Source organism: Ascaphus truei, chromosome 1, assembly GCF_040206685.1.
Source record: "Ascaphus truei isolate aAscTru1 chromosome 1, aAscTru1.hap1, whole genome shotgun sequence".
In the NCBI taxonomy this organism is placed as follows: Eukaryota; Metazoa; Chordata; class Amphibia; order Anura; family Ascaphidae; genus Ascaphus; species Ascaphus truei.
The window spans coordinates 499,971,745-500,043,833 of record NC_134483.1 but is presented as its reverse complement, the minus strand read 5'-3'; the positions used below and the strand labels follow the sequence as shown (position 1 = coordinate 500,043,833).

The 72,089-nt window shown below is 43.0% G+C and overlaps 1 protein-coding gene across 1 annotated transcript; it reads right to left on the bottom strand.

The window, feature by feature from the left end:
* Nucleotides 1-26,898: 26,898 nt before the first annotated feature.
* HS3ST1 (heparan sulfate-glucosamine 3-sulfotransferase 1) lies at nt 26,899-51,997 on the bottom strand. Its single transcript, XM_075569325.1, has 2 exons — nt 51,339-51,997; nt 26,899-30,181 (listed from the first exon to the last, which is right to left on the bottom strand). The coding sequence occupies exon 2, from the start codon at nt 30,064-30,066 to the stop codon at nt 29,122-29,124; it is 945 nt and encodes a 314-aa protein (XP_075425440.1). The 5' UTR covers nt 30,067-30,181; nt 51,339-51,997; the 3' UTR covers nt 26,899-29,121.
* Nucleotides 51,998-72,089: the final 20,092 nt, after the last annotated feature.

The window sequence follows — 72,089 nt, the reverse complement described above, 5'->3', positions numbered from 1 at the left end:
CTTCTTGTAAGTAAGCAATTTGTACGACCCAAGTTTTGTTTCACCATCCTCATGTGATTTTACTGCACCATCGTATTTTTTCTTGTTTTTTTAGTGTGTTCCTGACTTATTCTCCCTTCATACCCTGGATGTATACTGTTGTTTAGGGAATTTGTACAATTCCCTTTGAAGGTTGAAAATTTTTCTATTTCACCTTACACTTAACACACTATTATTTGTATCACAATTTATAAAGCACTGTATTTTGTAGCGCCGTTCTGAATCATTTTGGTTACTTAAACTAAACAGAAAAAATAGAATTGTGCAAAAAAATATTCTAAATAGATAACAAAATATACACAAATGACTACCTTAAATAAATAAATGAATTAATCTCGCCATGCAGCTGGCCCGAACTCTCACCCAGAGAAAAAAGTCAATTGTACAGGAAAAAGGACCAATTACATCTGCAGCTAAAGATTACATTCATTGCTCGTTTTGAATTTCTATCTTGTAAGTGTAATAATTTATAGCAGGGTTTAACCAACCTATCAAAACAGATTACACTATGTTTTGTTTTTGTCTTTTTCTCTCCTGTGCGCTTTAGGTCCTTTTTTCAGTACATATCGAAAAAATAGGTTCAAACTCTCCACATAAAGCTGGATGGTTTACACCAGGAGATCAGCAGTCTTCTCACAAAACTGGGAAGCTCTTAAAAGGAATTTCACAATCTAGCGGCAGAGCTCGAAGTCTCTCAAAGAGACGTCCTCAGTCTAAGTATGGATCTTTAAGTCTCCCAGAAGGTGATCCACACCCTCAAACCAGAGCTAGAAGTCTCACGCCAGGAGACCTGAAGTCTCAATTCAGAACTGCGTAAATGGAAGGAGGACTACGAGGAGGCCCTGAAGGTTACTGAGACTATGGAAAGAAAGCATAGAAACCTGACAGAGGAGGTTTTATACCTGGATGATCAAGCCTGTAAAGAAGTTAAGGACAAACAACAACTCAAACAAGGAAAGCTGGAAGTACAGTTAGCACTTGTAATGGATGCTCACTACAAACAGGACTTAGACTGTGGGGCTGAGGCGTGATGTATAAAACCTCCGCCCTACAGCCACGGGGTCAGGTCCAGATTGCAGAGTCGGGTCGTGTAGCCGGGTCAGGGTAGGATAATTTAGGTTGGTCGTAGTACTTGCCGTGGTTCATGGTTGGAGAGAGAAGAGTGGTCGTAATCCGTAGGTGAGGTCGAGAGGAGAGAGCAGATGGCCAGAAGCAAGCCGAGGGCCAGGGATAGAGAAGAGCAAAGTCCAGGTACGAGCAGAGGTCACAACAAAGGGTCAGGCAAGGCACAGGTACAGGCAAGAATTCTGGATGCAGTGAGCATGGCACATAAGCAACAGCTTATGCTCAGCAACAAGCAGAGGGCAGATAGGGTATAAGAAGGGGCAGGCGCCAAAGGAAAGGCAGCAGGGGGAGTTGTCTCAAATGTAAGCTGAGAGCCGATAGGAGGTAGCTAATTGAGAGTCAGGTGTGACAAAGCTGAGGGCAGTCCTCACATTAGCCGCCACACGGCGTGGTCACGTAGGGGTAGCATGGCGTGGGGTGAGAGCGTCGCCACCAGGTTTGATCACTTTGATGACATCATGGGAGCAAATCTGCGTGAGCTGCTTCTTGCTGCGGGGGGCGCCCAGATGTTGGTCCACGCGCGTCCTTGGGTTGATTGCATGACGCTTCCGAGGGGATTAGCCGCGGATCTGACAGTACCCCTCTCTTCAGGGGAGACCTCTGGATGACCCCGGATGGTTTCAAAGGTGCCTGTGATGTAAATCCTGAACCAGTCTGGGGGAATGTACTTGTTCTAGAGGGATCCACTCACGTTATTCGGGTTCGAATCCCCTCCAATGTACCAGGTACTGAAGTTTCCCTCGACATTTAAGAGTCGAGGATTGCCTGAACCTCTAACTCTTGTTGGCCCTCCACTAGGATGGTTTGAGGGGGTATGTCCTGGATGGAAGATTGGGGATCTGGTAAGAAGGTTTTAGGAGGGATATGTGGAATACTGATGGGATTCTCATCGTCGGGGGCAGCCTCAGCATGTTTGTGACAGGGTTGACCTTTTCTGTGATAGTAAAAGGCCTGATGAACCTAGGTGCCAGTTTGGGAGAGGTCACTTTCAAATGAATATTTCTTGTCGATAGCCAGACCTTTTGTCCTGGAGCGTAAGTAGGAGTCTCCCGGTGATGACGATTAGCTTGTTTCTTTTGTAGGGACACGGCGTGTCTCAGATTTCCTTAAATTTTCTCCCAAGAGTCCTGGAGGTATTGAATCCTGTTCTTCGCCGCGGGGACCCCCAAACTGAGAACTGTGGTGGGAAGAGCGGAAGGGTGAAAAACGAAATTGGTGAAGAATGGGGATTGTTGAGTGGATTCGTTACGCAGGTTGTTGTGTGAAAATTCTGCCCATGGGAGAAGGTCCGCCCAATTGTCCTGGTCGTCCGAGATAAAACAGCGGATAAACTGTTCGAGAGATTGATTGGTCCTTTCAGTTTGACTGTTGGTTTGTGGGTGGTATCCTGAGAAGAAATGTAGCGAGATACCTAGTTTTTGGCAGAAAGCCCTCCAGAATCTGGACACAAACTGCGAGCCTCGGTCCGACACGACGACTTGCGGTGTTCTGTGTCTGAAGATCTCTTTTATGAATACTTCTGACATTCTGGTGCAGGGTAGACCCCTGACTGGAATAAAATGCGCTTGTTTAGAGAAGCGGTCTACTACTGGAATCGTATCCATCCCCATGGAATTTGGCAGCTCCAAGATGAAGCTCAACAGATGGGTCCAAGGACGATCTGGAATCGGAAGAGGTTGAAGGAGACCTGGTTGTGGGCATCTTATACTGGGCGCGTGCACATGCCGAAACAAAGTTCCTGATGTACATGCGCATACCTGGCCACCAGAAGGTCCGCTAAAGGTCGATAGTCCTCCTTGTACCGGATGACCCACCTTCTTAGATGCATGGCCCCATTCCATTACTCGCCTGTGGAAGATAGGTGGGGTGAACAGACATCCCTCTGGTACTTTAAGACCTTCTGGGATACGGCTCTGGGCCAGTGTGATGTCTGGTAAGGCGTCGAAGGTGTTGGCTGAAAGTATACAGGCTGGGGGGAGAATAGTCTATTGACGATCCTCCGACTTATCCTCCACCAGAAATTGATGAGAAAGTGCATCTGCCTTTGTATTCTTGGACCCGGGGAGGTATGATATGATGAAATGAAAATGGGCAAAAAACAAGGACCTCATGCCTGTCTTGACCCCAAGCGACGCGCACCTTCAATATAAAGTAAGTTCATGTGGTCAGTCAGGATAGTGATGGGAGTCTCTGTACCTTCGAGTAGGTGTCTCCACTCTTCCAATGCCATTTTAATGGCAAGGAGTTCCCGATTCCCCATATCGTAATTCCGTTCAGCGGTAGAATTTTTTTTGAGAAAAATGCGCAATGATGTAGCCTGGCTTGAGAGTTCCACCTCTAGGAAAGTACTGCCCCTTCTCCGACATCCGAAGCGTCTACTTCGAGGGTGAAGGGCAGTGCTGGGTCCAGATGCACCAATATAAAGGCCCTCTTTAATTTCTCAAATGCCTTGGTGGCTTCAGGAGTCTACTGTGCTGGATCGGCTCTCTTTTGGGTTAGAGCCGTAATGGGTGCAACCACGAAGAGAAACCTTGAATAAACCTTCGGTAATAATTCGCGAATCTGAGGAACCTCTGAACCACCTTGAGAGATAGTGGACATGGCCAGTCCATGACTGCTTTAACCTTTGCTTTAACCTTGCAAAAAGGTGATTCGCTCGTAGTCTTTGGAGAACCTGCTTCACGTGTCCCGGGTGCTCAGGTTCATTTTTGGAAAAGATCAGGATGTCATCCAGATACACAATTACGTGTTGATTGAGTAAGTCCCTGAAGATCTCGTTCACGAAATCTTGAAACACCACGGGTGCGTTGCAGAGGCCGAAGGGCATGACTAAATACTGGTAGTGACCGTCTCGAGTGTTAAAAGCCGTCTTCCACTCGATTCTTACTAAGTTGTATGCTCCCCGCAGATACAGCTTGGTAAAGATGGTTGCCTCTTGAAGCCTGTCGAACAGATCTGAAATTAAGGGTTGGGGGTAACGGTTTTTAACCGTTATTTTGTTGAGCCCGCTGTAGTCAATGCAAAGCCTGAGAGACACATCCTTTTTCTTTTGTAAAAAGAACCTCGCACCTGCGGGTGATGAAGACTTGTGGATGAAGCCGCTCTGAAGATTCTCCTGAATGTACTCTCTCATGGCCTTGGTCTCTATGGCGGACAGTGGATAAGAGCAGCTTCTGGGACGGATGGCGCCAGGCAGTAGGTCGATCGGGCAGTCGTAGGAATGATGAGGTGGTAGTTCCTACGACTTGGGCCTTGTCCAAGACATCCCGGATCTTCGTATATCTCTGCAGCTATTTAACTGATTCTGGTAGTAGCACTCCAGCTAGACCCTTGGAAGGAATCAGGCACCCCTATTTACACTGGGCACTCCATCGGATAGGTAGAGCTCCCGTCCAATCGATTGTGTAGCTGGAGCTACTGTAGTCCCAGGATGACATCCACTGAGGGAGTGTGAATGGCATCTAGTTGAATGCTCTCAGAATGGCTTCCCTCGGCCTGTAAGGAGAAGAGTCTGGTTTGTAGTGTGATACGGGCAGCTTATAGTGGATGACCCTCGATAGCTTCAAGCCTTCCGGGACAATACTTATATGTTAGGGGTATTTTGTTCCTCTCTGCGAACCCCTGGTTGATGAAGTTCCCACGTGACCCGGAATCCAGGAAGGCCCGTGTAGTGGTCCTGAAGGTGTCCCGAATAGTACGATTGGGATGCAAACCCTGGACGGAAGTTTGGGAGGAGGTGAAGAGGTGGTTCCCAGTGTGCTCCTCCTGGCTCTCACTGGGCTTTGGCGTTTTCTGGCTTCAAAGGGCAGGTGGCGACTAAGTTCCACTGTTGTTAAAGTACAAACATAGTCTGGCACGCCGTCTGTGCTGTCTTTAACCGGTGGACAATCGTGGGAGTCCCAAGTGCATGGGTTCATCTATGGTTGAAGGTGAGACTTTCCCGCTTACGGCTGGCTGAGAAAAGAATGAATGCGTACCCCGTTGGCACCTTCCTCTCTATATCATTCTCTCTTGGAGACATTGATCCATGCGTATGCAAAGAGCCACTAGATCCTCTAATCCCATGGGGCTTTCTTGTGCCGCCAGCTTGTCTTTGAGGTTTTCGGACAACCCTTGCCAGAATGCCGCCGTCAAGGCTTCGTAATTCCAGCTGGTTTCGGCAGCTATGGTACGAAACTCGAGTGCGTAGCGGGCCACAGTACAGTTCCCCTGTGAGATATTTAGAAGGGTAGAAGCTGCAGTTACCTTCCGCCCTGGAGTGTCAAAGACCCTTCGGAATTCTCCGGCGAACCGGTTGAAGTCGGAGTTCAGGTCCAGTCTTTGTTCCCAGATAGATGAGGCCCATGCCCATGAGATTATATATGCCACCTTAGAGCGTTGGGAAGGAAAATGTGCGGGTAATAGTTCGAAATGTATGGAGCATTGACTGAGAAACCTGCAACATCCAAAGGGTCACCACCATATCGGTTAGGAGTTGGCAAGTGTGGCTCCGAGACCGGGGTCAGGGGGATTGAGGAAGCAGCCGAGATTACGGGTGTGGCAGTGGTTGGGGTGAGGGCTGTAACCTGATTATCCAGGTCCCCTAGAGCATTGGAACCCCTCCATTCGCTGCTTATAAGTAAGGCATCCAACCACTTGCTTAAACATAGTGTCAAATTCATACATTCGTCGGCTCACCACAGCGGGGTCCATGTTTGTTGGGCTGAGCATATTGTAACGGATGCTCACTACAAACAGGACTTAGACCGCGGGGCTGAGGTGGGGATGTATATAACTGCCGCCCCACAACTATGTAGAGTCAGGGTCATGTAGCCGGGTCAAGGTAAGAGAGTTTAGGTTGGTAGTAGTATTTGCCGTGGTTCGGGGCTGGAGAAAGAAGAGTAGTCGTAATCCATAACCAAGGTCAAGGAAAGGAGAGAGCAGATTTCCAGAAGCAAGCCGAGGTCCAGGGATAGAGAAGAGCAAAGTCCAGGTACGAGCAGAGGTCACAACAAAGGGTCAGGCAAGGCACAGGTACAGGCAAGAATTCTGGATGCAATGAGCAGGCACATAAACAACAGTTTATGCTCAGCAACAAGCAGAGGGCAGATAGGGTATAAGAAAGGGCAGGAGCCAATGGAAATGCAGCATGGGGAATGGTCTCAAACGTAAGCTGAGAGCCAATAGAAGGTAGCTAATTGAGAGGCAGGTGTGACACAGCTAAAGGCAGTCCTGACATTAGCCACCATGCTCCGTGCACGCGTGGGAGGAGCGTGGCGAGGGGTGAGCACGTCGCCACCAGGTTTGATGCCCTGATGATGTCACGGGAACGAGTCTGCGTGAGCTGCCACTTGCTGCGGCGTGTGTGCGCAGATGGGGTTTCCTGCGTGTACTTGGGTTGGTTGCGTGATGCGTCCGAGGGTCGGGGCTTAGCTGCAGATCTGACAGTACTGAAAGAAGCAGAGGGTGCTCTTCACCAGGAAAAGAGAGCATCCATGTGTCTGCATTTAGAACTCTCTCAGATCAGAGCAGACTCTGAAAGAAAGAATTGAAGGGTGCTAACCCTCCAGAAATATGGCCGAACTCTCATTCATGGAAGGTTGGAGAGAGAACGGTATCTGCTCAAATGTTCTGCAACGCTCATCATACAGACTTCCTATAGAGAAACGAAAACTCATCAGCTGTGTTGCCAGAATTAAGTCGCCTGCCTTCTCCAGTCAATATGGAGAATGCAACGACAAATAAAGAATTATTAACATTTGAAGCAATGTGTAATTTTACTCTAGTCAAATGTTAGAAAGTATCTTCAGCAAAGATGCTACAGGAAAATGAAAGCAGCTCTTGATATGATTCAGTCCAGATATAGGTTCTACAATATGTCACAACCAAGCAAGATGTGTGTTGCTACAGTATAAGCGCATCCACGATACTGTCTCAGTACTACAAACGGCAGTCCACAAAACCAAGGGAAAAAGAACCAAATACGGACTGAGACTCATGGGGCCCAGATAAAACTCCACCAAGGTTGACCCACCCATGATCATTGATACTGAACCAGATGCAGGTGGTCACACTAGTCTCAGGGAAGAGAAGATCGCCCAACGCATGGAAAAACTTGTGACAAAGAGGTTAAAAGAAAACTTGGTAAAATGGAAAGAAGAGTTTGAGCGAAGGATCTTCTGCAGAGGTGATGAAGCTAAGCACATAAGGGAAATACTGTGCTTTGGAAAAGTAATCCTGGAGTGACTCAAGCATGCTGATTTCAAGCACTTCATGGAAGAGACACTGGTTACTTGGAGAAAGGGCTCTAATTCCAGTGTAACTGGAGGCTCTCTCCCATCACCCATTCTCATTCGATCTGCAGGTACATCTCGAGTGAGAGTGGAGAGTGTGCTTTGGCCGCGGCTATTCTGAGCTACCCACAAAAATGGAAAGTATGTGACACGGCCTTACCCCATGTTTAAAAAGGCTCCAAATAGAAAGCCTGTTTCTGGCTGATGAGTCCAGATTGGAGCTGGTTAATTGCAACTACAGACAATTAGCCAGTCTCCACCTGGCTGGTCAGTCACGTATAAAAGCCTGCATGGGATCTCTCTAGCACAGGAGAGGTGTGTGCCATCAGAGAGGGATCCCAGGGAACCAGACCCTCTATTCCAGGACACAGCGGTCACTGGAACCCACCAGAGGGTGCACCCCACGGACACAAACCCAGACCTGGAGACTGATGTAAAGAGTCGCTGCTTACTAGAACCTCTTTTGTCTTTGGGAGTCAGCGGCAGGTAAAAGGCCTATCCTTCCAGCCCTGCAGATAGGGACTGTCACGGGAGACCAGTACTTTTACACCGAAACCAAGTTGTAGAACTAAATGGGGTTTATTCTGGCATGCCAAACAAACAAAGATGTACAAAACATAATACAATACCAACTGGGGGCCTGGGGAGTAGACTCTAGCCTCGCATGGTGCAGGGGCCTGCTTCAAGAAGGCTTGTCCTGTCCGCTTCTTGTCCAGGATCTCAGAGGGCTGATCACACAGCAGCCCCTCTGAGATATCTCTCCAGCTGGTCACTGTAAAGATCAAACTCCTTCACAGACTGTCTCTCAGTCCCTCTGTCTCTCAGATAGTCCTCTGAGGGTAGATCTCCACACTCCTTCCCAGAGTGTCTGTCAGTCTGTTAGCCTCTCTTGCTCTCAGATGGTAGAACTCCACACTCCTTCTCAGAGTGTCTCTCTGATGGTAGCTCTGATTTTCTGACCAGCAGCACCCAATATATAGCCATCTGTGGCTATCCCTTCATGGTAGGGGGCTGATGGACAATCAGAGCACAGATTAAGTTAGTGCCACAACAGACAGAGGGCGTGCTAAGAACCCATCCCTGATTAAATCAGAGTCCACTCTATACAAATGAACACATCATCCAATTAACAATTTACAGGTTGACTCCCAAATCACATCACAGTGCTTACACATAACAAATACAGACTATGAAATACATTCTTACAGACATGGAAATACATTTACACATTCCCGGTTCTTCCCCAAATATTTAAAGCACATTTTGCCAAAATAAGCCTTACAAAGGTGGCCAAGTTACATAGATTTAGGGGTAGCTAGCTGGGCTTCATTTCAGTTTTGTGATGCCAGTAACCCCTATCGTTACAGGGACAGGGAAGTTGGAGTACGACCTTACAAAGGGATAGGCTGATTTGTTTATTTTGTATGCTGACTTAAAGCTTTATTGTTTGAAGATATGAGCTAAATAAAAAGCCCATGTTTATTTCACCCAAATCTATGTCTCCCTGGTTATACCTCTGCACTTGTCTCCTACAAACCATGATGCAGTAATAATATTTAATGAGTTTGTCACTAGAGACTACTGTAGATGCCATTTATTTAAACTATAATCTTGGCAACACTCCAAGCCTGCTGCCAAGGAGTCATCCTTGACTCTGTACTCTCCATCATTCCTCACATTTATTTCCATCATAGGGGTCTTATTCTATATATGCTAAAGCAGCCATTCAGATTTTTTGTTCTGCCAACCAGACTTATTGAAGTCTTTGGCTCCATTGGGTTGCTTTGGTGTATGTAGAATTATCACTTAAATCCGCGGCATACAAAATATAGATGGAATACACCCCTTTCACATTCAAAACATAACCAATAACTCTATTCACTCACTCATCATGTCCCTCTTCAACTACTCCAACTTCCTCCTAGTTGGCACCCCCATCCTCTGACTGTCTTCACCTCAATCCACCCAAATTGCTGTTGTCAGACTCATCTATCTCACTTGTCACTAGGCATAGAGGTAGGCAACATTTTTTGTTGGATTACAATCCGCCCGGATGGGCCAGTTCCTTTGGTTGGGGATATCCACAGATCTTTCCCAAAAAGGACGATCCATAATGGTGAATTAAAATGTTTTAAAAAAAAAATAGGGTTGAAGCTGGAAAACTTCGAAGCTGAACCTCATTAATTTCAACTTGGATGGCCCCTGCTTACCGAGATACACATTCCATAGGGAGTGTCAGTATGTCACTAAGAAAAGCATTACAAAAAATACATTTAGCAAACTATATGTAACAATAAAAAAAGAACACAATCAAATTGTATCCTTCAAATCCATTGATTATCTCAGTGGCTGCCTTAGCCCTCAACAGGAGCCTAGATAGCGACATTGGAAATCAATGAACAAAGGTATTTCTTACCCCTCATCCTCAGGGGCACCAGCAGATATTACCAATTGACTGATACCAGACTGATACCCAACCATAAAAATCAATGGCTAAAAACGTTATCCATCACATTTGAGGAATAACCATGGCCGTGTTCTCAAGTCAGCCATTGCAGGACTTAGCTGTTCTTGTCTACAAGTGATCTGTGATCAAACCCTTTTGGAAAAGGGGGGAGTTTAATAAGAGAACAAGAATGGTGGCTGTCAGCCTGAAAAATCGAGTTCCTATCTTTAGGTTTCCTGTATACAGTATATCTATATGAAACTCACCCGATTCTTGGATGATTAGCACATCAAGGAAGGCAAGTTGTACTGTGCTCCAAATGTTGGTCAATCGATCAGGGGTTTGTAAATCATCCAAGTAACTGAAGAAGGATAATAATTCCACTTCTGTACTTGTCCATAATAGGAATGTATTTTGGGGTGGATAGAAAGATGATTTATATGTAAACTCCTTTTCAAAGTGTATCATGTACAAGTTGGCATAAGTCAGGACCACATTCCTGCCCATACAGTAGCAGTACAGTACATTTAATTGGTAAGTAGTGTTGTGATTCAAATGTAAAGTGATTCTTTCAGTATACATGATAACATTTAATAATAACATAATTTACCTGATAGGGACAGTATCTTTCTAGTGTACTGTACATTCAGTACAGACTTTATAACCTCTATCTCTTTCTCATGAGGTACGTGTGATTGTATACAGACTAGCCTCATCTAAACACACCCCTATTTCATATTCACTAAACTGGGGAATACCCTTCAATTTAGTCAAAAAGTCAAACGTGCCACGTAAATATGAAGGAGTCAAGTGGCTGATTAAGAGAATGTGTAGTCGTAATTATTGGTCTGCCAGGAGGTTTGACTATACTTTTATGAATCTTGGGAAGGGTATACAATACGGGATATTTAGAATGTTCCAAATATAAAAATTATTTTTCTGAGATCCAACAATTATTAAGGCTTAATTTAAGAATATCTTTATCTCGCATGCATATTTTATAGTCGATCCCTGTCTAAAGTCAGATTGCAACTTTTGTCTGAAAGTTGGCAAATGGCCTCATCCCTGTAATCAGCATAATTCAACACCACCAATGTCCCTCTCTTATCTGATCTTTTTATAATAATATTTTTATTAGAAGCTATAGTATTAAGAGCAATTTTCTTTTTAATGCTCATATTGTAAGAGAGCCTGTGTCTCCTTTTAGCATATCTGTCAATGTCTGCTTTAACCAAGCACATGTATGCACTAACAGATTGACTTTTAAATGGCAGAATTAAAAAAGGGACTTCAACTTACATCCCTTAGTGATGCTATCCATAGCAGAATTGTCTACAATGTGTACTGGATGCTCCATCTACGAGGCTCTGGAAGAAAAGAAAGACTTAAGGTTTAAAGTACATTCAAATTAAAAAATGTTCCACTTCTAACTGAAAGCTGTCAAATTTCACTGATGGAAGAACTGAGGGCCCATGTGCAAGGACTGATCTCTCAATGTCAGATCATTGATATTGTGATAAGTTAATACAGTAATTAGTGAGTTCCTAGTCAATCCTTGCTCTGGGAAATAAGGAAAGAGGGATGCCTTTTATTTTTGTCTTAATATTCTTATTCTTGTGTGGGTCTAAAAAAGGCACTGGGCTCTTGCCACGTTTACGATCCGTGGATGAATGCATGACAGAATCACTTGAAATGTGTTCATTAGTTTTCTTTTGATACCTTCAATCGGGTTACCCCGTGATCTGCCCTCTTGCTTCAGCCTATGATAGACACTGCATCTTTATAATCGTTGACTACTATCTTACATTTTTATTTTTTTAAATGAATCATGTAATTTTTTAATTTTTCCAATTCTGTCTTAAGTTCCTCCAGTAACATCACTGTGTCACATCCTATATTCACATGTTCAATAATGATCTCCACTTTAGGAATGTCACAACTAATCTCACTGACTTACCCATCCACTTCTTCTACAACCAGATAAATGAGATCCAGTGATGCCTTAATATGCACTTGGCACCATTTATCAAAAAAAGCAGGATTGTGGGAACCAATCGTGGGTCTACTATTAATTTGGAGTCCCTGTGCTATTAGTTTCAGTCGATAATACTCAGACAAGGTATTGACATGCAAGTAAAGTTCAATTTCGCAACCGAAAAACACCATACATACTTGGGAAATATGCAGATTTCAATCATTTGAAAATACTTTGCATATCCAAATTAGCATATGTCCCAGGTTTCTCTGGTGTATTCAGGTTTATTTCTAAGTATCTCTCCACATATTATATAAAAAGTGTTTTAGGAGTTAAATAAGTCACTGGGTACGCTAGCAAAATAGGACTCTCTCTCCTCCCCAGCAAAACCCATATACCAGGGTCTGGGGTGGAGTAACGCCACCTTTAGGTATGAGAACCAACATCGCATTACATCCCTGAAGTAACGTTAACAGCCCTTTGTGGATACGGGTAACTCTTCTTTTACATCTTATTATCACTAATGGTTATTATAGTTAACACAATGCACTTTTCAGATGAAAACAGCACTTAACATTGATCTTTGAAGATACACATTAAGGCATAAAGTAATATCCTTAAAATCCCTCACCTCCCAGAGTAAGGAGAATAATTACATTAGTATTTCTGGTCACGTATCTCTAATTTACCCTATTTTACTTGTTATTTTAATTGTTTAAACGCACTAGATTAGATGGTGTAAATGTCTGCACCTACTTAAGGAGATCAGCAAGCATAACAAACTTGATTAGCAACTTTTTTTTTACATTTGACTCCGGTGCAAATTGCCAAAAGGAACATTATTGTCCAGCATTATGGCACTTATGTTGGCTGCCTTATACGTAACCCCTATTAAGTGAAACTTAAATTATTATGATAACAAACAGTAAAAACCCAGGTCTGGCCGCTACAGTAATGTTAACTCTAATTTCAATACATGACATTTTAAATTACAAGCAGCAGCAAGAACATCAGAAAAACTGAGAAATACTGTAGTCCAGTGTATGCAGCAGGTGAAGAAATACACAAAATCTGTGTTCAATTGAAATTCTCGGTCATTAGGTAAATCATAATACCCAGTCTGCATTGAAGCAGAGTAGGAGCAATCCCACACTTAAATATATGAAAGCTTCACGCTTTAAATGATGATACATACAACAAAGAAATATTTTTTAAAGCCCCACAAATATTACTTTACATTGCATTCAGCGAAACAAAAGCACGTGATAATCACTGGAGGGCAGTAGATGCACAGATATATTTAAAATAAGTACAGTCTACACATTAACATATTTAATCTCTAATGTTTGCCACCTTTAATATCCCTGAATCTGCATTCCATGTTTGTTCAACCATTGCCTGTAACTAAATATTTTCCACATCCTCCAGTAGCATCTTTTTGAAGTTAACACAGTATACTGTACATGTTTGTTATTATTAAACTGTTTAAATACATTAAGTCTTCTTTTGTTTCTTTAATTGGATCTTAAACTTTTACATGAATTTAACATACGTCTCATATACAGTAAGTATATATCCCAATGTCACCATAATCTCAGACAATGTGAAGAACTATATACAGATGTAGTAAGCTTTATATTACATACTGATAATGCAGAATATCCAGTTATAACACAGAATATCACATTTCCATCAAGTTTTATGGCATTCCTCTTTCTCCTGAGATGACGTCGACCACCCGATACAACTCCAACTGCATTGCCACAGATTTGTGATTTGCCTGATTTGATCACTGTATTGTGAATAAAACCATTGGAGGTTACTGCACTATTCTGATTTTACACTTTATTTTCAATACTGCTCTATGTAGTTCTTTTTTTCCTCTCCTTCGGTTCAGTCCCTCGCTCCTCTGCTTTTTTGAAGACTCTGTTTTGAAAAGACGACAGGAACAAGTCTCTAACCAAGGGTTGAGTGGAGGAGTACTCTTTTATTTAAACACTTCATTTTATATTTTGCACATTGTTGTTTAGCACCAGTTTTTGTTTATATATTTGCACCATATCCACTGGGCTGTTATTTGTGACACAGATTCAATGTATTCACTTTCTTTATTTTGACACAGTTTGGTATTTCCACTCGTAGCATAGAGCGCCACCTTGGGTTTTTTTCTAGGTCTGGTTCCAAGTGCTGCCAGCATCTCAGAAAGGTTGAAGTTTTAGTAATTATGCTGTTTCAAATATAAAGTAGGTTGTTTTAAATGAACAGATTATGTAATTTAATGATGCATGTACAACGTTGTAATTTCAAGGAAAGTTAGGCACTTTGAATTTGCCAAAAAAGATATTTATTGTAGCCAAAACAAAACCGACGTTTTGGCTGCTAGTGCAGCATTTCTCAAGGATATTGCCAATATTGGTTTATTCTGGCTACAATAAAAAAAAATTGCCAATCCAAAGTGCCTAAGTTCTCTTCTTGCCTTGGAATCTACTGCACGAAAGCAATGGGCCTTCCCATAGACTATGAGCACTGGTTTAATTATCCACTTTATTGATTTGGGAACTTTGGTGTGCAACATTTCTAATATTTTCTGTACTAATTCACCACATTATAATTTTACATCAATATATATTACAGTAATAAAGGAAATAATAGCTTGGTAGAAAAGTTATCAGAAGATATTTTAGAAATCAGCGAAATTAGGAATCGAGGACAGAAGACCATAAATGTAATTAAAGCTGCAGACCAAGCAAAATCCTACATCTACTATGACAAAATCCCCCAGATTACACAATATATCATCTTATAATGCAAAATATCACAGAGATTCCATAGGATTGAATGGTACTGTAGTGTTGATACAGAATATCACAACATACAGTATTCCACCATGCCCCACCAAAAGGGAACAATAAAGACTGCTAAATCTGTACTGTGTATATGGACCTATGTATATTGTTCTAAAAATTGAAATGGAAAAAGGTACTGATCCCCCTGTGACTACAAGTTTATTCCTGATTAAGTGTGTCAAAGAAGACTTGGTAGGAACACACAATAACATCTGTGGAGTTGATTGCATCAGAAGTGCATGCTTTTTATTGATGTTAATAATAACTATTACTGTATATTGAGAACTTTGCTTCTTCTTCCTTTGTGTTCTCTTCTTGAAACATTTTATTTTGACAATGTACTGTGAAGGTGGATGGATGGCTTGCTATCCCTGAGCTAACATGAATACATTTTTGTGGATTTAAATTCAATGGGGCTTTCCATGTGACAGCACCAGACCACAGTGATGCACATCATAGAATAGGGGCCTGTGACAGTATATAAAATGTATCACTCTACGGGGTTATTCACGAAGGTGCAGTGTGGGGTAATGCTCACGATCCAGAGTTAATTGCTGGATCAGTTGGGTTATTTCGCAATGGACCTTAGCGAATCTCACTCTATAGGTTCTACCTCTTTACTACATTTGGACATACAGTATCTTTGATGAACAAACATCAACAGAGTTATTAATTAACGTGCTAAAGTGAACTTCTGGGAAGAACCATACCAAAAATCCAATTGACTTGAATTTGCAATTCTGTACCATAGTGCTCAATCAGCACTATCCCACTTCGATAAATAACCCTCGAAGGGTATATTATTTACAATATTCTATTAACTTTTACTGTAGCCCTCTGGGTCTAATTATTTATCCCCTAATCACATTTAATAAGCCTGATCTTCAACATTGGTGCCCCTTTAAAGATTGTATGTAATGCACATGCATAACAAAAAACAGAGGCAACTTTCCTTACTTCAACTTCATGGCGTTTATTCTGAGCCAACACCAAAGGTTCAGACTTACCTGAGCCCTTTCTCAAACTATGGGGACACATTGATTGCTTGCCATGTAAATAAGCCGGAAACCACATGTGGTCCAGATCCCAGGCTCAGTGTTGCATAGGAGTGACGTCCTGACACACTAGGTGTTGTTGCCAAACATTAATTGTGCATAACCTTTGTTAAAAAAAAATTAAGCGCATTGCTCTATATATTTATGTATTTTGTTGCAAAGTTATTTTTTGACATAGCGAACATTGCGAAAGAGCATGCAGAGGTTTTTTTCATTGTCTGTGAATGAATACTTATTGATTGCTAGATAAATGGCTCAGACAAGTAATTTTCACAAGGTAATGCTAAGTAAACTACAAAGCAGCTTTAAAATAATTAACTAGCAATTCATTCCATGTTATTGCACTGGGTGAGCATTACAACGTTAAAAGTATCCCTAGAGATCTGTGGAATGAGGCTACTATTGAAGCCAGTGCTACTGTATGTGGTAACAGCAAAGAGTTTTGTACAAAATGGGAAAGAATACTGAATACATTCTCCTGAGACTTAATGTTATTGACAATTGAGGAATTACAAAAATAAAAACATTTTCTTACAGATCAAATATTGTACAGCTTGAAAAAAGTTTGACTAAACTAAAGGTCAAGCGCGATTAGCTACTGTAAAGTGGGAGCTAAATGAGGTGATCCTAAATTTGTGAAAGAATATTGATATTTTGGAAATTAATATTCTTATTGAAGGATACTTTTATTTTGCAGGGACACTTTTGATTATGAAAACGAGCATATATATGATTGGATGGTATTCTGTTGCTGGCTGGTAGAAGGGATTGACTCACACCTACAGAAAAGTGAGACCAAATTTGACATTTCTACAGCCAATGATGATCAATGAATTTGCATCTAAAGGCCTATTCTAGTAGCTCTGATGTTGTCATTGCCACATTGCACGTTTTGTTATGTTCAGAAGTCGCGGTACGAAATGAAATTTGCGAAAAAACTGTACTCTCTATTGCAAATCGTTTCAATATTGCATCTTAAAAAAAGGCAACATCATTACGATTAACGTCCAATCCTTGTGGTTTGTTCTTTTGGTTATGTTGCAGACAGGAATGCTCCTGCGAAACAACGCATTATACAAACTATATAAAGTAGCTATTTGCAACAGCGTGTGTCAATGCTGCTGGTAGTCGGGGAGAGACAGACTGGGATGGGTGTTTGGAGGTTTTTGTGATAGTGCGCATTAGTAGCGATTTCTGAGTGAGTTGTCATCTGTTATTATATTTTAATTTCGTATTTGCTTGTCGTCATTGTGAAAGGTTTTTGGAAGTGTATCTTTTTTCCCCATCTCTGTTTGGTGTGTGTGTGTTTGAGGAAGTGAATGATGGGGAGGGGAGGAGTGGACGTGGGAGTACACGTGGAAGTGTGTCAGAGGAGTAGACGTGGCAGTCAGAGGAGTGGGGGTGTGGGGAGTGGACATGTGAGTGAGGGGAGGGGAGTGGACGTCAAAGTCAGGGGAGTGAACATGGGTGTGAGGGGAATGGACATGGGATTGAGGGAAATGGACGTGGGAGTGAGGGGAATGGACATGGGAGTGAGGGGAATGGACGTGGGAGTGAGGGGAATGGACGTGGGAGTGAGGGGAATGGACGTGGGAGTGAGGGGAATGGACGTGGGAGTGAGGGGAATGGATTTGGAAGTGAGGGGAGTGGACGTGGGAGTGAGGGGAATGGACGTGGGAGTGAGGGGAATGGACGTGGAAGTGAGGGGAATGGACGTGGGAGTGAGGGGAATGGACGTGGGAGTGAGGGGAATGGACGTGGGAGTGAGGGGAATGGATTTGGAAGTGAGGGGAGTGGACGTGGGAGTGAGGGGAATGGACGTGGGAGTGAGGGGAATGGACGTGGGAGTGAGAGGAATGGATTTGGAAGTGAGGGGAGTGGACGTGGGAGTGAGGGGAGTGGACGTGGGAGTGAGGGGAGTGGACGTGGGAGTGAGAAAAATGGACGTGGGGGTGAGGGGAATGGATGTGTGTGAGGGAAATGGACGTGAGAGTGAGGGGAAAGGACGTGTTGGGGGTGGACATGGTGGATGTGAAGGGAGAGGACATGACAGACTGGAGGTGTAGGGGAGGTCAGGAGTAGAGATGGTCGAACCAGTCCAAATCCGTTTCCTGGATTTCCTGAGTTTTCCAATCAAAATCTACTATGCCGTGTAAAATCCACAGATGGATTGTTACAGTTTACATCCACGCGGATTAATCCATAACTGCCATTAGATACAATCCTCTGGTGGATTTGAACAAATCATCCGTGGATTCTGAAATCCGGTAACAGATTTGAAGCATCCAATCCGCAGTTTTAATTTTTAAAATCTATAGTTCGTACAACACACCATTTGTGGGCTGTAAATGATAGTCCAGAAAAAAAATGTCCTGTCTACCTTAAGACCTTTGATACTTAGCAAAGGCAAAAAAATAATCAGGATTTACAAAGCAAGTGAAACTCACTAATACCCGACAATAAAAAATAACCATACACACAGGTCAGGTGCTACCACTCATAACACAAAGTAGGTGGACACCTATGGCGGCACATTCTGGGGGAGAGGCAGAAGAGGAGGAGAATCAGGACAGCAGGAGAAGTGGAGGAGGATGTCAGGTGGCGATGGGAGAGGAGGAGAAAGGCAGGAGCAGATCAGGGTGGCAGAGGAGGAAGACAGGGGGTGGGGGTGGGAGAAGAGGACTGAGAACCACGGATATAGTGCAGGGTGGTACAGGAGGATGGTTGGGGAGGAGCGCACCACAGCGGTCTGACACAGAAGTCTTTATTGACTTCTGGTGTCTGCCGCTGCTACAGCGCAGCTCCTCCCTGATCATCCTCCTGTGCCATCCTATTCTCCCTCTGGCGTCACCCACCATTTTCCTTTGCTGCCCTGCTCTTGCCATTCTCCATCTTCTCCCGCCGCCTGCCATCTTCCGCCTCTGTCCTCTTCTCCACGCCTCAGTCTGGATGGGACCAGTGGCTCTGGAGGTGGCATGGTTGATTCCAAAGAGGATGGAGGAGGTGGAATGGTCAACACCAAGGAGAGCCCTAATGTGGGAAGTGACTCACTTCATTCTGCCTGTCTCATGAGAATTGAGGGGGATCACAGGCTCTCTATGCCCTGCTGTACAGTCAAAGTTGGACTATTAACTGGCCCGTCAACTGCCCATTACTGTTTCTGACAGCACTACAGTGCTGGGGTATCAGGTGTGTGATAATGCAGAACTGGTATCGCGATGTGTGTGCCATGGTTGCCAGCTGATGGTTAATTCTTGGAACTCTGGCTACTGCTTCCACAATAGCTCCTTCTGATGCACCATAATAGTGGCATCTCCTCTTGGTGCTGCAGTAGGACCCCTGGGTGCAGCAGTAGCAGCTGGAGAAGCAGTGGCAGGAGCAGTGGTAGAAGCAGCTGAAGTTGTTATATGGCCAGCTGGAGCTCTGCTACAGGTAGCTGGAGCGGTGGCATGGACAGTTGGAGCATCTCTAGCTGCAGTAGCAGGGGCATATGGAGTAGCAGCAGCAGCAGTGGCTGGGGCAGCTGAAGGAGCAGCAGCACGGGGGCTGGGACAGCTGGATGATAACATCAAACTCCTCAGGAGAAACCTTGGTTAGGATTAGGGGTATTGTCTCCACAACCAGGTCTTCCTTAGCGTCCTCTGTAGCATCTGGCAAGGGTGGTCTGTTTGATGGTCCTGAATAAAATGACATCATATACTCAAATACAGTCATACAGAATGTGGGTACATATAAGCAGATTTTAAGAGAATGGGGTTGCCTAATCAGCCATTTTTAACCATGTTTCTTTATTTATAGAACATTTTACTATGACACAAAATAGAGGCCATGATCTACAAACTGTTGCTAAACGTTAGAAGGCCTTTACTCCCATGTACAGTACTTGAATGAGAGCTGACGCATTGTAAAGTTTATCACCCTTTTGTAGATCAATTACATTTAGAGTTACCTCTGATTTTCCAGTATGTCCTGAGCACTAAATTACATAAAGTACTTACAAATGTACTATTTATAACATGTTTCAAATGGCAAACATCAGAAGTCTGGAATGCATTTAGACAGGAGGATAATTTGAGGGACTCAGGTAAATAGCTTCAGCAGTAGGGTGATTGTTAGCAGAAGCAAGAACAAGACGATTCTTCAGCAAATCTTTAGACTATAAGCAGTTTGCTAATGGTGAATCTTAGGATATACAGTATGTGCTGGGTACAGTGGGTGTTTAGATACCTTTCATAAGATGATTATTCAGGTTTTACATTAACTATTTGAAATACAGAGACTCTTCAACTGTTAAGTAAACTAGTGTTATTGTTATTAGTGAGCAGTTATATGGTCCTAAAATAGGCAACGGATTACTTTATAAATTATTGCTACGTTACTGCAATGTGCAAGACATGGCCTATGGTAATTTCTAATCTTACGAGGGCAGACATCTAAGCATATCACATACAGGTGGCTGTGAAACATTTTAAAGTGTAACATTGAAAGTGTCTGGAGTTAATTTTGGAGTTGAAATTGGAGGTGAAGATTGGAGGAAGACCTGGACTCTGCACAACAACAACTCTGCATCTGTGAGAACTTGACTTTCTAAAAGCTGTGATTCTTTGTACTCTTCCTATCCTCCAATACGTGGGAAGTCTCTCCTCCTGCATCTCACTATGCCCTCCCTATTGCTTCGTCTGTTTACTGTTTCCTCACTCCTTTGTGAACGTTTCTGTTCTCTACAACTTCCCCACTGCACCGTTATTTATACACCTCTCTCCCAACAACTTATTTTCCCCTCAATAAAAAAACACCCACAGAAATCCTCTATTCACACACTCTATCTACTCCTTCCTGCTGCTGGGGAACTTCCCTAAGCCTGAACTAAGACATACACACCTGATCTCACCCATGTCCCCCTGCCATCTCTTCCCCTGTAAATGGTGTTAACCTTATGATTAATACTGACTAACCTTAAAACTCACCCCACAAGATAAGCATCCCAACAGCCTGCACTCATGGCTACTGTCCCACAGTCACTCCTACCACCCATTGTGGCCAAGCACTGCCATCTACAGCACTTATTCCCTCACCTGCTGTCTCTGTAAGTTTCCCCTCAAAACTCTTAGATTGTAAGCTCTTCAGGGCAGGGATTTCCTTTCCTATTGTCTGATTTTGCAGCACTTAATTTATTTTAATTCCCTGTACTGTATTCTTTATGAAGCGCTGAGTACACTTTTGGCGCTATATAAATAAAGACATACAATACAATACAGTAACTAAATACTCAACACCTGTATGAGTGACTGCACAGCAAATACCTGTAATACAGTTATCTGTGTTCTTATTTTCAAGGTTATGTATAAAGTGACATGTATACATGAGTTTGATATATAATGTATAATATATTAACGTATTTGAACTTACCAGGTCAATCTCTCTCCAGATCTTCTTTGTCGATCAGTCCATGAAGTCCCACTACCTGGGAGGTGGTAATTACTGTACCTAAATCAAGTCCTGCTCAATACCCATGATATGAAGTGGAGCAGGTAATCTCCCTCCTGTCATCTTGGTGTGAGCCGCAGATGTCAACCCATCTTTTCTTTAACATATCCATAGAGTTGACTATGTTCCCCAGGGCATTGATATGGGTCAGGATCCTGCCCCAAATCCTCTGATTTTCAGCTGTGCTAGTGCATGTGCACAAAACACCCAATAATTTGGAGTGCTTATTCACCACACCATTTATCAGAATCTCAGGTTCCTTCTCAGTAAACTTGAGACTTCTGATTAAAGCAGCATCAGAAGCAGAAGCACCAATACCAGCAGCAAAGGTAGATGCCTGCTCAGCCATGTCCATACAGTAGTTCAAATATTTAGCAAATATGTGCTTGTCATATGGGGTGTCATGTTAGATAATGCACATGCGCAACGCGAGTGGAATAGATGTGCGTCAATGGTAAAGCACGTTATATGTTTTTACCAATGCGCATTTGCAGTGTATTGGTTAATGCATCTCAGCGCAACGATAATTCCCGTTAGTACAGCTAACGTAACAATGCTAGTTTGACAAACGGCCGTTGTTTTTGCATTTCATTAGCTTTCAGGATAACCATTAAACTGAAGAATACCAACGGACGTTACCTATTTACACAAAAACAATCACCAATAATATTCACTTGAATGGCAGCTAACGCAGGATTAGGTGCATTAACCCACACCAGACCTTAGTGGAAAAAAATCCCTATTGGCTTACTGTACATTTGGAACATCAAATAAATAGAGTTAACACATGGAATTCTGAACATTTTTTTTATGCTGGTTTAGTGGCAGCTCAACAGATTTTCAATTATTTTGCATGCAACATCTAGAGAGAACATTTTGTACTGGATACAAGATCCTATTCATTTTATGCTGGATACATTTTCCTATTGAGAAAAAAATCTCACACGGAAGTTCATTTTTGGGAATGTGACAATAAAATAAATCTTTACAATACCTCTACAGCAACCATATTACCCAGGACACGAGTCCGCTATTCCAACACACTCTGACTATATAAAAAGCCTTTTGCTATTGCCTTTTGCTATTGTATACATAAATAAAAAGATCTATTACAGGGAGAGTTTCTAATTAACTTTGCACAAAATGTACTGTTCATTAAAGTTTTCCTTTTTCATTATCGGAAAGCTGTACAAAACATAAGTGCCTCTCCTCTAGAGCAGAAAGCTCTATTGCTTGGGCAGACTGGTTTATTCTGCTTCTCGTGTTGTAAGTTATATTCTACATCGGTATATGAAAACATTTTTAATCTCACTAATTCAAACAGCTATGATATTGTAAAATGCACTAAGCAGCAACATTTAACCACTACTGGCCCATTTGATATATAGTACTAGCATCAACCTATTTTAGGAAGATGGGAGTGACTCTACACAGTACATTAAATGTACTCACGGTCCTCCTGGATGTCACATACAGTGGCGACAGATCTTATTCTCACACTTCCCGCACGGCAGGATGCGTGCGGGAAGCGTGGTGACGCTGCTTGTCGCGGCGTCACTGTGACGTCACTGTCACGTGCGCGCCCGGCTTCCCCGGCTTCCCTGACACCCCTGGAGTTTGAAGTGAGGTAAGCGGGGGTGCGGGGAAGCATAGGGGCAGAGCAGGAGCCGGGTTCGGGGTCGGGAAGGGGGGCTAAAATGCGAGTGGAGTGGAGGGGGGTGCGCGGAGGAATACGCGGCGGCGCGCGGTCTAGACCCGGCGCCAGCCGGAGTAGATCCCGACCTGCCGCCGGCAAAAGTTGCAATAAAAGCTGCCGCTGCTGTAGATGACCTTCACACAGATCTAATGCATTATGGCAGACATGATTTTCCCTGTATTTGTTATGTAGGAGCAACTTGCAGAAGCATCTGCAAGAAATAACCCTGTGGTGGCCTAATTGTTAAACAACACAGGCTTTGGTGGGCTAACATTTATTTATAAAATGTATTACCACGAAGTAATACATTGAGAGTTACCTCTCGTTTTCAAGTATGTCCTGGGCACAGAGTTTTGATAATACATGGTTGCGTTACATGAACAGAGATTATACAGTACATTAAATTTACCAACAATTCATGGACAATTAGAGTTAATATAGGATCGTGCGTATGTAACAGTTTTCAGACATGATTAAAATGGTGTTAGAAGAGGTAGTATGGGCCTGCTATGTATTGTGTTAGAAGAGGCCCTGCCCCAAGGCGCTTACAATCTATAAGGAAGGCTAAATGGTAACATAGCGTACAGGGGATGAGAATGTCTGTGTGTTTCGGATTGTAACAGAGCAGCTGTAACATTAACAAACATCAGCGAATGGCAGCGAATGTTTTACACCCTTTGGCTGCTATAAAAGGCTATAGCCTTTGGGGCGATGTAGACTGAAGAGGTTCTGAATCAATCCATCTGTGATATGATAGTCCTTTGTTTAGGGGCCATAAACATTACAGAGAGTGGGGCTCATATAAACATGATCATCATGAAGAGATGTGCAAACCAAGGAGAGCGACTTTCAATTTAGTAGGGTCTCCAGTTGTCGATATTTCCCCTCAAACCTTCCTCCAACTAAATTAGGAAGACATGCCAGTGCTGAAAAAGGAGCACAAGTGAGATGTATGCTAATAGCATTGCAAAGTATATTTGCATGAGTCCCATCCCACACTTCCTGAAAGGATTTCGATACCAACTATACAAAGTTGATAAGCCTAAAGCACCAACCTAATAACTGAAATGTTGTACTGAGTCTGCCCCAACAGGACTAGAACCCACAACTGTTTTTCCAAGCAGCAGTTCTAGCAGTGTGAGCCCAATCAGCAGATGAGTAGCATCACTGGCACATCATACTTTTGAGCTGCTCACTGTTAACACATGTAGCTACTCCAACTATTAGCATATTTTACAGGTATCTCAGGTGTGCTCCACAAGTATTATAGAACAAAAAGGTTAATATCCAATTAATGGATGAGATCAAATAGTAATGATCAGATGTTCCCAAAGTAGGTGAACAAAAGTAATAAAATATGCTGGTAAGTCAAGAAACCTTCACCTCAGGTCATACAGGAACTAATAAATAATGGAAATATAGGTTATAGTCCCAGCATCTATCAGTATTCCAAAGTTTCAAGGTATACTTCTTACTGCTTCCCCATTAGAAAAATATTTAATGCAGAAATATTTTTATAGTTGTAAAAACTGTAATTGCAACTTAGAGGTGATAGTTGGTAATATCAAACCAATAGAAATAGTGGTTAGAGGCAATGGAACGGGTTTCCAGTGTATTTGTTATACCTGGTAACCTTGTAGCTAATTATATGAGCCTTAGTCAGTATAATCAGAAATAGACCATCATGTCCCCAGATAAGTTCTTGATCTGAACTGCCAGAGGGGTTCATTAAAAATGGTCGCCAAACTCGGTCAAGAAGGGTTAGGAGGAAGATCCACAATCTTGGTATATTAGATCGTGGTATAATCAAAATCTGCCTCCAAGTGTGCCCATAGAATTTTAACAATCTAATTTGTTCGTTTAGCTTTCTAAGTCACGGTGAGGTAACTAGACAGGAGCCTGTATGAGCACTCAGAGAGTTATTGTATATATGTATATATATTGTATATATGTTATATGTGCTTGTTTTTCATAGAGGCAGGTAGCTGCAACAGTGTAACAGCAGTGTAGCCAAAACTCATGCGTTTCTTAATAGAAGTCCTGGCCCTGCATGCGCGTGCATGTGAATGATCGCCGACGTGCGCGTTTTGCATGATACTGCTTCGTCAGGGCTCATTTAGGGGGAGTGTCCCTTTGGATCTATAGTGCTTTTATAGCTACATCTATCATGAGGTTGTTCATAGTTAACCCCTTAGGTACCTGATTCCAACGGGCAAGATCGTATCCCAGTAGCAAGTACACAGTAAGGATAGATGAATTCAGGAAAGGCTAAGTACTGTATATCCCCTGGCAATATTTAATGTTTGAATCAAAGTTTTAATAAAAGCAACACTATAAAACACTGCAAATACACAGGGATATGCAAATAACAAAGTAAATACTATAATGATGTGTCATATAGTAGTGAATGGGGCTAACTTAATGTGTTGTTGTCTTGGTGAATTTACTGTACCATGATAGATGGTGCAGTATATGTTGGTCCCGTTCAAGTTGTTGAGGTTTGTCCTGTAGGAGTTCATCACGGGGCAGGTATTTGGCACGTTTATATGCCCTTTTAACCACTTTATGACTATATCCTCTCTCCAAGAATTGATTTCTCATGAGGCCTGTTTTTCATATTCCGTTTGACTACAGCAATTTTTTTTCAACCGAAGAAATTGACCTGTTGGTATCCCCTTTATTAGTGCCCTGGGACGATGGCTGTTAGCTTGCAATAGGCTGTTTGTTGCAGTGGTTTTGTGAAATAGAGTGGTGTCCAAAGCCCCATTGAAGCCCATAGTAATCCTTAAATCCAGAAAGCAGATGGAGTTGCTATCGTATTCAAATGTTAATCTTAGATTAAGATTGTTGATATTGAGTTTCTCAATAAAGTAATTACAGTAATGTCTCCACAGGACCCTGCCATAAGATGAACACATCGTCGATAAAACAAATCCACATATCTATGCAGGTTGTGTAACACTCAATTTCTTCATTAAAAACTACCTCTGATTCCCACCAACCCAAATACAGGTTCGCGTAGGACGTGGCACATTTAGTGCCCATGGCGGTCCCCTGTATTTGGTGGTACTACTTATTGTCAAACCAGAAGTAGTTTTTTTTAGGATGAACTGCAGGAGTGTTCTAACAAAGATGTTGTGTGTTTGATGCCAATGTCCCCTGGTTTTGAGGAAATATGAAATGGCATCCAATCTTGTTCATGTTTGAGGCTGCGGTCCCAGTCATCACTGTGACATGCGCGCCCGGCTTTAATATAGAGATCCCTCTGCATGGTGACTAGATTGCCACCTTTGTCTGAAGGTTTTATAACCATATTTTTTATTATTTTCAAGTTCTTTCAAGTCTTGTTTTTCACACCTTATTCTAACTATCCCTTTTAATTTAGCTGGGGGGAAAATACGGTTTCATTTACTTTTGCACATATCGTGACTCTTAATTACTTATTGTTTGTCTAATTCATACACCTTTTTGTTTCAAAAGACATGGAATTGGTTAATATAAACCCTACTGGATATTTAGGAAAAGACTGGTTTTGATTCAAAATGGTCATCATGGAAAAAAAAAACCCTATGAACTGCTGTAATTTTCACTGGTTCATAAATTTTCTCGCCACTGTATGTATCTTGTAGGAGTAAGTTAGAACTTCAATATTAGTTGATAATTTTTTTATTTGGACTAACAATTGATATTATAAGACAAGGTTTTGAGTGTTCTCCTCGCTTTCTCACTTCATGTCTTTTAGGAGGAAAGTCAGTGTGTGCTTCTGTTTTCACCCTTAGGGGTTAGTCACCTATGTCATAGCTACTACCTCATGGTGGGGATTCTGTCTGTTGGGACCACAGATTAGCTCCAGGAACCTCCCACCTCAGGTAGGATATTAAAATATATATATATATACATTTTTACTTCTTATTGGATGCCAAAAGAAATATTTTCATTCAGATATTTCATCTTCAACGTATCAAAATACTTTTACAAATTTGGGAAGGAGGATTGGAGAAGATTTAGGCAATGCATGGGTCATATCAGACTCCAATTGATCATTGGCTTTTTGATGAAAAGACATGCTGGTCTAATGGAGAATCATATACATTAAATATGACATGTTAACACTTTTGACGCAGAAAAGATTAAAAAAGATCAAATAGAGCATAGCTTTTATTTGCCAAGAACATATCCCTTACTCTTTATGCACTTTAGTTGGTAAAATCATGTGTGACTTTAAAAGCCATGTTACCCAAGTCAAAGTTGCTATTTTACACTGTTCCTTTTGTTTTTATTTCCCATCCATCCAATTCCATCACCACAATCTCTCACTACCTCTTGCAAGGAAAGCTTGTTGCTGTTGAACATACCCAGATTGGGGGAAAAAAAATAATGTAACCTTTATGTAACGGTATAAGAGTTGAAAAAAGTATTTAATAAGCAAAGTCTGATTAAAAATAAATAACAAGGCTTATGGCTAAACTGAATTAGTGGTCATGCATTTGAAAAATAAGTTTTATTTGAAACAGAGAATATTTGCTCAAATAAACTAGTGAGTTTACAATCTGTTGCTTGATATCAGAATGCATGAAATAGAACAAAAATAAAATCATATTCATAACACCTTTAGATCAATATGATCATGTTTTGTTCATAGTTTAACAGTTGTGTTAGTAGTTAGTAATATGATATAGTGATGAGACTAATTAAGTTAGCTCATTAAAAATCATGAAAGTGTTCTTAAATAGCTGCTGATGCAGATTCATTTAGTTGAATAACACTACTTACAGTACACTTATAGATTTTCTATTTGTGTTCACCACATTAGCCAATTATATTGGCATTTGGACGGGAGAAGCGATAAACAACCCTCCAGCCTAAACAGTGTTTTGGTTTTCCAGCCACAGGAAAATCCAACACAAGTGTTTAATTATTTCACAAAGCATCTGCATTATGACAAACCTGGGAGCAGTGCTCAAAACTTGACATGTGGATTAGCAGACCTTACATAGTGCATTATATAAACCACAAATGCCACGATCATAATGTGTGATGGAAAAACAATAGGCAACAGCATTTACCTAATGAAGTACTGTAGTCACTTGGTACAGCAGCTACAGTGCCATTTTTCAAATGAGAAGAACACGGTTTGCGAACTCTGAAAGATGTGAGTTTATGCAAGTACCGGTATGTGTGCTTCATGTAGTAAAACTATATTGTAAGCTCCATACAGTAGGTTAAGTACTGAACTCATGGTGCATAATTCTGTGCATCAAATTAGATTACCCTATTGGTCCAAAAATAATAATAATAATAATAATAATATTAATAATATGCACACACATTAAACCTAAGAAGTGCAGTTTTCACAAGATTAATATACTGTACAGTTTTAATAAAATCTGTAACACTAAAATATTGCTGATTCAGTTTGGCATATTCTATCCTTTCTTCTGCTAATACATCTTTATCAAAACGTTCTAAGTAATACATTACACAAAATATCCTAATGGCACTAATGCAAGTCTAAGACATCAGCATTAACTTAAAGATCTACTTCTATGCCTATCCATCATCTCATACATACAGTACAGTATCTTGATAGAATACTTCAAATTAATTCATCAATTTAAGCTGCGCTCTTGATTTTTAGGTTACATTTGTAAGTGGGATGTTGAATACATGTAGTTTGATTAAAAAATATATATTTCTGCTTTAATCATAATGTTTACTTATTACTTTTTTCCCCCAAAAAACAGTGCTTACATTCAGCATTTTTATGAGAAACCAACATAAGCTTTTTATTTTTGGGTAATGTTTTATGCACATCTGTTTGTATAATACCAGTTTTATAAATAAATCAGTTACAGGCAATGTTATAGTACATACAGTATTTATTTCACTAACCAGAGTATATTCTGCATGTGAATAGACAATTAAAAGAAACACAAGTAGCAAATGCTTCAAAAAGTGAAATATTTTAGTATAGTCCACAAATTAATACATACCATTAACAACCATGAAAACCTACACAAAGTGTTTTCATATTTAACAAGTACAAAAATATAAATTGTGGGAATTGTAATCTAGTGCTGTACATAGGTATTAGTCTCCCTTAACAAATAAATTATAGCTTTAGTATCCTTTCTAAATATAAGCCTTCATTCCTCGGAAATGATCACTTCACGTCCCATCTTAGTGCCAGTCAAATGTTCTTCCAACAAGTTCGAAGAACTTCTTATTGGGTTCATAAAAATAGTCATGCAGTTTACCCAGTAAAAAAGAATTGACTTGAGGATGAGCTCTTCCTTTGGATTCATGCAAGCAACGGTCCCTACCACTGTCCCTTAAGCAGTAAAAGCCTTTTGTTTTATTGAAGTAAAAGTTTGATGCCTTAATTTGAGGAGAAAGATTCAGAAATGTTTCTACTTTTTGTATTTCGGGGAAAGGGTCCCTGATTAAATGATCCCCATCAACAATATGAATATTTGCAAGAGGGAAATAAGTTAACCAGTTTTGCATGTAAGGGTAATATAAACTTCTGTTTATCGCTTTGTAGTCTGTATTGATTTCCCTGTTTTTAAGAAGGAGGTCTTCTACAGGTGGATAGGATTTGTTTTTCTGTTTATGATTATAAAAAACTTGGGTGTAATCTGACAATACCCTTTCAATGGGATCTCTTAAAATAAGTAAGAGTCTGATGGTGCTGTTCATATTATAAATTCTCTCTGGCACTTTAGGGGATGAAAAATAGGCTGGTGTTTTTTCCACTGTTAACTGATGGGGATAGGAGAATGGCATTTGACCAAGATACCATTGAAGACCTTTCTCATATTGATCTTCCCAGTCAAAGAAATGTATTTCACTTTCAGCCGCAGAAATATCGGAATGGAGACTGAGCATTTCCAACAGTGCTCTTGTTCCACCTTTGCGAACTCCAATAATGATGGTATGTGGTAAATACTGACTTGTTCCATTAACGTGGACAACATTCTTCGGGTTATTTTTAAATGCTTTCTTCAGTTGTTCTTCATTAACTGGGGGAGACATAGTATGCATCTCTGCATTTGAGGCTGGCCTGGAAGGCACTAGTTGAGGTTGCATGAAAAGTAAACAAGCTCCAATTAGAAATGCCGCCATGACAATTGTCCAATATTTGGAATCAGTCAGCAAAATGATACTCCATAAGTTGACTTTAACAAAATGTGAGCTCCGTCTGTTTAGTGGTGGGTATATCCCTTGTGCAGAAGTTTCACTGAAATAAATGAAACAGTTGTTAGCAAACAAAATAGTTTATATTACCAAGCAAGTCATCTGACACATTAAATCTGCAATCACACATAAATGTACTGAATATTTTTAAAATGGAAGCCCACAATAAAGTAGGTGATCAGGATGAATATTAAAAATAAATAAATGTAAAAATATGTATGACTCCTAGTGCTTAAATTTTATTACATCACAAAATCAGATCTCTACTGTGGAGATAAACCTGAAATAAAGGCAATTTGTACAAAAGACATTTTTGGACCAAGGAGGCGAGATTGCATTGGTTAGAGTCAGAAATTATAATGTACTAAAACATGGCTACTGTTTCTACACAATAGTGCCCATTTACTGTACCTAAAAGTTAAAATTAGGAAATAATGGAGTTTCAGAAACAATCCCGAGAGCAATTGCACTAACCACAATCAACATTTACACATATGCCCAACACAGGGGACAATTGTAGCTTACGGACTATTAATGTTTGGTATGAAGTACTGAGCTAAAATAAATGGGCTGATCAGGTAATACTGTCTGATTAAACATGAAGTGCACAGTGTATGAGGTAACCACTCTAAACTTATCAACAATGGGCAATCTGGACAATATTTTGTAGAAAGCATACAGTACACATTTTCAAAAATAGATCTGGCAAAAAAAAAAAAAGGATCATTTTGTTAAACTAAATTTTGGTTTAAAAGTTTGATCGAACAGCGGTTTTTCAAAAGTCAATATAAAATGAAAAATTGTAAAACGAATTGCGGTAAATTTACCCATCGCTAAGAAAAAACAAATAATCTATGCGAATTGCAAAATATTTTTTCTAAACTGAAAAAAAAAATCACCTTTGCCCCAATTGTCACATATGTTGTCTAATGACTTTTTTGGTTTATTCATACAGCAGAACATTTCTTATTATGAAGTGCTAATACAATTAAATTATAACTTCCAGTTAAACTGAACAAAGTTACAAATAAGACAGTTTTGGTAAAAATATATATTTTTAAATTTCTAAAATAAATAAAAACTACACAATGTTACACACAGCTTAAAGGTATTGTATTTTAGCAGCGATATATAATACATAAAGCGTATGTAAAAGGATTATTAACAATGGCAAGGAACAATAAACAGTAATAATGAACTGTTGGAGGTACCAGTCAGAATAGAGAGTAAGAATAAGAAAATAATCCATAAAACAAGACCACACACACTGGACAAAACCACACACACTGGGTGCGGTAAGTGCAAGGGCATTTTTCACACCCAGTGTTGTGTCTGATTATCTTTTATGGATTATTTTGTTATTCTCAGTCGCTATTCTGACTCAGGTATCTCCAAAAGTTTCCTATTATAGTGCATTTATGCTCATAAAAAGCCTCAGTAAACCATACTCTAGATTTCAAAAGATAAAAGCAGCAAGTGAAAGAAATGAATCTGAGGCTGCGGTCACGCTAGCGCTGAGCATACCGAGTTTAGTTTTTGCAATTTAAATTGTGCCATCCCCACTCACGCGGCGCGTGCACGCACGCTCTCCCAAGCTTGGCGAGACAAAAAAAAAAAAGAGAGTTTGAAGCGCACTCAACATGCCCCCACGCACGCTTGAGAAACACAGGACACCCAGCGCTCATGCTTGGAGAGCTGATGACGTCACCGCTCAAGCATGAGAGCGTCAGCGCCAGCAGGGCCGCAGCTGTAGATGATTATGACGACATGTTGAATGAAATGGTACTGTTACATGTATAATAAGTGTAACGGTGTTTCTGGCCCGGTCTGACCCACCCAATCTCACATTGGCCCCTGTGGTCTAACCGGACCCCATTACAGTGTGGATATGTCATATGGTGCACCTGCTGGCTACAGGACTCCTGAGTCTCCCGCATGATGGTGTGTGGGGAGAACCCGTCAGACAGGCCTGAGGTAGTGTGCTGAGTCTCACCTAGTTACAGTGCAGCGCCTCCACCTCACCAGGGTCCCTGCGTCCGCATGGGGATGGTCCTGGCGAGGAACTCCTCCGTGGTGCTCCTCTCTGTACACTCATCCCAGATAGATACACGAGAGGGTTTCTGGCTGAACTCATCTTTATTGACACGGCAGGGCAACTGCCCCCCCACAAGGAGTATCTTCAGCCGCTCATCTCACCAGTGCTCCCTTTGGTTAGGTTTGTCACCCAGATCAGGGATTCACTATTCCCGCAGGAATCACTGTCCTGTGCCAGGTCCCTGGACACAGCCTCCCATGGAGTTACTATAACATAACTGCCAGAGCTCCTCCTCAGCTCTGACAAGAGCTTTCCAGCAACACTCAGCAACCAACCACTTTGCAACTCCACATCAGAACTAACTTTAGAACACAGTGCTGTGCCTTATGTAAGGTTCTGAGGCTGACACATCTCTGACATCACTAACCATGGAGTCAGAGCATGTGACCAGTCCCAGCCATACACAGAGCACCCCACCAGGGTGTGAGGGAAAACCTCCATGATTACTGCTGGCATGCCCACACTTACCAGGCCTTACTGCCAGCAGGAGAGATGACTGTAGGCATTTTACATGACCGCTACATTCTCCCCCTGGTGAATCCCATCGTCCTCGCTGGGACCTAAATTTGTATACCTCTTTCCAGGAAGCACTGTAACACAAAACATAATTAGGTTAACATCCATACAAATTTTCAGCATATTGTAAACATGACCTCAGTACATATGAATACAGTCATCCGCCAAGCCCGCCCCGACCAGCAGCCACAGACCCGCAGGATGCGTCAGTACCCCCTAAAAATAGTGATCTGGGTCAGGTTTCCTCACTTCCCGGTTACCCATATCCAGGACCGTAACATAGTAATGCCTAGGTGACCCTCTCTCTGGCACATAGGTCACTCTATGTTTGTGAACATTTCTCCCTATGCTCCACACTCGCATCAGGGTGTCTATTCTTTCTTCCGCCTTTTTACCTACTATGTCGCTCCCCCTATTGGTTAAGTACAGCTCTATAGTTTCTTGGAGCCACGATTCCCTATTGTCCTCAATTTCATCCATCAGGGGCTCCGGAACATAGGGATACTCCAACCCATGGGATTTTTTATATTTGACTATTATAGCCCTCTCCGCCCTACTGACCCTGGTCAGATCCGCATTACCTGCCCTCCCAGGTAACACCCATGATAGGGGCTCATCAGGATCGACTGGATCTGACAGTGTGTCTGGACCCATGGGCGCTATGTCTCTACTCTCCAGCTGGAACCACCTCTCCTGTAATTCCCTGTCCCTCTGCTCTGGTGTAAACTCTCCCTCTTTCCACCAGAAATCTACCACGTCCTCCCGCCGGATGAGGAACCGAGTACGGTCCATCCATGCGGAGTACCCCTCAAATAGTGGAGCCCACCACCGGGTCTCCTTAAAGGGATTAGGCCCTGGTTCCCGATCGTCATCAAATGAAAATACCCCTGACGACCTTGTGGATCGCGGTGTGGACCACCTTGATGACCCCGGAGCCTTTACTGCCAGTTGGGGTACTGTATGCGCCACCCTCAATTCTCCTCCTCCCCGTGAATCGCCTTCCGTAGCTCCACTGAGCTGCCTCTCCCCAGTCCGTTTTTCCTCCCCCCCCAAAGGTATGTCCACAAGTTCCAAGCTGGGCGGTGAACCCGGTGACCGTGTGATAGGGGTAGGTACATTAGCTAGGGCATGGGGTTGGGTATAGGGGCATGGGGCGGGATCCCACGGGGTTACGACCCGCTCCTGGCTGTCCGTAGACTGGTCCAAGGATGAGGTCTCACCCTCCTCAGTCCTGATACCGTCTCTCCATTTTCTGGGCAATACGAGCGGTCGGGGACCTTCCCCCAATCGCCGAAGCGTCGCTGCTTCCCCTTCCTGGGTTCCGCCGTCGCCACCGGAAGTGACGTCCTCCCCGGAACCGGAAGCGTCGCCATCTCGCGTTGGACCCCCATGCGGGATCTCTTCTTCCACGATGACATCCGGTTGCTCCGCCGTCGCCACCGGAAGTGATGCCGTCCCTCCACGTGCGCGTTGGGCCTGGCGCGGCCCTTCCAGCGCTTCGCCGTCTGTTGTGACCAGGTAAGAGATAGGGCTTTTTGGCTTACCCATCCGCAGGGGTGTAGGCGTCTCTCTCCCATCTCCGCCAGGTCCTGGGATGGCGGGACTCCGTCGGTCGGATCGCCTATCTGCGGGGGACGTCCGGTCACTCACCCCACGGGGCGTCGTTCTTCCCGTCTGTCTTTTCCGCTCCGTTCTTGCTACCGCCAGCTCACGGAGGTCCTCATCAGAGTAGTCCCCTCGCCCCGACCTAGGGGTCGCGGGGCGGGGTGAAAGTCTCTTTGCCCCTGTCTCGGGGTTTAATCCAGCCGCCTCAATGGCCAGTGACCCAGCCGACTTGACCGGCTCCAGTCCCCTATCTCCGGGACTCGCGCGGTTCATCCACAGCGCGCCCGGGGACTCAGCAGAGCGCCGGGTCACATCCACCGGGGGGTCAGCAGGCTGTATTGGGACAAACGTGGGCATAGGCCACAGATACAAAGTCCCGCAATGAGGGCAACGTGCCATCGTATTCACAGTACCTCCGGGCAGCCCGCATTGTAGGCAGAGCCCGACTACCGTCTCTGTATTGGCCACCCTCACCACCAGCACCCCGCCGGGCACTGAGTAGGGCTGGGTGGAGACCATAGTGCCCACAGTAGAGGAGCAGGCCATTCTTTGTACAGGAGTCACTTCCTGTACAGGTCTCTCCTTCTCTGTGGTTCCTCGCAACTGACTGGTGGAAGTTGCTGGATCCGCCACTCCCTGCTTCGGCTCCTCCCTTCTCTGACAGAGTTGGAACCCGCCCCCAGGGGTTGCAATAATGGGCGGGTCCCACAGGGGAATATCATGCCCCTTAATTAAGGCCGCACCTCTCTCAGTCCTGGTGGGCGCGGTTTGCGTTTTCGCGCCAGTCTCCTCTTCAGAGCTGGAGTCTTTTCCCGCGGCTAGTTCCCGCTTTCTCCTTGCAGCAGCTTTTTGCACAAGGTACCTTTGCTTGCAAATCATCTCCACGGCCGGAACTACTTTTTGTAGTGGCGCCGTCTGGATATCAGTCCCTGGGCCCAGTGGGTGCATCCCCACAGGCCATAATTGAAAGTCATTCCCCCTGGTAGAAATCAGGGGAGGGTCCCATAAACTCAACGGTTGACTCAGCACAGGGGCTGAATTAGTCACTGTCCATCCCGGCGCAGCCATAGCTTTCGCGCCATGCCCCCCATCAGGGCGGGGCTCTGCTGTTCGCGCCATTCCCGGCCAGCTCTGTGCAAGTCCTGCAGCAGCCATTTTTCCCGCGCCTGGCCCATGCGGTTTCCCTAGCAAGCGGGAACCGCCATTTTGGTTGGTTTTTGCGCCCAAAAAGTCCATTCGTTCGCTCTCACGGGGTTCTCCCCCAATTATAACAATTTCTTCACACTCTTCAGGGGTGGCCCCTCGCTGTCCCAGGCAGGATAAAAACGGGGCAGCCACGGCCTTTGCTCCGCTCCAGAGCAAACTCGTTAAGGACAATTCAGCGACAGTCTGCTCTTCAGTGGGTTGCACGCCACGGGTGCCCTCCCCATCAGCCTCTGTCCGCCATTTTACGTTCTCCGCGCCACGCGGATCCTCCACTTTCTCATAACAGTTGTCGTACATGAGGCTCCACTCTGCGGGGCAGCCACCACACCGGTACAATAAAGATTAGTTCAGATGCACCACCACATGTGTACTTTCTCTAGGTGTGACTCAGGGTTGCACCACCTCAGGCTAGGCTCACTCTCTCAGTGTCTGCTGTGACTCCTTCCTCCCAGTCTGTGCTCCCTACGGTGAGTGTCTGGAATGGCTAGGTACTCTGGCTGGCTCTGCCATGCAGTACTTGGGGCGTCTACCTGTCTTGGTCAGCCTAGCGCAGACCCTCTCCAGGACTCCTGACCAAGTTAACAGGCTGTCCCTTCTGGCATCCTACCAACTAGCACTGCCTCAAGGTGACTCGGTCAGCTATAGCCCGCTCCAGACCCCTCACTCCCTTCAGGCCCCTAGGTTGTCCCTGCGAACTGACACTATCCCGTCAGCCCCCTGACCACCCCTAGGTCCGTCCCTACGCAGCACAAAGTGGCAGCAGACACTCTCCCTGTTTCCAAGTGACCTAGCTAAAAGCCTGTCCTGTTGACGGGTCTGATCTCAGCAGCTCGCCTCCAAATGTAACGGTGTTTCTGGCCCGGTCTGACCCACCCAATCTCACATTGGCCCCTGTGGTCTAACCGGACCCCATTACAGTGTGGATATGTCATATGGTGCACCTGCTGGCTACAGGACTCCTGAGTCTCCCGCATGATGGTGTGTGGGGAGAACCCGTCAGACAGGCCTGAGGTAGTGTGCTGAGTCTCACCTAGTTACAGTGCAGCGCCTCCACCTCACCAGGGTCCCTGCGTCTGCATGGGGATGGTCCTGGCGAGGAACTCCTCCGTGGTGCTCCTCTCTGTACACTCATCCCAGATAGATACACGAGAGGGTTTCTGGCTGAACTCATCTTTATTGACACGGCAGGGCAACTGCCCCCCCACAAGGAGTATCTTCAGCCGCTCATCTCACCAGTGCTCCCTTTGGTTAGGTTTGTCACCCAGATCAGGGATTCACTATTCCCGCAGGAATCACTGTCCTGTGCCAGGTCCCTGGACACAGCCTCCCATGGAGTTACTATAACATAACTGCCAGAGCTCCTCCTCAGCTCTGACAAGAGCTTTCCAGCAACACTCAGCAACCAACCACTTTGCAACTCCACATCAGAACTAACTTTAGAACACAGTGCTGTGCCTTATGTAAGGTTCTGAGGCTGACACATCTCTGACATCACTAACCATGGAGTCAGAGCATGTGACCAGTCCCAGCCATACACAGAGCACCCCACCAGGGTGTGAGGGAAAACCTCCATGATTACTGCTGGCATGCCCACACTTACCAGGCCTTACTGCCAGCAGGAGAGATGACTGTAGGCATTTTACATGACCGCTACATTAGCATGTACATTCATTTTGTTTAACGTCTCTATAAAAAAACAAAGCATAATTATAGAGTAACTGTATACAGCAGCAGTCCATTATTTTTTAATTTAATTTTTTAAAATTGTGCGTTATATCTAGTGCCAGCTATAACGTAATATCGGGAGAGAACAGGAGTTCTGCCTGCTACATTTGTAGATCACCTACTGCAGTGTAAGCACCGCCCCCTCAAAACAGAGGCCCGATGCTCTTCCCCAAAGCATTTAAATTAAATACTGGGGGACCGCGCAAGGCCTCTGTAACTCTCTCTTACCTTGATTGAGACAGCTTCGGGAGACGCGTCGCCATGGCAACACAGTGTTAAATGACGCTGCAGGGTCCCGTGGTGTGATGTCACATGACCCCGCAGCATCATTTGACACTCTAGAGAAGGTAAGGGGGGGGGACACGAGCACTGGGAGAGAGTATGCAGGGGGCGCAGGGCAAAAATGTGCGCACTCCTGACCTACTGTACAGTATGTAATGTGCAAAAATCTCATCATATGCAAGAAGTAGAAAATAGCTCTATCACAATTACAAGTTATTTATACATAGAAGGCAGTTCATACGCTTGTCTGAACTACTGCTCAGTAGAGTACAACATTTGCATAGAACAAAACCATTGTGAAGAATTTGCATCCTCCAGACTCCATATTGCAGAACTACCAACTGTGTGATGGTAAAAGATTTATTTTTTTACATTGTTTTAATAAAAGGTTCAAACAACATTTCCATACTGTTTCAAAAAAGGTATACACAGCAGAACAAAGTAATTCTTAGGAGCATGTCATCTGATGCAAAACATGAAGGCTGAAGGAGTGGCTCAGTGAGTAAAGAAACAGACTCTGTAAACAATAACGCTGCCTTTAAAGCAGGGGAGTCTGATTTTAAATTAAATCCCAGTGTAGTTCCTTCTCACCTTGGGCAAGTTACTAATTCCCTGTGCTTCAGACACCAAGCAAAATTAGATCGTAAGCTCTATGGGGCAGGAACTCATTGTGCATGCAAAATTGATGTACAGCGCTATAGAATGCAAACAAATATGATATTAATTAGTGGAAGAATGGGCTTTGAGTGGAAAAGGAATATACTGTATTGCTCAAAAACCTTATATTAAATTTAAGAGTTTCCACAAGTCCAACCGAAGAAAAAAATATTTTGGTTTAGTCTTATTAAATGTGCATATTACACAAATATTGCAAAATTACACATTCACATGACGCCGCACAGCGATTTGCAGACTGTGGTCTGGGGCAAGACCACCACCGCTCTATCAAAAGGTGATACCCTCCTACCGGAGTTCACCCCCACGCAGAGGCTTCACTGACTTCGATGTCGCTGGATCAGTGGATCCCTTTTGCTTTTCGGCCATACCCGGGTGCTAGAGCACCTGGGCAGGTACCTACAACGTGCACCAACTATAAAACACTTTCAGTTACTGTGGGCAGAGCTGTCTCACACATTGGGTGGGTTGGCTCGTGGACACCAGGGAGGATGGGTGCACAGGGGCCCCTCAGTAATTGGGAAATCCCCTCAGGGTTGGACACTACGGTTGGAGGGCACGGTGGGGCTTCGGCCGTGCGAGGCCTATATTGTATGTGTGTTAATGATATATCTAGCTGTATCTGTGTTTAGTAAACGTATTAAATACAAGTCTGTGATCTTATTGCATTGGGTCCTGGGAAGGGGTTATCCGGCGCTGTCAGGATCCCTCACAGGTGGAGGCGCTGTCACCAGATGGATCAGGTACACCTCGGGCTCCCAGCAATGGAGGTTCAGGCCTCATGTGAGCAACAGGTAAAGCACCACACCCTCAGTAGCCACCACATTTCCCATAGGGTGGGGGAAACAGCGATATCTCTATCTATCTGAGGCTGGCGAGATTAATACAGGCAACTCTGCTTTGTTAATCTTTGTTGATTTGGATTTTGCAAAGCACAAGCCAGAGTAAATTTTTTGGCAGCACTAATTTGTTTAAACTAATCGTTCTCATTGAACACTGTGTGAACTTAATTTATTAAATATTACTAGTCATAAAAAAACTAAGATGTTTTGTACTCATTTGATCTCAGTTTGGTACTTTTTTTGGGGGGGGGAACGGACATTTCTGGCAAAATTAATTTCAGAAGTACAGCTCAACCCCATTATAGTGGGATCCGCTACAATGCGGATCTGCTTATAACGCGGTCTCAGTGTGGCTCCCGATTTAAAAAAAAAATCTCCAAGGTTTTTTTTTTTTTTACATAACATGCAATGCTTTGACTTACCTGGCATCTGCAGCTCTCTCCTATTCCTGCTTCCTCAGGCTGCGTCTACAGGAGAGAGTTGCAGAAGTCCCCGCTGATCATGGCGGCCATTTCACAATCCCGGTAATAACGTAGTCTCATTCTGTGGCCCGAGCACCGCGTTAAACAGGGTTTAGCTGGATATGGAATTATTGTACTTTCATAGAAATCACATACATCAGAAAATGTGGCACACAGAAAGAAGAAAAAAAAAAAAACACCACACCCTAATAAAATGGTCACACACGTACATGTGGGGAAAAAATGTGCGTACTCGCCACACACATTAAGTGAAACTTTTGTGTTTTGTCACTTAAACTGTAATTATACTCTCAAAAGTCTTTAATTCAAGAAAAAACAAAATACTATTTCAGTGGCAAAACACAAAGAAGTTTAAGTTTGAACGTGCATGCTCGGCACATAGCCTGTTTATTTATTTAATATGTAAACACTGTAAAATAGCACGGTTCAGAAGTCATACCATATTCCGTATGTGGGTGTGGGGAGGCGTGTGTGTGGGGTGCGGGGTAGGTGTGTGTGCGGGGGTGGGGTGAATGTGGTGTGGGTGGCTATGTGGCTGGCGGGGCTGTGGTGGCGTGAATGTGGCAAAGGTTGCTGTGTGGATGTGTTGCTGGCTGTGTGGCTGGCAGGCTGTTTGTGTATGGGGGTGTGGCTGTGGATGTGGGTGGCTGTGTGTGCGTGTGGGGGGGGGGGGTGGTTGTTGTAAGGGTGGCTGGCAGTGGTGGGTGACTGTGTGCCAAGGTGGATGTGTGGCTGGCTGTGTGTTGTGTGCCTCGGATTATGCACTGGATGCGGAGGGCATCTCTGTGCATACGTTGGTGGCATATCCATGGCCACGTGTGCGCATGTGCACGCGCACAGCCGCTTCTGAGACTGTGTATGCACTGAATGGGCCGAACACTTATGCGAATGTGCGAGGAGACGGCCGCTTATGCACATGCAAATGGCGATGGCAGATCCTGTGCATGCACACGGCGATGGCCGTTCCTGCGCATGGGCGCGTTTACGGCTGTGCATGCACGGATGGCCACTCATGCACATTCGCGCAGTGATGGCCACTTCAGCGCTGCTGATGCGCACCATGTCTACCCCTCTTGGGCTGCGCTTATAGTTAGGGCTATGGCGACTGCAATGTTGCGCAGCGCCGTAGCAAGTACATGCAGGCCATTGCGGGTGCCCATAGTGGGGGCGACGGCTGACGTCACGTGGTTGTGATCGCTGGTAGTCAAAGTATTTTGATTTATTCAGTGATCGCCGCGTGATATCAGCGGCACGTTAGCTGTTCAGCCAATGAGGGCAAACCGCTCACGGCCACGCCTCCGCCACGCCCCCACTCCGGTCACGCTCTCGTCTCGTGTACCAGAGTGCAGAAAAAGCTATAGGGACGGCGACGTCACGTAGCCCTAACTATAAGCGCAGCCTTGCTCATGCGTGCTACTACGGCCGCACATGCGCGAAGGAACATGCATCCGGTCCCTGAACTACAACTCCCAGAAGCCTATGAAAAATACAATGACGTCACTTCCACTGACACTTCTGTCTCCATGAAGGAGATTTGTGCCAATGGAAATTTTAGTAGGGACAGGTGCCAGCAAAGAAGTTTCACTTAAAAAAATAATAGCGGGGTACACGTTATTAGGTACAAACTAAGTGTGCATAATATTTTCTTGTGTTTACAGCTACACATCTGTTGATAGCAGGATCCATGCATTGTATTAGATGAGCATAGATTTGCTACCTTCTGGAAATATTAGTTTTACCAAACTATAACGCATATTTACTAAAGTCTTCTGGCTTTAAAACTAGTCCAAAAACATTGACAAATGTGGTAATGACATGGGATTCCATTAAAAGCCATTGGAATTTTTCTTTCAATTAATTTGGTGAAATTATTTTGTTTTGAAGCTGGGAGATAAAACGTGCTCTCTTTATTTCCAAAGATATATCACAGTGTAACAGCTACATACTGTACTATTTTTACTAACTGAAATCATATGCATGATATCATCTTTGCAAGAGATTATCTAGTGTTTCCAGATTTTGCTTACAATCATAAATATTTCCGTGCTGTAACCTGGTTAAAATCAGCAATATATATATTTATATATATATATATATATATATATATATATATATATATATATATATCCCCATTCAGTTACAGCATGTGACTATTTCAGCTCTCTGATTCCTGAGATACTTACTGGTAATGCACCTGGTTTTAAAAACTGCCTACAGGTGGAAAAAAAAAAACCAGGACATAACAGTTAAGGGTCTTGAGAACAAACTTAAAAAAAAAAAAAAAAAGATGTTATATCTTTTCCAGAGCCTACCTGTACCGGTGGTTCACTCTGACATCCTCTCCCTGCAGTCAACTATTATGAATTTTATATGGAATAAGAAAAACCCACGAATTGCTAAGGGTATATTAAAGAGACCCACAGTGAGAGGAGGATTAGCGGTACCTTGTTTGTTTGCTTACCACAAAGCGGCCCAATTGGCTCAAATTTTCCAATGGCACACGGACCCAAGCCTTCGGAGATGGGTAGAGTTGGAGAGAAAGTGCTGTGCACCGATTGACATCCAGAAGCTAATTTGGCTGCCCAAATGTAGGGCACGCCAAATAGGCACACCGCTTCAGGCCATTGACAATTCGCTACGAGTGTGGGAGGCCACTAAATTTAAGTGTAAATTAACTACAAAAGCTTCTCTTATGACGCCAATCATTGGCAACCCAGATTTCGCTCCAGGGCTGAACAGTAAAAATTTGACGTACTGGATACAAGCGGGAATAACCCGTCTGAAGGATCTGGAGGGTAGGATACATATTCAAACATTTGAGCAAATTAAATCCGCAAAGGATATCCCAAACACAGAATTTTTTAGGTATCTCCAGATCAGAGATTTTTACAACCAAACCCCAATTAGACCAGCACGCACCAATTTTGAGCAGCTGTGTTCCAGAGACGTGGACACAAGGGGACTCACATCTAGAATATACAGGGAAGTGGTCTGTCCGGAGACAAAAAGTGAGACCCGGTTAAGCTACATGCGACTGTGGGAGACTGACCTAGGGGAGACGCTAGAGGACGAGGAATGGGAGCAGATCACACAAGCAGTAGCTAAAAGCTCCATATGTACCACACTGAAGGAGAACGCGTATAAGGTCCTGATGCGGTGGTACTACACCCCAGCTAGATTGGCTAAATTTGTTAAGGGCTACTCTCCGCTCTGCCCAAAACAGTGCGGGGAGGTGGCCGACCTGCGACACATGCTGTGGTCATGCACGAAAGTGGTCCCGATTTGGGAACAGATTAGAGATTGGTTACAGCGGATGCTCGATTGGGAGATCCCCCTGGACCCGTGGTTGTTCCTGCTGGGCAGACGGATCCAGGGTATGTCAAATGCGACGCACAAATTAATCGCGCATTTTGCAACAGCCACTAGATGCGAGATCGCAGCATTATGGAAGCAACCAGAAATCCCAATTATCCCCAAGATTCGAAATAGGATTTGGCACGTATGCCGGATGGAGCAATTAACGAGTTTGGTTAATGACACCGGCACAAATTTCTTAAAAGTCTGGTCGCCTTGGCTGACTCAGACAGATATCCCCGGGGTGGATGCCACCGCAATCTTGCGTTAATAGGTTCAGGCGCGTTCTCCTTGGGGGGTCAGAGACGGAACGACAAATAGCGACGAACAGTTAGTGGACAGCCCCCGGAGTAGTAGCCCCCCAAAACAAATCAGCGGAGAAAACATTTTACGCCAGAGACAGAAGCAAGGAGTGCCAACCAGCACGACAGGACGCCCGTAAAAGACATCAAGTCAGCAGGAACACACTGGGTCGATCCTCTCCCCCCCCCTTCTCCCCCCCCCCCTCCCCTGCCCGTCATCTGGTTTGTCTTGTCTGTCCTGTATGTGATGTCCTTGTCCTGTACTGTGGCAGTTATCGTTGCCTGATAAATGATTAAAAAACATTATTGGGGGGAAGTTACACAATGGGATGTGATACAATGTATGTTGATGTGACCCCAATAAAGAAAAATTTGAAGTTGAAAAAAAAAAAAAAAAAAAAAGCACCATTCCGATCTGGAAAGTCTCTCCTCCATTCCAATGCTGAAAAAAAAGACAAATTCAGAGAGGGTGTGGGGAGGTGGTAGAAAGCAGATGGGGGAGTATAAAAAGATATGGTAAGTGAAGAGGGTACTGTACTAGGAAGTATAGGCATGGAAACAGGTGGAAAGTGGAGCGGCCATAATCATTGTCGACTGATCAGACCTGGAAAACCAGCCCGGCTGCCCCCTCCTCCTGTTGGGAGCCCTGGATAATGTCATGATCAACAGGACATTAATGATTTATTTTTTGACACCTGAATGAGGGTTGGTGAGAATTATACGAGATTGAGTTACCATTAGGAATCTGTGAATGGGCACGAAAGTTTGGACTCTTAAATTTAATAGACCAATAGATTTTTGGCCGTCACGCAAACGAGATAAAGTAAAAAAAAAAAAAAGTTTTTGCACGGTTTGGCCATGTGATAACCGCTTAATGAAAACAGCAAGATTCCAAACCATATAGTCATTTTTCGCTCTCATGTAAATGCCATTATCGCAATTTCATGAATAAATAAACTTGCATACAAACATCGCAGATTCATGGTTGTGGCGCGGGCGAGCGCTTCTGTGTGTGCCCTTTTGCAGCCCCAGCGATGTGTGCACTAGCTGCATGAGATGGGTCGCGGCGATCGGGGGCGTGGCGAGCGCATCACGGAGCTGGTTTGCCCTAATTGGCTAAACCAGCTCACGTGACGCCACGCAGCTGCAGCTCGAAATGTCAATTTTTTTTGTGACGGAAAAATGTAGCAGCGTTGACATGGGCACTTGAGGAACTACCATAGGCAATCAGGTAAGGTTTGGTCCCCACTGGCTACTGCAGCGCTCACTATGGGAGCGCTGCGGGGACAAGAGCCGCCCCTCAATGGGGCCAGGCCCTCTGTGAGGGGGGGCCCGCTGCGCTGCACGGGCATTTTTCAGACACATTAAGATTGTGAGTAGAAGTAGCGACGGAGCACTACGCCCACCGGCGGTTCAGCCAATGTGGGGAACCTGCTGGGTGATGTCCCCTGTCACTCCCCCCCCCTTGCCGACCGGGGAATTCAGCTGCACGCGCCGCCAGCCTCGCAGATGTGAATGCAGCGCAGGCACTGGGGCCGTAGCCTAAGTGTCCTTGAAGTGCACGCGGACGCAAGCGCGCATACAATGGGACACCGCCATGAGCTCGGCCTCATTTTATACCCGCCAAAGCGACCAATCAGGGACATTTTCAGCAGAAATTCCCCATGGATTACAATGGGGAATTCAGTTCGAAAATGGCACAGTCGGTTGCTTTGACGAATATGGCATAATCCCCTATAGGTAGAAACATGCATTTAATTTCCCTTTTATTCTAGCAAGTGTCAAAATGACGATGGCCTAAGTGACCGACATTTTTTACGAAAACACAGAAAAACATTAGGGCACAAGTTTAATTTCCCACATGCAGAAAAAAACAAACAAACAAACAAAAAAAAAAACACTAAAATGTCACAATCCTCAATGACAATTTGAGATTTGTTTGCTGCAAAATTGCAGCCCAACCAATTTACATATCAGTAGTTATACACATACAGTATATAAAAAAAGTCTAAACACAAACGGTGTCAACCCCTCATACAGTAATACTTAGGCCTTATAGTCCAACATCCCCTCTTTACATGTTATGCACATTTTCATGAGACTCTTGTTCGGTGTAAACAGCCTAACACTAGAAATTTGCGTTTCTATGAAATTCCAGTAATACATTTAAAAAAAAAAAAAAAAACATTTTTTTAGGGAAAAGCTATGTTTGATAGAAGTAAAGTAAAACAAATAAAAAAAAAAAAGAATCATTATACTGCCTTATTGTATTGCCTTCATTTGGGGAAGTTAAAAATAATTCAAGGGAATGTGTATTGTAGCAAATGAAAGAGTAACTGGTATTCATTAGAAAGGTCTTAAAATGTACAGTATAAGTGGATTCTGGTGTCATTTTACAATGTAACATTCTTAAAACATTTTCTGTGTTTATATATGAAAGTTGTTATGCTTGTTCACTCGTTTGCTTTCCCACGACTGCATGACAAGTATCCAAATTATGTGACTGGTAAGGGGGAAAAAAAATTATAGTATCAGTCAACCATCTACTTTTCCCTGTTGCCAGACATTGGTCCTAGGACTAAAAAGGTAGCTTACAAATTCCTGACCTTTTTGTCACTGGTTTCTTCTGTCTTCGATTTCCCTTTGCATTTAGACATTAATCAATGCTGAAGAAGTGTTACCAGGGCTTTGCTGGATTAAATGTCAGACTAGAGTAAAAAAGCTGACCAGATAAAAAAAAAAAAAATAGTAGTAGTGTCAGAGCACAGAACATAGAGATTGGAAAATAATCAAAGGTTTTTTTCTTTTTTTTTCCTTTGATGGTAGGCTTACAAGGATTTCATGGCTGAGGCATTCAGCATTTTATATACAGAAAATGTTGAAAAGCTTCCATAAATAAAAAAAATAAAAAATAGAATAAAAGCCACTTTTGTAATCTCTTTGACTTGTTAAAGAACGCTATCCGTTTGAATTGATGTACAGATCCTATTCCAAGAAGAAGATGTGGAAAAATGATTGGCCTACCTTACTGTATGTGAGCTTAAGCACTAAAAGCGGTGACTACTAAATTTCAATGAAAGAACAAAATAATGACTGTCGGTGGGGGAAGGGAGGGGAACAGGAGTCCCAGTAGGAGTGTATACTACTGATAAGCATTGAATAGAGAGGGAACCTTAGGAATTTTTGTTATCATGACCCGTGAGTAGAGTTTATAAAAACAGACCACCATTACTCACAAATCTTCAATTCTTCTGGCTCAGTACAGCTTACACAAAATATACCAAAAGTATTGTGTTGCACACCCCAGCACAGGTGAGAAGTGAGGGATATAGATTATATATCTGTAATTTCTGTTCTCCTCTCCATCTGCACATAAGGAGTTGATAGGGAGTCACTTCATGGCCCCAATGTAAGTCAGAGGGGCAGTCAAGTAACATTGTGGGAATCACTTTGCGCCAGGCACCAGTGAGGTATTGTAGAATAGAAGCAGACAGCCATAATAAGGGTAGCAGCCTCTCACACAAAGATAACTAATGTGAAATATGCAGTGGGGCAAACTTCAAATAAGTAATGACCTCCAACAGTCTGGCTGCAAACGAACCACAAGTATGTAAATTGTATGAAGTTATTACAAATAAAATAATAAATAAAAAATAAAAATCCTCATAACAGAACAACACATAAGAAGCAGACACACATTACAAGAGCTTTATACCTTCTCTGAACGAGTGTGATGAAGCACATCGGGAAAACAAAATGCTGAATATGTACTCCCCAAATTGATAGAAGCACGCTTGGCAATAGTGATTTATTGACACAGGTTAAACATTTTGCTACAATCTTGATTGAGGAAAAAAAAATTATATATAAATTAGTGCCGTGTTACTAATAAAATAGCCAAATTGAATGTTAAGGTATTTTGGATGGAAGCAGCACCAGGATGGTTGATGCCCTTGAGGGATGAATATCAAGTCCAATGGACTGGAAGGGATCTTAATCAACTGTACAGATCTTTCTACTTTAATAGTAAAGCTGTTCAGGATAACAGGTCCTGAAATAGAAGCAATACATCTCAAAGTATATAGAACTGAAAGAAAAATCCAGACAAATGTTGAAGGTTCCTGATAGGGGTCAAGTATGGCCCTGGGACTGAAATGCCAGCCTTAAATATAAACACATTCTATGATTTAATAGGTAGAGAGCCACAGTGTTATTCTCCATTGTCTTCAAGGTCATTGACTTCTGTACAGCATTCCATAATACAGACAATAATATCAGCAATGATAATAAATCTGTTTCTTTCAGGGGAATACTTAGGTCAATTTGTTTTTAATGGAAAAGTATACTATGTAGACTTCTCAGTTGTACACATACCTGTACATAAAAAAAATAAATGTGCATTGCATGCCACAAATTGCCCTTGTATAATGTGGAATACATTCATTATCATGAATGTATTCCACAGCGTATGAATGTATTCCATAGCGTCACTAGTGTCATCTTCAGATATCTGTAAAACAGACTAGTGAAAATTCAGGTTTATCAGAGTAAGAAGGGTGCAAGGATTTGAAAGTGCGTGTAATAAGTCTGTGGACTGATTCATGATGGGAATATAAACCCTTGTTGTTTGTAAAATTCGAAACTTCATGCATATGTACTCATTTTAGGCCCCTCCATCTTTATAGTGGTGATTCTTTTAAAACAGGTTTTTTAAATTGCTTGTTTAGTTTTTACAGTTTCAATCTTTAGGATATCTGGTCTTCCTATGTATTGGAGTTGGAACGTATAAAAACAATATACTGTAACACATACCAAAGAATTATATAAAACAAAAATGATTGTCCAGTGTAAACAATACTTAGGGGATAGTATTTAACCGCCTTACAATTATCTCTCCAAGTGAACAATGTTATTTTTACCTTAAAAAAAAATAAAAAATCTTTATCGCGTTTTTTTTTTAGGATTATGAAAATAGATTTATTTACATGTATATTCATTAGGACAAACCTTTGTTCCTTTTATTGAAAAAAATATATATGCAGTATCTTGTAAACAAAACCTTCATGTGAAGGGTTTCTAAATTCTACCTCTAGTCTTAATACAGTGTCATTAAAGTTTTAATTAACACATGTCATTACCGTTAAGAAAATAGACAGTGTTGTTATCCTGCACATATGTGCTTTGCACAGGTGTGCAAAAGAGTACTTGAGGACCAGTCATAACAACAAACATGGTAAGGACCGGTTGTATATTTCTCATTTTATTCTACATTAGGAAAATGTAGCACTTTAAGTGCAAATTCATCCCAAACCAGGGCCACCAAAGTCAAATGTGCAGCAGATTAGATTTACAGCTCTGATCGAACCAGATTTACAGGAACTAGCTGGAAGCCATTAAATAAGAAATTCCCCTTAACCCAGTAGACAGGTGTTTCCAATTTAACAATGCCATTTTTGTTCATTCTTAAACAGGAAACAGAATCACTAAATAGCTGTTCATTATTATTATTATTATTATTATTATTATACAATTGCTGCACAAAGCAGACAAAAAAAATGCAGACCACCACATTAATCATTGCCTATGCATAAAAATAAAAAGGATGTTAGCAGAAAAGTGTACACCAAGTCAGCCTCTCTCTAAAACAAAAACACGCATGTACAGTATGCTGTACATTCAGCATGTGATGTTTAATGATTTTTTGGAGTAGTAAAATTGCATAACTATTGTCAAAGCAAAATACAAGGATGAAATTCCTATTAAGATACAATTCAGATGCTATGGCGCTTTGTAAACATGTACTGGAGGAGGCAGATTTGTCAAGTTTTCACAGAGGTTTATATCATACTGTAGTACTGTATATACACTATTATCCTGAATATTTAGTGGGAGATATTAAATGAACATATTGTTATATGCTGGATGATTAATGAAGTGTGGCCGCTTGCATTTTATAATGCTCTTTTTTAAATTTTGTTATTGATAAACCGGTCAAAGTCATGAGATCAAAAAGATTGATTAAAAACATGCAATCCTACTCAGCCTTACAAACTTCTGTACAAATGACATTTACTTTCCCATTTTCAACCAGGACTTTCCAATTTTCAACCCATTTTCTTTTGTAGTTTTCTACTTGTACAAGAAGGATAGAAGTGTTCACACTATATGCTAAAAAGCATACCTATCTGTACTAAGGTACCGCACTAGATGAGTAGGATAAGGCAGCAGTGTTCAACTCCAGTCCTCACCCCCCCCCCCCCCACGCCTCCCCTGCAATCTGAATCCCATGCTGTGCTTAAAAGCTGTGTCAACAGCGAGCAGTCGCTTACAAGTGTTCCATGTAAAAATGGATTTCAGGCAAAAGGTGACACGGTGTGCTCATTTGCATGTCATTTCCCAGAATCCCTTGCTGCAGTGGAAGCACTGTATGTTAGGTGATAATGGTGAAAGGCAGGGTTGCAAACCTGTCTAAGACATGTGAATGTGCTCACAAGGGATTTTTTATTAGATACAGATACACACACATTAAAAAAAAAAAATTGTCCCTCAAGGCAGAACACTGAATCAATGTTTTTTTTTTAGCGTGCTGACCACTAATGGAGAGAAGAGTTTAATAGATAAATACACCATTTGTTGCTAAATTATTTTAAATACTTTAACACTAGGATTTCTTTAAAAAAAAAAACAAACAAAAAAAAACCAGTTTTAAAATGCAAGCAAACTATTGCAACTAGGAAGTTTCTCAACTTATATACTGTAGCCCTCCCAAGTACTGCAACACAACAGAATCCATTACAAATTGTACTGTAAGTATTGCAAATTGTATTCTATTTTTGACCATGGGGAGAGAGATAGAGATACTGATTCTCAAACGGGACCTTCTGTACCCCCCGAGGCAGGTCCCGTTTTTGGGACCGAAACGTCGGAATTTACTGTGCCTTGTCATAATATAGTTTGACCAACATTAGAGTGCTGTCTCCTGATTGCCTTCACTGACAGAGATATATACACATATTATACCAGTTTTGCACCACTTTTCGGCCATAATGCATCATCCACACATTCCTTCTACAAAAAAACCCCCATAAAAAGTCACATACCTCCAAACTCCCCTGCATAGAAATGAGCTAAAACATGCTTCTGGCTTTCAGTACAAAGAAATCCCTGTAGTCACCAAACATCATTTACTACATATTTTATCACGGTGGGGGAAAAAAATGCATTGAAACTAAACTGACTAGTTGGTTTACTTTTCTAAATAAATGCACTGTGCACAAAATGTGCCAGTTTAAACTAATGGAACTACAGGTACTAAGCACTAGTAGACTTAAAGTACCACAATATCCTGATTATCATGAAGCACATACAGTGTGAAATGGTCTTGGTAATACAAAATCATCAGTCTGATTCATTTTTCATACTCAAGTGGTATATGTATATCTTTATTTACAGTACATAGTGTCACCCAGCACTTCACAGTAGTAATCCATGTGACATTATTATTATTATTATTATTATTATACATAATTGAAATAAGTGGTTCAGAAATAAAAGTAATAATAGATATAGATGTCCCTGCTACTTAGAACATACAATCTAAGTATGAGAATGATTATAAAAATATATATGTATCCTTTGCAGAGTAAATGAAGAAGTCTCTTTCGGAAGCTTAAAAAAAATAAAAAAATGAAATAAGCATTGGTTAAAATTGTCCAGCCACAGAGTTGTGGATCAAAGGTCTCCGTACATGGCTAATACTGTACTAACAAGTTGTAATGCAGCACAAGCCTATAAAATAAACAGACGCCACCATAAAAGTCCCATTAATATTCTGTAAAAGCAGAGAGCTATATGCTGTGGTTGTATATTAACTATACAACATCCCCGACTATAAAAAAAAAAGGAAGAGACTCCCAAGTCGGGTCCACAATCTAACCCTAAAGTGACAATGTCCCCCTGCTCTGCCTATGGCTCCCAATGAAACACTCGGGGAAATGATGCACTTGCTGCTGGTGCGTAGCATTCCCTTGTTAAACAGTGACACTTCCATCCCAGTCACTACTACTTCCACCAGTGGTTTGCACATTATTAGTCTGCAGACTTGTTTTTTACTTACCCAGTCAAGGCTGATGGGCTCTGTCATGTCCATGGAGCAAGTGTGGTCCTTGGCCATGGGGAGGAGAGGTGAGAAAGAATTGATCACGTTGGGGTACTGGAGTAGAGCTGGTCTCTCTACAGTACAACCAGCGCAGAGGCTCAAATAAACAGAGAGTCTGGCACTGAAACAAAGCCCGGGTGTCAGAGCCAGGCACCCACGGGAAGGAAATCAATAGTGTATACACACGCAGGCTAAGGCAGCTCTCATACAGGTGCCTTGCACCAAGTACTCACATATGCTTTTCTCTGGGCAGGTTTTAAGCTTTGCTCCCTTTGCGTCACCAGCAGGCTCCCCTCCCTCTCTCCTTATCCCGTCCCTCCCACCGAGCTCCAGATCCGTGTGTAAATCCTGTGAGAAAGCACCTGAATGAAGCGTGTGTCCTGCCCAAGTGCCCAGCCCACTTCCGTACAAATGCCTCATCTGCACATGATTTGTCATCGCTGACGAAAATGACGCTTTTTGCAATATTTGCAAGTGACACTGTCACGGTTTTGAGACTGGCGGTGGTGTCCTGTGGTCACGACTGCTGCTGCGAAGCAGGCTGCCTTATCAGTGCCTGCCTAGATTGTGCATACACATACCGTCCACTTTACTCGTTGCAATGCTCTCCTGCTGTATCCTGTGTAATAGAGCGCATGGTTTTCTTTTATTTGCGTGTGTACCTGCTGAGAGCTTAGGAAGTTAGAATGATTGACCAGTTCTCTTTCCTATGTGCACACACAGTAACTAACCCTTCCACATTATAGTTGCCTCCTACTTTACCGTATTACTTAGAGTGATGTAGTACATTCTTCATGTTAGACTTTGTAGAACTTGTAGCAGCCACCAGAAAGTTTATTTTATTCCAGAGTTGTGACAATCATATGAACAACAATGTAGTTATTTTGGTACCGTAAAAGTAAAGTGAGAACCCAAAGTCAGAACCCAACTCCACCACAGTCCAGGGATAAGCAACTCCAGTCCTCAAAGGCCACCAAAAGGTTAAGTTTTCAGGACCTGCTTCAGCTCAGGTGGCTCAATTGGTGGCCCATTCGTGGACTGATCCACCTATGCTGAAGCAGGGATATCCTGAAACCCTGACCTGTTGGTGGCCCCTGATGACTGGTGTTTCCCACCACATATATTTGCATCAAAAGGAGTGCTACTGAGATTGTAACCTCATGTAATATAAGGCCTCGGGCATGGTCAGCGCTTACGCGCTGAGCCGTGCTGAGGCGCGCTTGCACTTACCTGTGAGCCCCGACAGCCGCACCTGAGAGCCCCTACAGCCGCACTTTAGTAGGGGCTTGCCTATGCTTCCGCGCGCTTGCGGAAGCGTAGGTCTTAGGTAATTTTTAAAATCACGCGCTTGCCGGAGCGCAGGGCCGGTCACGTGAGCGGTTCGCCCAATGAGGGCGAACCAGCTCCGTGACGTCACTGACCCGCCCCCGGCCCGCCCCCGACACGCCCCTGATGGCGCGCTGTCTAAGGCCAGGGAAAGCGGGTGTTCAGCGGGCCTCAGCACGCCCGCCGGAACCCTGGACGAGGCCTTACAAAAGACAAAAAGCCTCAGTGCTACATTCAATATGACAAATTATATAGCTAAATACATCTGTTTTTTTTTTTTTTTTTCATAAGTGAGGGTCATTTAGTTAATGATTTGGCATTTTAAGCTTGCAAACCCCATAACAGTATCCCCTCTTTTGCAAGTTCTAAAACTACAGTACCCGCAAAAGGTTCTCATAGCCTGAATGGCCAGTGTATTAAGACAGTTCTTCCTCCATGAAGTAAAGGCTACAGAAGTCTTTTGCTGGTACAGTAGTGTTAGGACTTGCAAAAGAGGGGATACCGTGGCGTGGTTTGCAAGCTTAAAATGCTTTGGCCAAAGAATTTAACTAAATGACTCACTTATGAAAAGAAAAAAGGGCCCTACCAGTGTAAGTCCTGTTAGATACATGCACTGGAAGGGTTAATAACTTCATAAGGCCTTGTTTGCTATTGCAGCCTTAGATACAGTAGTTGTATCTAAGGGCAGGCCTATCAACAACCAGCCTGGGGGAGGTACTGGCTGGGTGTCATGCTGGATTCTTATGACCTGTCAGTATCAGACCTGCTCTGTTATGGGGCAGGGTTACAAGCCCAACCCCAGTGTATAAATACTGTCTCTCTCCCAAAAGTGTGTGTGTCTCTTTCCTCCCTCTTTTGAGTGAGCAACAACTTCCCTGGTCCCACAAGGGGACTCAGGAGGAGCACCATGCAAGAAGAAATTTGGATGGGCCTCAAGCCTTGAAGTGACCTTGATAGGGGAAGCAAGGAAAGTGACGTACCTGCTGTGTAATATCCTGAACATTGCAATAAATACCATGGAACCATAGACTATTGTGATTCACTGCCTTGGGCTAAAGAAAGGTGTCAGTCTGGGCCATCCTTCTATTCAGGGGATTCATGCTGACTGGAGGCGCAGCAACCATGAATTAGGCACCCTGTAAACCCTGTTCTCCCCACACCTACGCAGAGCACTCAGCCCTGCTGTTACCTCACAGGTACGCACCACACTGCAGTAAATATGGAGTAGCAGACCAAATCTCACTTAGGGCGGGGGTAAAGGGGCTACATAAGTATTTAACTATATAATTTGTCATATTGGATGTAACACCAAGGCTTTTTATCTTGAAGTAGCCAGGTCCCCCCAGGTCTACCCTTATCTCCGCATGCTGGGGGAATAGGGAAGGTTGCAGCATGCAGGGAGTGCTTCGGTATATCGGAGGCTCCGCAGTGATCCGAGCGAGTAGGGTGCCGCCATGTTGGTGTTCGCGCATGCGCGGTGAGCCCGTAGAGGTGGTGAGGGAGCAGAGGTCGCGCATCGCAGCAAGAGGTTGCGAGAACCAGTGAAAGAGGAGCTGCTCCTATAGGGTGGAGCGCACGGGACTACAAGTCCCAGCAGCCATAGCGAAACCAGGTGACGCCAGGAAGCCTATAGGGCGGGCGGAATATCGGGAGGAAGAGTTAGGAGGTTGCGCAGGGGAGCACGCCGGGCAGAACGGAGCGGGAGGAGGAAGGAAGAGGAGCGCTATGTGTAGGGAGGCCAACAGCCCCTACACTAGGCCACATACCCCGGCCCAGTTAGGCCCTGAGTCCCAGTAGAGTGAAGCGGAAGTAGGGACTGGCCATCAGATAGGACACAGCCCCTTAGCCTCAGCAGGACAGTTGTACATTCAGAGACTATTGCACTATCATACCAGAGGTCTGGGCTCAGACCTCGGCCGCACAGTAGCAGCCAACCGGGTGGGACCGCCCCTGAAGGTATTCCTGGAAGTCATTCGTCGTCTGATCCTTTGTGAAGTTCCTTGGCAGGCCCGAGCGCTGGAGCGCTCAGCAGTAACATCATCAAGTGCACCAACTCTATACATATATTCATATCCGAACATAGTGGCTGCGCAGTCACACACATATACCTCACTTTGGGGGTGGGGCAATATTGAGAGTGGGAACTGGACACGGTGTGGGTACATGATGAAGGGGTCGCGTCCTGCGAGACGCAGTAGTATAGTGTTTCCTCTAGGGAGGGACACCTGCTTATGATATGCAAGGTTATGGTTGCGTTAGTAAAGTCATTGGTTACTTTCATATGCTGTGTGTGATATATTATTGTCCTGCGAGGAACAACTTCCACTCTGCTGGGAGCCATCGCAGGTGGAGGCGCTGCACCAAGTAAGAGGTTACCTGTATTCATACCACTGCCCCAGGCTCTCCGTGGCGGAGGCTCAGTCCCTGCGAGCCAACAGGTTACACAGCATTAGTAGCGTACTGTATTCCATAGGAAACAGGGCTATATTTAGCTATTCTAAACGTGTTAAGGCAGTTTGTGCATGCAAATGACAATAAGATTTGCATTTTAATTCAATTTCTTTTCCAGTGAAGCATTAACTTATGTGCACCTGAATTGAAGTTAACACTGCTTGTATTAAGAGAATGTCTACCATCTTTTTCTTTTTCTGTACCACTCAGGGCATTCCGGAAGGGTTCTTTGCACTGAGATTTACACCAACTTGAACTTGCTTCTTTTCGCTACAAAGAAGAAAAAAATGATAGTCCCACATGAAAAAATGTAATAGAATGACTTACAGTATAACCAGGCCTTCTGCAATTCCTCTCCACCTTCTCTTATCAGCCTATGTAAAACTTCATAAAATTGCAGATGGGTGCAGGGCCGTTTTAAGATCTTCATAGGCCCCACGCCACGTCATGCCAGATGCACACGCGTGAACTAGTGCATATTGTGTTTTACCCATTTATGTGATATCATGCGGGAAATTACATTTGAAGACGTTATGTGATTTTGCTAACAAAAAGTGTCGCAAAGTTAACATAATTTGAGTTTTGTTAAGATTTGTTCATTTTGTTTACTGCATAAACATTTAACTAAAAATGTATTAAAGTTCATTGAGAGTTGCGACATGTTCAATTTTGCAAAGACATTTCATTAAAAAGTTATTCATTTTGATTTTACAGTTTCCTTTTCCTATTTTCGCGTCAATTTTTCTTCCCCATGTCTCAAACTTTTTTGTAGGCCCTTGAAAGACAAGTAGGCCCTAGGCATTTTGCCTATTGAGTCTAATGGATACAATGGCCCATGATGGGTGGGTGTTTTGGGATGTTTTGTTCTTGATTCTAAAAGATAGATTGTGGTTTCTATTTGGTTTAGTAAAAAAATGATGGGGAAAACAAAAAACAAAACAAATCTACATTTGGACTATCTTTTTAGAACTTTATACTTAAAAGAAACCCCACTATAAGCTGGGAGTAGTACAGTGGTAATGTTACAGCATTTGAGGTAGGTGAGTCCCAATGACGACTCCTTGTGATTTGGATCATGTTACTTTGGAGATTATTCATTAAACTGCTGTAGTGACCATAAGGGCAATGAGAGTTTCCGTGCGACAGTGCCCCATTCAGCAATATCACAGTTTAATAAATACCCCCTCTTATCACTGTGTTAAAAGGATAAGAAAGATTGTAAAGTCTAAAGAAGGGACTTGTGCCTGCAAAATTCTACACACAGCCGCAATAAATAGAAAAATAACTTCTTATTTACTATAGTCTATTCATTGTTGTCTTGTCTGTGTTGGGGCACAAGAAAAGTGAGTTTCTCCAAGGCCATGTTAATGGAAAGAAAATAGCTTAACCCCTTTCTTAACTATTGTGTTGAGAAAGCTATACCACTTTAAATATATATAAATGTCTTTTTTTTTTTTTACTTTGGTTTATACAGAAGAAATTTAGCTTATTTCTAAAGTAGAACTTTTTAATTCCAATTTTTTTTTTACGGAATGATTTAACACACAGGCTAGCGGGGTAATAAGTAGCATGCAATACATTTTGTGGCACCACTACTTCATAGTTTAACTACTGACTGAACACTTAGGTATCTAGATAACAATGATATTTGCTAAAACTAAACAAACAGAACTCCTCTGACGAATCACTTGAAAATGTCACATCAAGGTTAACTTCCCAGATAGTTCAAGTATGAAACAGCACATGGAACAAAATACTGTATCTTGTTATCCTTTTTTTTAGCACTTCCTGTATAATTCAATAAATTCACTACTGTATTTGATATTATAGGCTAAAGCAGTAAAATTCCGGGCATTATTGCAAACACTACTCTCTGATTGGTTAAAATTCCGGGCATTATCCAATCAGTAATGCTCGGAATTTAAGCAGCTTGCAATGTGTTGTTTTCAATCTGTTTATTTCCAGCCAATCAGCTGTAACGGTGTTTTCCCTGGGCCCTTCTTATCCTGACCCATATGTAAGGAAGCCCCCAATTACATGGATGTGTATGTTGTGGTGCACCTGCTTGCTTACAGGACTCCTGAGTCTCCCGCTTGGTTGGTATGGGGAATATCAGCATGACAGGCGTCTGAGGTAGTGTCCCTTAGGGGATGTATCTGATGGGGACCTCCTCTGTGGTACCTCCTTCTGTAGAATGACTCCACACTCACACAGAAGGGTTGTAGTGAACAAGGGCATCTTTATTTTCATTTCCATGGACAGACTGCCCCTCATAGCGGTCGTACTAGCCGCTCATCCTGTTGGAGTACATTCCTCTCAGAAGGTTCCTCCTCTCTTAATAGAGTTGGCTCACCCTCCCCTATGGGAAATCACCATCTGTGTCAGGTCCCTGAACACAGTGTGTAGTCAGCTAGCACTTGAATCTGACAGCCTTGAACTGCTACAGACACTCCTTGAACCTTTGATCAACACTAACTTTTGGCAGTGCAGTGTCTTATATAGACCCAGAAACAGACACACCTCTGGTGTCACTAACAGTGGACACAGAGCATGTTGTCACTTCCCTTGTTACATATGACACCTCACCAAGGTGTGAGGGCAAACCTCCATGATTGTTGCTGGCAACCCTGCATACTTACCAGGTTTACTGCCAGCATGAGAAAGAGCTGTATACCATTTTTATACATGACTACACAGCTTTCAGAACAGCTGAGACAGGGTAGGGGATTTGTCTGAATGAAGTAACAGCTCTGAGACAGGGCAGGAGATTAGTCAGGACGTATCAGCCATGGGGTGACTCCTCCCCCTCCTGAGCTGACAGATTTTCTGAGCAGATTCAGTTGAAATGAGGGGGGTGGGGGCTGCAGTTTCTTTGTGAGTGTGTCAGTAGCAGTGGGTGTGTGCTGAGCGGTGCTGTTGTGTTGTATATCTGTGTTGAGGTGCTGTGTGTGTGTGTGTGTGTGTGTGTGTGTATAGAGCTCCAGTGTGTGTGTGTCAGTGTCAGCAGCAGTGTTTATGGGTGTAGCATGTGTGTGTAGCAGTGGTTTGTGTGTAGAGGTGCTGTGTTGTGTGTAGAGGTGCTGTGTTGTGTGTGTGTGTGTGTGTTTGTGGGGTGTGTGTAGAGGTGCTGTGTTGTGCTGTGTTGTGTGTAAGAGGTGGGGGGGAGAGTGCAAAGTTTAGTAAGTGGCTGCATTTTTTATTGTGGCTGCAGTGTGTGTGTGTGTGCGTGTGTTGTGCTGTTGTATGTGTAGCAGCAGTTTGTGTGTGTATAGCCCATGGACCCCGGGGCTATCGCAGATCGGCCCCCCTACACTGTACTGGCTACATGTCTGAGTGTGGTATATACCTGCTGGCAACAGGAGGGCCTGAGTCTCCCGCGATGGTATGGGGGATGACAGGAACAGGTTTCTGGGGTGAATGCCTTCGTTCTTTCTTAGTGGTACAGCGCCTCCATCTCTGGTAAGCCCCAGGAATGCGGGGTGGAATCCTTACAGAGAGTATTCCCACACAGGGATGAGAGATTCCAGTCTCACACGAATGTCTCTTTAAATAGCAGCAGCAGCTCTTTATTCACACAGCAGCAACCTCACCAACAACAGCATACAGGATCACCAGTCAGGTACAGGTTGTATACTCCACCCAGACTGCTCTCCTTCAGGATGGTATCTTCACCTGCCACCACCCTAGGCCAAGGGCACCCAGGGTGGGGCTAGCTCTTCCCTCACCCCTAAACAGGATGAGAGGCATTGGTCCACCTCCCTACACTGTAGTTCTAGCAGCCCTACTCATAGGCTGCTCCTTCTCCGACTGTACACTAACTAATGCAGCTGCACTGGACCAGCCAGTGTCACACTGCTCTCACACTGTAGACTTCTCTGAACAGACTAACACACTAAATAGGCAGTGCACTGCGCTTTATGATATCAGCAGGCCCCTCCCCTGTGTCTCTTGCCTTAGACACAGGGTCAGGTGACCTACCTCCAACACTCAGAGCAGTACTTGAAGTGGGGGAAACCAATGATAACTTCTGGCAGCCTGCCCTTACCAGGGCTTATACCAGAAGGAGGAAAGAACTATAGCCCAATTTCTTACCGGGCTACATGTGTATAGAGCTCCAGTGTGTGTGTGTGTGTGTGTCAGTGTCAGCAGCAGTGTTTATGGGTGTAGCATATGTGTGTAGCAGCAGAGTTTGTGTGTGTAGAGCTGCTGTGTTGTGTGTGTGTGTAGAGCTGCTGTGTTGTGTGTGTAGAGGTGCTGTGTTGTGAGTGTAGAGGAGGTGCTGTGTTGTGTGTCTAGAGCTCCAGTGTGTGTGTGTGTGTGTGTGTGGTGTGCTTGTGTGTGTAGAGCTGCTGTGTGTGTAGAGATGCTGTGTTGTGTGTGGTGTGCTGTTTTGTGTGTGTGTGTGTAGCAGCAGTTTGTGTGTGCTGAGCTCCTGTGTGTGTCTGTAGAGGTGCTGTGTGTGCGTGTGTGTGTGTGTGTGTGCACAGAGGGGGCGGCAGTGTGCGGATTTAGTGTTAGGATTCAGCGTCCCCCACACAGAACATCCTCTACCTTCAGGGAGACCCTGAACGCACGGCGCAACCCTGCCTTACCGGCCACCGCTGCTCCTCGTCCCTGCCGCCCTCGCGGGATCACCACCCTCAGTGATTCTGCCGCTACCCCCCCTCCTTGGCGCCGGGCGCGTTCCCTTCTCCCCGCACGCACCCGTGCAGTTTCCTCCAGCGCGGGTCACGCGCACACGCACCTTACAGAGCGCGCGCACAGTGCACACTCTTCTTCCTGCCCCCCGGACCTCAGGCTCCGCCCCCGCATGCCGCAAGGCCGTACTCACTGCAGTACTAAGATTCACCTGGCTTGTAATGGCTGCACCAATCAGGAGAGTCTCCCTGCAGTTCCTCCTGACCTGCCCCCGTTCCTGATTGGACCTGCCTGCTTTATCTAGCTTCCCTGTCTTCTCAGTCCTCGCTCGACATAGTCTCTGCATGGATGATACTCTGTCTGCTCTTGGTGATTTCACAGGTTCTGACATGGCTCATATGACTACCTCCTTTGTCTCTCGACCTCAGCACTCCTCGGATTACGCACTCTCTGGCGCCCCTCGAACACGTCTTGGACTTCGACCTCCCTCCACTCTCCGCTCCCTGATCTTGGCGTGACAATCACAATTCTACTTCTACACCCGGTACCGGCAAGTATTGTCTACCTTACTACACCTGGCCTGGCATCGCTTAATACCACACTCCGGACACGCTCCCTTCACTGCGGGTGCATGTATTATCACTTCCCCTTCAGCTCAGGGGACGGGTCTGGTCTGCGGGCAGCACCGGCGTAACATATAGATAGCTGCAGTGTAAGTGTATTTAGAGGTGGTTTCATGTATTTACCATTTTATTTTAATTAAAAAAATCTATATAACCATACAAAAGTGTCTATTATTTATGAAAAAAGCCTACATTTAGCCTACATAGGGATGTGGTAAGAACCTCAGTGTGTGTTCAGTTGGTGTTTTGACTCTGTTCAGGGGAGTCATGTGGAGGTCTGCAACAGTGTTGCAGAGGCTGATGCAATAGCTGTGAGTCTGTGCAGCTCAAGGCAGAGAGGCTCCGTTGAGGAACTACAACTCCCATGAGCTCCTGGGCAGTCACCTGGATTGAGGAGCCAATCGGAAGGCTAGGATTACGGGAGGAGGAAAGGGAAGCTTGGGGGAGAGACCACGCAAGTCAGAGGGGATCCGGAAGGTAAAAGGAGGAGGGTGTATGCGTGCAGGGGGTCCGTGACCCGCCTGCATAGGCTAGCTTTACCCTGCAGGCCCTTAGGAAAAACCCCTGAGTCACAGTAGGTTGCTGTGCTGCAGGGACGGCCATAGTGGTAGCGATCAGTCACCTTAAGCTAAGGCCCCGCTCCCAGAGTCAGCGCACCCGCACTGCTGACAGGCGGTGCGCTGAGATACACAGACCGCGATATGCGGTCTGTAGGGAGCGGGAGCCGGAGCGGGAGGTGGGCGGGTGGTGGGCGGTTTGACAGGGAGGGGGGGCGTGGCTTGAGCGGAGGGACCCGATACTCTCCCCCCCCCCCCCTCCCTCCACGGACTCGGGCTGGAGCTGGAGCTTCGGTAAGTATTAAACACACACACACGCAGGCACTCATACATACATACACACACACACACACACACAGGCAGGCACTCACGCACTCATACACACACGCGCGCACACACAGGCAGGCACTCACGCACTCATACACACACACACACACACAGACAGACAGAGGCAGGCACTCACGCACTCGGGCACACACATACACACACAGACAGGCACGCACGCACTCAGACACACAGACAGGCACACACACAGAGAAAGGCACTCACCTGCTTTCACTCCACACTCCTCCCCGCTCCCCGAAGCCTCTCCTCCTCCCGCAGCCTCCCCTCCCCATTGGCTCACAGCCACACACGTCACGCGTCAAAGCTAGAAAACACCATTCTCTGGTGTCTCCAGCGGCTGACGCGCGACAGCGTGTAGTCAGCTGTGCCGCCAGTGGGGACCGGGACCGGCTCGCGAGGATTCCCCTGCTGGTGGGGAACTCGCTACATTGCCGCCCGCGCCAACGAGCGCAGCGGGACCGAGGCCTTACTGTGTAGACAGTTAGGGACAAGCGTGCGGAGCAGGTTTGCAGGTGAGCTGTTTGGGACCAGACAGCTGCACTGCGGACATCAAAGACAAGCAAGGATTCGGCTGATCCTTTTCGAAGTATTACCGGTCACCGCCGTGACCGGAAGGTATTTACGTTAAGTGCACCGACACCGGTCAACAGGCGCTGATCCCGCCTTAGGCGTAACTCTTTAAGGACACTAGTGAGTGACCAAAGGCCTAATACACAGAGCACTCCTTTCTATTAGTGTAAGGACACGGTGTGTGGGGCAGGCGGTGACGGGACAAGGACATACTCAATAAGAGCATGGCTGAGCCACTACTGTACAGGACAATACTCGTTGAGAGCGTGGCCGAGCCACTCACGTATAAGGACATTATCATTTAGCTAAGTTAAAGTTATATTGCGTTATAGGTTATGTGTTAGGATATATGCTGGGTGTGAATTAATATGATGAATTGCTAAGGTACTGTTGCGATTACAGTAAAGTTGGTTGCATCACATATGTGTATGTATATGTTTCTTGCCCAGGAGAATCTCACATCACGGGGATCCTGGGTAAGTGGAGGCGCTGCGCTAATATGTGTTACCCCAGGCTCCCAGCTAGCGGAGGCTCAGATCTCCTGGAGCCACAGGTGCGTGCAGTTATCCGTAGTCGCTTAGAGTGTCAGAAAAAGGGCTACACCTATAATAGTAATAATCCCCAAAGAACAGGGCATTACTGGCCAATAATGCCCTGGCTGGGTTAAAGTCCCTCGGCTTCTCCTCGGGCCTTCAACTCTTACAGCCAGGGCATTATTGGCCAGTAATGCCCTGTTCTTTGGGGATTATTACTTAAATAAGCACTTCACTGTATTGGAAATCCAATATGTTTTGCTATGTTGGACCGCTTGTTTTCTAGTGCTAGAGGAGCATAATGTCACAAACAGGTAGTAGGTGCTCACTAAAGGGCAAGTATTAGGACCATTTGGGCCATATTTAATTAGTGCTGCCCCTAAATGAGACACCTTTCATGCTGGAAGACAGTCTACAACTCATTCATGCCACTCAGTATTCGAGAGAAACCAACTGGCAAGATTTTCAAGATTTCTCTAATTAACCGTTGTAATTTACCCTGAGAAATCTTGCTTTAATATGTGTTGATATGTAAACCTGGCCTCTTGTTTGTTCTTGAGGACTGAACTCGGGCAACCCTGGAATAGGCAATAGAAGGTCACATTTAATAAATGGTTTTTCACCATAAGGCACTTTCCCGGCGCGTAGACAGATCACCACTTTAGCCTGTTTACTTGAATTTGCTGATCTATTATTTTCAGTTAATTTGATTTAATTTAGTTAAATTTAACACTTAATAGCATAGAGGGGTTAATGAACTATAGCTACCCATAAACCACATATAGTATGTAAAAGAGTGGCAGTTAATACTTGAATGAAAAATCTGTCCCATGTATATAAAGGCCAGCAGATATCTATTATTTTCCGTTAATACGATTTAATTTAGTTTGATTTAACACATAATAGCATAATACTACTAATAATAATAATAATAATAATAACATGTTCTTGTATAGCGCTGCTAGTTTTACCCAGCGCTTTACAGAGACATTTTGCAGGCACAGGTCCCTGCCCTGTGGAGCTTACAATCTATGTTTTTGGTGCCTGAGGCACAGGGAGATAAAGTGACTTGCCCAAGGTCATCAATTGGCCAGTCAAAGTATCATCCACAATACACTCCAAGTTGAAAAAGCTTTAAGTAAAATTCGTTTTTTGATATTATACATACAGTACCATTATACAGTACCTCTTCACAGTCTTCCACACATACCAATAGATCAACTTAGACTTGTCTATCAACAGATTCCAAACAAACTTGATACTTTGGATTTTAATAACATTGAGGCAGATGTAATAACTTTTTTATCTTTCTAGGTTATCGCCTTTTGGTAAGAACCAACTGGATGATTTAATGAAGGACTTTAAATGATTGTGCAAGAATAACATTGCATTTCATTCTTTAACGCTTAGTGAATATTATAAAGAGAAGCGGAAATCATGTGGTTTATGATTTAGAAATTAACCAATTATTGGAAGATGAAAAGGGGAATTTTGTACAAGGTAGTGTGATATTTTTTTAAAATAAGGGATCACATATCATTTTTGCAATACCCAGTATTACCAGGTTTCCTGGATGACAGTGCCAATGGAGCCTTCTGGGATGATCCAGAAGTTGGTTGCCTGGGCACACAGTGATGCGAGCATTGTGGAATGGTTTCTGGGGCACCTCCTTCCCATGAGGAAGTACGTTTGGGGCATGCAATATACTTGATCTTGTCCTTTGATGAGCCCCTTTTGGGGATGCACGTGCAGCTGCACCCGCTGAAAAGGAATTTAAAGGAGCTTTCTGGAGAGGTCTGACAGTTAGAGGACAGTTTAAAAAAACTGCTACAGTTATTTATTTATAAAATGTTTTACCAGGAAGTAATACATTGAGAGTTACCTCTCGTTTTCAAGTATGTCCTGCGCATAGTTAATATGACAGATAATACATGGTTACAAATACAGCTACATAAATTAACAGGGTCTACATTATATACAATACATTGCATGCACAGTTAGAGAAGATGTATATTATAGGCTTATGTAACAGTTACAGACCAGATTAAAATGTGAGTCAGCCTTAGTTTTGAAAGAACTTAAACTGGTGGAGGATGTGAGAGTCTCCGGTAGGTTGTTCCAGGTTTGGGGTGCACGGTAAGAGAAGGAGGAGCGGCCGGATACTTTGTTGAGCCTTGGGACCATGAACAGTCTTTTGGAGTCAGATCTCAGATGATAAGGGCTGCATGTGGTTAGTGACAATGTATAGTCCTGGGTGGATTCTGTTGCTCAGAGGTATTAGTGCACAGAAAAAAAATCACTCAAAATAGCACTTAGTGTAAAATCTTTTACTGCCATACATGTGACCAGGAATAGCAGTGTAGCAAATTCTTCACTTACTGTACATACTGTATATAAGTGCAGCCTTATATCCAGAACAGTCCAAAAGGGGAGAATTCACAAAAAGTATATTAACATACTCATGAGTCTCTGTCATCCATTCAGTACATCATTGTCAGATCCAGATGCATAATCTGCTTGGTACTGTAACAGGAAGAGAAATGTACATGTGTGATACACTTCTGGCCAAAAAAAGAAAACAATCTAGAGTGAGCTCAATTAAAAAAACTATTTATTTCATCATGGATTAGAAACGAAGGTAAAAAAAGAAACCTATGCATTTCATGCTTAAGCTCTATATCAAGCGCTTGAACAAGCGTTGATGCGCGGAACGCGTAGTGTTTTTCTCTTACAATACCTCCGTTTTTACCCATGATTAAATAAATTTGTTTTTTATTGGAGTTCGCCTCTCAATTTCCTTCCTTTTTTGGCTGGTACTGCACCACACTTGTATATTTCTGTTCCTGCTACAGTTAGTGACATTTAAGATAGATAGATAGATAGATAGATAGATAGATAGATAGATAGATAGATAGATAGATAGATAGATACTGTTAGTAGGCTGAAGTGACAGGAAACTCGATGCAGTAGAGAACAAGATAGTGTAGGGGGCACAAAAGGAAAGTCAAATAATAAATGTAGAAAACAGTAAATATAGTAAGAGAGTGCAGGACACAGTGACAGGAAGAGAATTACTATACAAAAATTAAAGCCAATTCAAAAAGCAAAAGCCACATAGAGGTAGCTAACATTTCTTCAACCATTAACCCAATGCTTTGTGTCAAAACTGGTGCGTCATTTAACACTTTTTTTTCAGAACATTGACTGTTGGGTACATTTGCAACACTAACAAATGTAATCAAATAAATAATAAAATAATTCCAAAAACTTAAAATAAATATCAAATATATACAAAAATAAAACAAGGTGACAAAAAAACCTAGAAGCTGCATAGAATTGATGTCTGTATTTCTATCTTAATTACATTTGGTAATAGTATGTGACTTTTATCTAGTGTGTATTTTTTTCATTTCCATTTTCTTATATACTTTAATAGAGTTTTGCTAAGCAACATTTCTGTGTACAGTGTATCTTTTCCCCTCTTGCTATTATTTTTTCATGGTGGTGCAGAATATGTTTCCTAGATTTTGATGTCGTACCCCTGTGGAGATATCATGGTTTGTTTCTGATTTGTGTGTTGGAACTACTACTGTACTGAATAGTATAACAACACTAATATTTCTAGAGATACCTACTAATTAAAAGTAAAAATAAACAGAATGTGTTTCCCACAATAACGAATAATGTGAAATAAATAAAAAATTCCAAGAAATTAAAGGTTTAAATAATACATATGACTATGTACAAGTATCTACTTCCCTGTGAAACTATTTCCACTTCCTGAGAATTCTGTAACACCACAAGACCGGGTGGGGAAAGTAGGAAAGTTTAGAAAAATAAATCACTTCCTTGTTTAATTGTTTAAATAAAACTATGCACAACAGGTTACATTATTTTTGTCAGCAGGTAGTAGACAAAAGAGAATCAAATAGGCAAGTTATTGCATGTCAATTACCAAGTATTTCCCGTTTTTAAATGATGAAATACAATGTGTTCCTGATACTGTATTTTATGTAATGTTAATGTGTCATAATTGGCATTACCAGGAAACATACAAAGGCTTCTACTCTGCTGCAAATTGGATCCTCTATTTGAACAACGTGGAGCCACAAATGATTAATTGAGTCTATTCCCCTTTCAGATAATGTTGTACTGTATGTCTACAGATGATTCTTTTCTGAGTATTGGGGAAGGTCATACTTGTGGCTGTACTTAAAGATAGCCAATTGTCAGTGAGAATTAGGACTTTACTGAATATGCTGCTTCTCTGTGCTAGAGATTGTACTGTATGACCATTCTTTTAAATGGAGCTGATCTTTTCTTTACAATTTTGAAGGGCATATTGTAAAAGGGAGTGTAGAACTGAATATAATAATCTTATTTAAGTGCACTTTCAACACAAACACAACAGGCACACAGAATTTAACAGAAGGAACAATATCCTAGACTGACAAGACTTAGGAATAAAACACTACTGATTGAAGTCAGTTCCTGAATGACGACTGGGGCACCTCTGGGCAGCCGTGGTGCAGAAGTCATACCTGGGTCTGCCAATCATCATGGCGAAGCGTGGTCCTGGTGAAAGGAACTGCTCCACCCTGCATCCAGGAATTCACTGAAAGGACAAAGCCAGGATGTCTGGGCGTCCTAAGTGGGGCATTAACATCACCTTGCACTTTATAATAGTAGCAACTGTACTTCCAGTAACAGACTAATTTAGGCAGTAACAGACACAAATGTAAGGTATGTGAAGTCACAGCAAACAAATGATTGCAAGGGAACCCGATGGAATTATAAAATGATAAAAATTACTTCATTCTCAGCACCTAAATAAAGTAATTTTTTATCATTTTTAAATTCCATAGAGTTCCTGTGCAATCCTTTGTTTGCTGTGATTTCACTTACTTTCAATTTTTGTCTGATACGCTACTTATCTGTAGACACGCCGCTGGGAGTGTGTTTGCAACTACACTGCCATGACGATGTGATGCTGCGATGATGCTGTGATATGGCCACACAGCAATTTCTTAGATAAAGAATTTCTACAAACACCCACGACCACAGTTTCCTTATATGAGGTAAGTAGTATACCTTCCTCATAGGGTTCGGGTAGGTGATCCGATTAAGTGTATGCCAACTCAGCGTTATTTTTAATAACTTATCCTGCATGGGTGCATTTCACAGGATTTTTTTCCTTCTTTTTCAATCAGCCTGTAAGACTGATATAGAGACATTACAACACCCTTTATAGGGTCGTCTACCAATTATAGCTCAGTATACGGTAAAAAACAGAACCTGAGGGGATGAACCCAATCAGAATCATTGGAACGTATAATAACCAATGGAGAGAAATTAAGAGTGTAATGAACCAACATTGGCACATTCTCTTGGAGGATGCTGACTTCAAAAAAGTACTAAATACAACTCCCTCCATCACTTATAGACGACCAAGAAATTTATCAGATCAATTAGTTCATAGCCACAATCAGAGTCAACAATCAACCACTTGGCTCAGTACCAAACTGTAGGAACATACCGATGCAGTACATGCAGAGCATGTCAGCTCATTAATCCCACAAAAGTATTCAGCAACTGGGATAATACAAAGCAGTACACAATAAGGAGCCTCATCAATTGTAAAACTGAGGGGGTGATATATTTGGCCACCTGTCGGTGTGGAGTAAAATATGTCGGTAAAGCCCTGCGTCAATTACGACAGCGCATTCTAGAACACCTTAGTACCATAAAAAATAAAGAAGACACCCCTGTAGCCAGACACATGAATCAGGCACACAAGTGTGATGTGACTTACCTGTCTTTCCAGTGTATAGATTTCATGACACTGGGAGCGAGAAAAGGTGATCTAGACACTGCCTTACTGACAAAGGAGGTGAAGTGGATATACACCCTAGGGACATTATCACCTAAAGGCCTGGATGAGGGATTTGTCTACTCTGTTTTCTTCTGAACCCCAAATATTTGATTGGGCATATCAACCATGCAACGGGGAGATGAATTTCGTGAGTGCTCCATAAATGGACTGTCTTGTATTCTGTATACAATAAGATGTGTCACCCTGGTATCAAAAAATATACTGCAGTATCTTTGGGCATCACCATTTCTAGCATCAGTATCTGGAATCTGTGTGTTTTAACACTCAAGCGGCTGATGACATCAGTAGCACGTCACCAGCGCAACTAAGACACAGGTCCTAGTCTCAAGTGTGTGTAACATTGGGCAAATCGCTCCGTGAACCAAGCTATTTTCAGCTAGCTAAAATATGATGTGGGCCGATCTAAGAACATAATGCATAGAAATTACAGCTAACGTATCCTACAGTGAATTATTCAACATAGGAGTTATATCCAACTACTATGCCCCCTTATATGAGGAGATTAGTTGATCATTGTGAAAATCTCCCTGGATATGTAAAAGCATATTTCAACTATAATCTGCTTACATCAATAAATTACAGTGGCTCTGATTATAGAGATTATAAAATACAGAAACATCAACAGACAACTACATGTCATGATGGACTGATGTAGCAACATACAGTATGTAATTATTCCACAGGATGCGTGGCAATGTAGGAGTTTGGTACTCCTATTATAGCTTTTCCGATCAGGAAAATACCTTTAGATCATACACAGTCTCAGATCTAAGTTCACATAACAATAATCATCTTGTAGTTTTATTGTATTTTATTTTACAAGTATTGAACAGTCAAAAACCTCTGTTTTTATGGGAATACACTGCAACAATAATCAATCTCTTTGTTGACATTACACCTGATTGGCTGGCTGCTTTGCTCCAAATTGTACCAGCAGACTTACCTGTTTGTTGGTAACCATGGCAATCTCAGAGTTAAATAGCCGCCAGGAGCAGTGAGCCGCCCACCCTCGAAGAAGTTCCGAGTACGGAACCAAACGCGTGTTGGCTGATGACATCAGTAGCACGTCACCAGCGCAACTGAGACACAGGTCCTAGTCTCAAGTGTGTGTAACATTGGGCAAATCGCTCCGTGAACCAAGCTATTTTCAGCTAGCTAAAATATGATGTGGGCCGATCTAAGAACATACTAGCATTAGTCAGAAGTAAAGGATCAGTAGCTGATAGGGCTCTGATATATATGCTACTCTTGCTCTACGGTAATGACAGCACAAGCATGTTCTGATGAGCTGCCTGGAAATAGCAGAATTTACAGATGCAGAAGCTAATGCTATGGGTAACATGGGAGACACCTGTATATACTATCGCCACTGAAATAGTGGATAACGAATTACCTTGAGTGTCCATTCATGGTCTGGCATCCACTATAAGTATACACTATAGCCCCAAGTGGCAATATTAGGCATTTCTGTGAAGCTGTTATATCTACACTCTCCTAGCCTATAAACATGGGGTTCATACAGTATGCCCCTCTGTCTGATCATAGCAGGATATACCTTCATATAGGACTTTGTCCAATGGATTACCTTAATGTTATCTTTTAGGCTTTAGGGTATATATCATTAACCCTTCTCTGTGGAAAAAAAGCCTTTTCACCATTTGAAAAACACGAAACAGGCGCTTCTGTTGAGGTTTTTACATTAGGATATGTTTTCTTTGAATTAATAATAAAATGTATATATTTTCAATATTAGTGAAGGTGAGTGCATCATTAGGGATTCTTTCTCTGTCGTGTTACTTACCTATTATAGCTCAACACAAGTAATACAGTCCTGGTCAAGTGATAATTAAGTTAATTTACCATCATTGGCATACAGATTTAATCTCTGGAAATGTACAGTAGTGTCAAATAGGATTATTCAGTTATGTTCTACAGAGGTTTTTTTTTTTTACAAACAGGAACAGACGTTTCCCGAGAGACGTTTTGTGTATTCAAAATCTTTATTATTAGTATGTTATTATTTCTTTTCACAAAGTTGGAGCCCTGCGCAATAAAAGTGTTACATTTATTTTAAAACAGAGTAGTTGTTACTTTGTCTTCCCATCCTTGGAGTGAAGTGACTGTTTGGGTCTCTCCTTGTAGGTATAATTTATTAGAAGTCAGAACCCGGGAGCTGTCGGATCTGGTTGGGGACGTTGGGGTTAATCGCATAGGGAATTTGGTTAATGGAGGCATTTATCCAGGTACTACACTGAGAAGGCCCCAACCTACACATGGGGGGTGGGAGGGGCAAGCAAAGCAATGCCATGGTTGATTTGGGACATTGTTCTACACTGTTTGGATCTTGATGAGCCAAGATATAGTTTGATTAATATAAACATTTTGTAACAGCAATAATGCATTTAACCTGGGTTTTCAGGATGAGAGCAAGATCAGGTTAAAATGATTAAATGACCTGCATATTTACACACTGGGTATATGGGATTGGTGTGTTAATTATTAATATTTATTCTTTACAAAGGTTTTGTCACAGCTTGGTAGGGCAAATGGCATGCAGCACAGTACTCTTATTGGCGTTGGTAGGCCAGTTCCCATTTGCTGAAATGTTGTCCATTGATTATGAGTCATGGGTTTGCTGGGGACTCTCATCATGATTAAATTGTTCAATAAAATAATAACCTTTTTTTTTTTAACCTAGTATTTGGTGTGACTGTTCATGTATTTAATAAGGGGAAAGCGAGGCAGAATAGGCCTGGGGAAGTCATGAAAATCAGAGTAATCTTATTCCCCATATCATGCAGTGTCTTAAAGCAACGGAGGAAGCGCTCAACACACAATAATGTCTCAACTTAATAAACTGATGTAAGATTGGTGCTGCTTGAAAAATAATGTTGATAATAGCAGGAGGATTTCCACAAAGGAAAGAAACGGAGCACAGCAGCGAAGTATGGGGGCTACCGTTAAGTATAGGGTTAAAAATCCTTTAATCCATGGTAAACATCATGGTATGGGATGAGTAAAATCTCTAACGCGTTTCGGGCTGTCGCCCTTTGTCAAAGAGAATTTTCTCTTTGACAAAGGGCGACGGCCCGAAATGCGTTAGAGATTTTACTCATCCCATACCATGATGTTTACCATGGATCAAAGGATTTTTAACCCTATACTTACCGGTGTTTAGCCCCCATACTTTGCTGCTGTACTTCGTTTCTTTCCTTTGTGGAAATTCTCCTGCTATCTACACTACACGTGATGCACGCGGACGGACCCACCACTTCTCAATTGTGAGTACCCCACTCCTTCGGTTACGGATTGGATGTTTCATACTATATTATATTTGTGTCATTCTCCAGGGAGACGTTCATTACTTTGGTACATATTATGGGGTCAGGCATTTATAGCTGACCCACACTTTATACCACAGGTCCCCCACATTCTAGGAGATAATAATAGACACACTGGAATCTTATATGCTCAAGAGAGTGGATTTAAACTGCAAGCAAGCAAGTTCCCCTGAGAGTGGGAGATGCTATGGAGTGAGCTTTTAACCATTTAAACTTGCTTGCTTGCAGTTTGATTGTGACAAATCTAATACAGAGTGCTTTTCCTGGTAATGTACAGGTTAATAAAAGCTTCAGTCAGACTTAGAACTACGCAACTAATTTTGACAGATTTATTATACTGTAAATCATTCTTCCTGGTAATGCACAGGTTATTAAGAATTTATATTAGTGTTAGGGATCCTTGAGATGTGGTCTGCCGTGTAGTGGCTCAGG

Excerpts from the sequence above, each read along its gene's own strand:
- HS3ST1 (XM_075569325.1), bottom strand. The coding sequence starts at position 30,066 with ATGGCGGCATTTCTAATTGGAGCTTGTTTACTTTTCATGCAACCTCAA.